Source organism: Salmo salar, chromosome ssa28, assembly GCF_905237065.1.
Source record: "Salmo salar chromosome ssa28, Ssal_v3.1, whole genome shotgun sequence".
NCBI classification, from domain to species: domain Eukaryota; kingdom Metazoa; phylum Chordata; class Actinopteri; order Salmoniformes; family Salmonidae; genus Salmo; species Salmo salar.
Window position 1 is genome coordinate 18,438,042 of NC_059469.1, and position 72,089 is coordinate 18,510,130.

Below are 72,089 nucleotides of genomic sequence, written 5' to 3' on the forward strand. Positions count from 1 at the left end.
CCCCTGTATATAGCCTCCACATTGACTCTGTACCGGTACCCCTGTATATAGCCTCCACATTGACTCTGTACCGGTACCCCTGTATATTTACATTTACATTTACATTTAGGTCATTTAGCAGACGCTCTTATCCAGAGCGACTTACAAATTGGTGCATTCACCTTATGATATCCAGTGGAACAACCACTTTACAATAGTGCATCTAAATATTTTAGGGGGGGTTAGAAGGATTACTTTATCCTATCCTAGGTATTCCTTAAAGAGGTGGGGTTTCAGGTGTCTCCGGAAGGTGGTGATTGACTCCGCTGTCCTGGCGTCGTGAGGGAGCTTGTTCCACCATAGGGGTGCCAGAGCAGCGAACAGTTTTGACTGGGCTGAGCAAGAACTGTGATTCCTCAGAGGTAGGGGGGCCAGCAGGCCAGAGGTGGATGAGCGCAGTGCCCTCGTTTGGGTGTAGGGGCTGATCAGAGCCTGAAGGTACGGAGGTGCCGTTCCCCTCACGGCTCCGTAGGCAAGCACCATGGTCTTGTAGCGGATGCGAGCTTCAACTGGAAGCCAGTGGAGAGAGCGGAGGAGCGGGGTGACATGAGAGAACTTGGGAAGGTTGAACACCAGACGGGCTGCGGCATTCTGGATGAGTTGTAGGGGTTTAATGGCACAGGCAGGGAGCCCAGCCAACAGCAAGTTGCAGTAATCCAGACGGGAGATGACAAGTACCTGGATTAGGACCTCCAAGGTTCTTAGCACTCTGGGAGGAGGACACAATGGAGTTGTCAACCGTGATGGTGAGATCATGGAACGGGCAGTCCTTCCCCGGGAGGAAAAGCAGCTCCGTCTTGCCAAGGTTCAGCTTGAGGTGGTGATCCGTCATCCACACTGATATGTCTGCCAGACATGCAGAGATGCGATTCGCCACCTGGTTATCAGAAAGGGGAAAGGAGAAGATTAATTGTGTGTCATCTGCATAGCAATGATAGGAGAGACCATGTGAGGATATGACAGAGCCAAGTGACTTGGTGTATAGCGAGAATAGGAGAGGGCCTAGAACAGAGCCCTGGGGAACACCAGTGGTGAGAGCACGAGACAGATTCTCGCCACGCCACCTGGTAGGAGCGACCTGTCAGGTAGGACGCAATCCAAGCGTGGGCCGCGCCGGAGATGCCCAACTCGGAGAGGGTGGAGAGGAGGATCTGGTGGTTCACAGTATCAAAGGCAGCAGATAGGTCTAAAAGGATGAGAGCAGAGGAGAGAGAGTTAGCTTTAGCAGTGCGGAGAGCCTCCGTGACACAGAGAAGAGCAGTCTCAGTTGAATGACCAGTCTTGAAACCTGACTGATTTGGATCAAGAAGGTCATTCTGAGAGAGATAGCAAGAGAGCTGGCCAAGGATGGCACGCTCAAGAGTTTTGGAGAGAAAAGAAAGAAGGGAAACTGGTCTGTAGTTGTTGACATCGGAGGGATCGAGTGTAGGTTTTTTGAGAAGGGGTGCAACTCTCGTTCTCTTGAGGACGGAAGGGACGTATCCAGTGGTCAAGGATGAGTTGATGAACGATGTGAGATAAGGGAGAAGGTCTCCAGAAATGGTCTGGAGGAGAGAGGAGGGGATAGGGTCAAGCGGGCAGGTTGTTGGGCGGCCGGCCGTCACAAGTCGCAAGATTTCATCTGGAGAGAGAGGGGAGAAAGAGGTCAAAGCATAGGGTAGGGCAATGTGAGCAGGACCAGTGGTAGAAAGTGGACCAAACGAGGAGCGGATGTCGTCAACCTTCTTTTCAGAATGGTTGACGAAGTCATCCACAGAGAGGGAGGAGGGGGGGGGGGATTCAGGAGGGAGGAGAAGGTGGCAAAGAGCTTCCTAGGGTTAGAGGCAGATGCTTGGAATTTAGAGTGGTAGAAAGTGGCTTTAGCAGCAGAAACAGAAGAGGAAAATGTAGAGAGGAGGGAGTGAAAGGATGCCAGGTCCGCAGGGAGGCGAGTTTTCCTCCATTTCCGCTCGGCTGCCCGGAGCCCTGTATATAGCCTCCACATTGACTCTGTACCGGTACCCCCTGTATATAGCCTCCACATTGACTCTGTACCGGTACCCCCTGTATATAGCCTCCACATTGACTCTGTACCGGTACCCCTGTATATAGCCTCGATACTGTTATTTACTGTTGGTCCTTTATTATTACTTTCAATTTTTCTTATTTTTTATTTTGTATTTGATTTATTTATTTGATTTATTAAATACTTTCTTAAAACTGCATTGTTGGTTAAGGCCTTGTAAGTAAGCATTTCACTGTAAGGTCTACCTACACCTGTTGTATTCAATGCATGTGACAAATAACATTTGATTTGAATTGTCAACCATCTAAAGGACATCCAGCCAACTTGACACAGCTGTGGGAAGCATTGGAGTCAATATGGGCCAGCATCCCTGTGGAAGGCTTTCTCTTTGAATTGAGACTGTTCTGATTGCAACAGGGGGGTGCAACTCAAAATTAGGAAGTGTTCCTAATGTTTAGTACACTCAGTGTATAGTCGGGCAGTTGCGGATGGGTTACAAGCAATTGTGGGCAGGTGCAGGTGAACAAACAGCTGACTCGCGCACCACTAATGGCGTGCACTACTTTTGACAAAGGGCCACTGATGCCAACAAACACAAAACATTTGTAAGACGTGTGTGAACATGGAATTGTTTGGTTGTGTGTGTTTGTCTGTTTCATTTAAAGTGTTAAGGATAGATGTTTAAATAAGGATTCTGGGTAGGAACTATGGACTCTCCCCTCTCTCTGTTCTACCCCTCTATACTCACTGGGCTGTTTGACAGACACATGCCCAGTGCGGAAACAGAGCACCTGCCTGTTTAGTCTAATGTGCATTTAAGTGTAATCCAGGCTGGCCTTTCATATGTGATTATAAAAAGCAGAGGGGCTGAGTGATCTTGGATTAGAGGCCACCACGGTCTGATCTATGTTGCCTCCTGCTGTTCCTTCACCCCCCCCCCCAAAAAATATCTCTCTCTCTCTCAATTTCAATTCAATGGCTTTATTGGCATAAAAATATATGTTAACATTGCCAAAGCAAGTGAAGTAGATAATAAACAAAAGTGAAATAAACATAAATTAACAGTAAACATTACACTCACAAAAGTTCCAAAAGAATAAAGACATTTCAAATGTCATATTATGTCTGTATACAGTGCTGTAACGATGTGCAAATAGTTGAAGTACAAAAGGGACAATAAATAAACATAAATATGGGTTGTATTTACAATGGTGTTTGTTCTTCACTGGTTGCCCTTTTCTTGTGGATCTGTGTAATCTGAGGGAAATATGTGTCTCTAATATGGTCATACATTTGTCAGGAGGTTAGGAAGTGCAGCTCAGTTTCCACCTCATTTTGTGGGCAGTGTGCACATAGCCTGTTTTCTCTTGAGAACCAGGTCTGCCTACGGCGGCCTTTCTCATTAGGAAGGCTATTCTCACTGAGCCTGTACATAGTCAAAGCTTTCGTTATGTTTGGGTCAGTCACAGTGGTCAGGTATTCTGCCACTGTGTACTCTCTGTTTAGGGCCAAATAGCGTTGTAGTTTGCTCAGTTGTTTTGTTAATTCTTTCCAATGTGTCAAGCAATTGTATTCTCTCTCTCTCCCTCTCTCCCCCTCTCCCTCTCCACTTCTCTCCCTCTCCCTCTCCAATTTAAGGGGCTTTATTGGCATCTAAACATATGTTTACATTGCCAAAGCAAGTGAAATAGATAATAAACAAAAGTGAAATAAACAAAAAATCCCAAAAATATACTGTAAGTATTACACTCAAATTTCTTCCTCCCTCCCTCCCTCCCTCCCTCCCTCCCTCCCTCCCTCCCTCCCTCCCTCCCTCCCTCCCTCCCTCCCTCCCTCCCTCCCTCCAAATGGGGTATATACAGTATATATTAGACAACCAGAAAGTCTTAAAAGGTATTAGAAAAACATAAAAACACAATAATGTTAAAGTACAGACCCCTACCAACAAATATCAACACATATTTAGTTTGAGAAATTATTTGCCTTCTGTAAGTTCAAGAAACACTGCCTTGTAATTCCGTTGCCAAAAAACCTCCATACCTTTAAGATGTATTTTAATTTCTCTCCCTCATGACGACGGAGGATAAGGAAAGTTCACAGAAGTAACAAGAAAAGGTAGACCTAAGTGATTAAATCTTGTAATTCTGTTTCCAAATTGGTAATGGAAATACTGCAATTGAAATGGAAATAATAGTAGTCACAAACACTTGTATCACCTGCTACTGTCCTCCCTTCCACTGGCATACCGACACTGGATGTCCATGGACGTTGAGAAGTAGTCAATGTCAGTCCACCCTGGCTAGACCAAATCTGAACCAATCATAGATGTCTATGTTTCACAAGTTTGGACAGCAGAGTACAGTGCAGTACAGAAGAGCACAGTACAGTACAGTAGAGTACAGTAAAGATAAGTAGAGTACTATACAGTAGAGTTTAGTGCAGTAGAGTAGAGTCCAGTGTAATGTACTGTACTCTACTGTGCTGAACATATCTACATTACTGTACTGTACTCTACTGTGATGTCCAAACTTGTGAAACATAGACGTCTATGATTGGTTGAGATTTGGTCTGGTCCGGAACAAACAATTGTGGTCTTTTTGGGGGGTGGAGCTCATAAAAAAAATAGCCAGTGTGTAGAATAATACCCAAATATGAAAAACAAGGATATTGCATATTTCTACCTATGTGTACCTATTCATTAGATGTCATCATGAAGATAATGATATTCATTTATGTTTAGCACAGATCAGGGACAAATTATGAACAACCCATTCTTTCTACAGACATCTTTGAATATAAATTCAAAGCAAATTTTTTAGTGCATAAAAAAAAATGATGGAGATTTTTACCATTAATTCTGTTACTAAACTTTACAGTTCTTCCAGTAAATGTGGTTTCGTCAAATTTCCTGTGTAAATTGTTCAAAGTAGTTCTTGTACATAGAGTTGGATGGTTTTTTAAACTTTGAAATACATTTGAAAGTGAAAAATATGAGTTAAAGAGTAATTCCATTTGCATGGAATTGCCTCCACCGATCCTGGATTGATAACGAGTCCTTCTCTGCCCAGCCCCAGACACAGACAGCTAGCTGTTTGGTCACAGTAAGTGAATTGAGTAGCTGAAATACAGAGCCAAAACCAAACGTCTTCTCAGGGGTATGGTGAGAGAGTTCTGAGCTGAGAAGTACTGGGTGTTCCTTTAATGATGGGCTCCTTAAAAAGCTTATATAAGTGTTCAGTGGAAAGTTCTAAAAGCTGTGTCAACCCTTTTAAGCGTAGCTGCTTTGTTATATTAGTATCATATTATGTTCCAGCGTCATTCCTGGTTATTCTGCATCATCAGACAAGCCCTGCGACGAGACTTTACACTGCTCCTGTGACGAGCCTCGAGTTAAAACAAGACATTGAATACCTAGATGAGGTGACATTATTAATGATGTTATTCTGCATGCTTTTTGTCTTTAGGTTTTAAACTTTAACAAACAAGAGGGGCACTGATGCCTTTTAATATAAGCTAAATGAGGCTGTTAACCTGTCATGCCGTTGAAAATCTCTGCATCTTGTCATGTGTGCCCTGAGCTGGGTTGGGCTGTGGCGATTGGCACATTGGTACTAGATGAGTCATGGGTTGGGCTGTTAGTGCTCAGACGGACTCAAAGCTCTGTTATGGGAGACACACACGCAGACACACACACACACACACACACACACACACACACACACACACACACACACACACACACTACACTCAGACTGAAAGGTTCTGTCATCCCAAACAGACACAAGACATTCCAGATCCATGATGTCACAGGCGCCTCCATGACAGTAGTGAGGCATCCTGGGTAACAAATGACCATGTCTGGACACTGATGTCAACGACAATAACCACAAGATCAAAAGGAGAGAAAGGGATGGATGGAAACAATTTTTTTCTCTTTCTTTGTGGATAAGAGAGGTACATGACTGCCTAACATCTCTCCTCAAGCCTCAGAGCATGCCAAATTATCTCAACTAAAGACAGCCAACCAGAGACCAGCGTTCCAAAGACAACCAATCAGCATTTGGTTTCCCTCTGACATCCTGTACCCTGATGGCCACCTAGCTCATCCCGTCCTCTGGAAAGAGATGCTTATTCAAATGGTTTAATCACCAGACATGGAGGCTTTAAAGATGTGGTTGGTGTGGTTTTGTGTGTGTGTGTGTGTGTGTGTGTGTGCGTGCGTGCGTGCGTGTGTGCGCGCGCGTGTGCATCTGCCTGCATGTGTGTGTTCCTGCCTCGTAGCCAAGGCGGCGGTTGGAGGCCCAGGATTCCTGGCGCTGCCCACGTGTCTTCAGGGGGGTGTTGTGGCATGGCCAGCGACTAAAGGTGGGCCAAGACCCTCACAAGCAGCCACACACACACAACGACTAAAGGTGGGCCAAGCCCCTCAGAACGCAGCCCATATCTCCCACCCGGCAACCCACTGCCTACCCCAGCCAACACTCACAATCTGTTCCCATTACACTCCCACTACTCTCCCCGCCCCATCTTTGATACCCAGCCTGTCTAAACTATACACATGTCTCATTCCCACTCTGCTAATATAACTCAGCCTCTACAAAACCACACAGAAAGAAAGCCCTGCTCTCCCTTGGCCTTGAGCTGTCATGTATTATGAAACCAAGTCTGTCCAGCAGCTTTGAAGCAACTCTCATCTCTTAGTACTTGGGCTTGTCATTGTCATGCCATTGAAGGCACCACATGGAGCTTCATATTTAAAAACTCACATTTACAAGTGGCGGGAGTTTTATCAAAGGGCGCTGTATTGAGATTGGGGTCTTTGTGGAGCCCTAATCTCGGTCCTCTGGACCTCAAGGGGTGTACGTCTTGGTTTTTACCATAGCACTACACAGCTGATTCAAACAATCAACTAATCATCAGGCTTTGTTTATTTGCATCAGCTGTGTAGTACTAGGGTAAAAACCAAGAAGTACACCCCTTGAGGTCCCCAGGACCTAGTTTGGGAAACGCTGGTGTAGCCTATAGGGCGCCTGCGTGAATGTCCTTGCTCTTCAAATCTCAAACGGATCTTGCCATGTTGTTGAAGCTGTCCCTTCATGGATCATCCACCGGGGGGGTGACACCAGAGAACTTGTCTGAGTCCCAAATGGAACCCTATTCCATATATAGTGCACTACTATTGACCAGAACCCTATGCAGGCCCTGGTCAAAATCACTGCACTATATATGGAATAGGGTGCCGTTTGAGATGCACCCCTTGGTCATGGCAGGGCCATGCAGGGCCAGGGAGGGCAGGGAGAGCAGCAGCTGCTCTCTGTAGCGGCCTGTAGCTTTGTTTCCATGCTACTCTTGGCTTTGGCACCGGGGTGTGTGTGTGTGTGTGTGTGTGTGTGTGTGTGTGTGTGTGTGTGTGTGTGTGTGTAGGCCTATAGCCCACAGCATGGTATTGATGGCTGTTTATTCAGTTAGACTGCCCCACTAATGCCTGGGCACATAGAAACCAGAGGAGCCAACCTCCTGCATCCCCAACACCTGGCACCACAAATACTGACACACACACACACACACACACTACTGACTTTCACAAACACTCCTTCCTTTGCTTGCCAGCCCATAGTAGTTAGTTGATAAATATATTGTAATGCGTCTGTGTGTAGCTGGTGTAGAAGAGTCAGGCGCAGGACAGCAGATATGAGTAAAGTCAATTTTACTCAATAATAATACAATACACGTCAATAATTCCAAGTCCACAAATACGGACCGCAATACAATAAACAATCACTCACAAACAAACATGGGGGAACAGAGGGTTAAATCATGAACATGTAATTGGGGGACTGAAACCAGGTGTGTAAGACAAAAACAAAACAAATGGAAAATGAAAAGTGGATCGGCGATGGCTAGAAGGCCGGTGACGTCGACTGTCGAAGACCGCCCAAACAAGGAGAGGGACCGACTTCGGCGGAAGTTATGACATATATTGATTTCATTGCTCAGTGATAGGAACAGTCCGAGACCCAGTACAGATGAGCTCATTATTAACTACAAACATAACGAACAAAGGACAATATATTTCATATGACATGCTTAGCTAACAGCTCTGTTCTGTTTAGTCCGTTAGTGGATGTTAGTCTTCCTGCACGTAGCAACCACATAAGATGTATTTGCCTTGCTGTGGAGACGATGGCATAGTAGACTCCAAGGACAACACATACCAGGACAGAAGAGAGGGGGAGTTCTAACGGACTAATGAGTAACTGCAGGTCAAACATGGTGAAAGGGCTAGCAAGTCCTAGTCAGGGCAAGACACACACACGATGTTTGAGTTTAAAACACATGCTGCCACCCAGTCCGGCTCCTGCCTGCTCAGCGCTGGGTCACGCTGAAATCCGTCCCCCTCTTCAGATGCTTTCATTAGACCCTGAATGACCATTAATCAAAGCACCCCTCTCTGGACAAGATCTGTTGAGAAACAACTGGGAGAGAACTTCAAATCAAATCAAACGTTTTGACACATGCTTCATAAACAACAGGTATAGACTAACAGTGAATGCTTAATTACGGGCCCTTCCCAACAATGCAGAGAGAGAAAAAATGTGAAATAATAGAAAAATAATAACAAAAGGAATAAATATACAATGAGTAAAGTTCAGGGCTTTGTAATGTCCACTCCAATACCTTGACTTTGTTGTCCTTAAGCCATTTTGCCACAACTTTGGAAGTATGCTTGGGGTCATTGTCCATTTGGAAGACCCATTTGAGATGTATGTAAACTTCTGACCCACTGGGAATGTGATGAAAGAAATAAAAGCTAAAATAAATAATTCTCTCTACTAGTATTCTGACATTTCACATTCTTAAAATAAAGTGGTGATCCTAACTGACCTAAGACAGGGACTTTTTACCAGGATTGAATGTCAGGAATTGTGAAAAACCGAGTTTAAATGTATTAGGCTAAGGTGTATGTAAACTTCCGACTTCAACTGTACACAGGGTCCCAGTACTGAGTCGATGTGCAGGGGTACAAGGTAATCGAGCTAGATATGTAAATATAGGTAGGGATAAAGTCACTAGGCAACTGGATAGATGATAAGCAGTAGCAGCAAAAAGGATGAACGCAGTCCGGGTAGCTATTGGTTAACTCTTTAACAGGCTTATGGCTTTTTAAATTATATGAACAAAAAATATTCCATTTTATTTGGAACGGCAAGCCAGACAAAATTAAAAGGGCCTATTTATATGACGAATATGAATTCGGAGGGCAGAAATTATTAAATGTTAAAGCGTTAGACCTCTCACTACCACCTCTCATCAGTCATACAGAAGTTATACTTAAATCCAAACTGGTTCTCTAGTAAATTGGTAGGAATGTCTCCTCCTATGTTCAAGAACGGCCTTTTTCCCTTTATTCAGATTACACCTGCTCACTTTCGGTTGTTTGAAAAGGAAATAATCTCCAAAATATCGTTATTTTTTAAACAAGCCTTAGAAAATTGGTTGCAATTTCAGTTTAATCCACCTGAAAAGACAGAACAAATAATACAACAAATATTGTGGTTAAACTCAAATATACTAATTGATAAAAATAAACGTATTTTTTGAATACAGTTTTAAAAAAGGTATAATTTTTGTGAATGATTTCATAAATAGGACTGGTGGAGTTATGTCACTCATGCAGACGTATGGAAATGTCTGCTCTACCCAGAATTACAACCAATTAATTGTGGCATTACCACAAAAATGGAAGACGGGATGGTAGAAGGGGAAAAATGGTAGAATGGGAAAAAAGTAAGGAACTTGTATTGGCCCTGTATTAAAGAACATAAATGGTTAAAGAAAAGTGTGATAAATAAAAACATATACCAATTTAATTTAAGGGTCAAAAAACTGATAGCTGTGCCATATAAATTGCTAAATAGTTGGGAAGAGGTTTTTGATGTACCCATTATATGAATTGATACGCAAAACAACGCCGGATTCAAAACTTCCAATCTTTCAATTTAAATTATTATACAAAATTATTGCAACCAATAGAATGTTATATATATGGGGGATACAACCTTCCCAGTTCTGCAGATTTTGCTGTGAGGAGGCAGAGTCATTAGATCATTTATTTTGGTACTGTCCATATGTAGCTCGTTTTTGGTCACAGGTCCAGGAATGGCTGAAGAATTGCAACATTTGCCTAGAACTAACGCTGCAGATAGTAATACTGGGTGATTTGAAAAGCCATAGTAAATCAATCAATAATATAATAGTTATTTGAGCAAAAATGTTTATTTTTAATTTACAATCTGTAGAAGCTGTGAGAATAGAAAGGTTCATTACTTTTGTGAAGCATCACAGCACAGTTGAAAAATATATGGCAAATAGAAATCCAAAATGGATGATGTTGAGAGATAGATGGGAGGGGTTGAATGGAGCTGAAGGGTGGGACTAATAACAAGATAACCAATGTAAAACATACGGGGTCTGTAAAATGTATACAGTGAGCGAAAAAAGTATTTGATCCCCTGCTGATTTTGTACGTTTGCCCACTGACAAAGAAATGATCAGTCTAGAATTTTAATGGTAGGTTTATTTGAACAGTGAGAGACAGAATAACAACAAAAAATCCAGAAAAAACACATGTCAAAAATGTTATAAATTGATTTGCATTTTAATGAGGGAAATAAGTATTTGACCCCCTCTCAATCAGAGAGATTTCTGGCTCCCAGGTGTCTTTTATACAGGTAACCAGCTGAGATTAGGAGCACACTCTTAATGGGAGTGCTCCTAATCTCAGTTTGTTACCTGTATAAAAGACACCTGTCCACAGAAACAATCAATCAGATTCCAAACTCTCCACCATGGCCAAGACCAAAGAGCTCTCCAAGGATGTCAGGGGCAAAATTGTAGACCTACACAAGGCTGGAATGGGCTACAAGACCATCGCCAACCAGCTTGGTGAGAAGGTGACAACAGTTGGTGCGATTATTCGCAAATGGAAGAATTGTCAATCTCCCTCAGCCTGGGGCTCCATGCAAGATCTCACCTCGTGGAGTTGCAATGATCATGAGAACGGTGAGGAATCAGCCCAGAACTACACGGGAGGATCTTGTCAATGATCTCAAGGCAGCTTGGACCATAGTCACCAAGAAAACAATTGGTAACACACTACGACGTGAAGGACTGAAATCCTGCAGCGCCCGCAAGGTCCCCTTGCTCAAGAAAGCACATATACATGCCCGTCTGAAGTTTGCCAATGAACATCTGAATGATTCAGAGGACAACTGGTGAAAGTGTTGTGGTCAGATGAGACCAAAATGGAGCTCTTTGGCATCAACTCAACTTGCCGTGTTTGGAGGAGGAGGAATGCTGCCTATGACCCCAAGAACACTATCCCCACCGTCAAACATGGAGGTGGAAACATTATGCTTTGGGGGTGTTTTTCTGCTAAGGGGACAGGACAAGTTCACCGCATCAAAGGGACGATGGACGGGGCCATGTACTGTCAAATCTTGGGTGAGAACCTCCTTCCCTAAGCCAGGGCATTGAAAATGGGTCGTGGATGGGTATTCCAGCATGACAATGACCCAAAATACACGGCCAAGGCAACAAAGGAGTGGCTCAAGAAGAAGCACATTAAGGTCCTGGAGTGGCCTAGCCAGTCTCCAGACCTTAATCCCATAGAAAATCTGTGGAGGGAGTTGAAGGTTCGAGTTGCCAAATGTCAGCCTCGAAACCTTAATGACTTGAAGAAAATCTGCAAAGAGGAGTGGGACAAAATCCCTCCTGAGATGTGTGCAAACCTGGTGGCCAACTACAAGAAACGTCTGACCTCTGTGATTGCCAACAAGGGTTTTGCCACCAAGTACTAAGTCATGTTTTGCAGAGGGGTCAAATACGTATTTCCCTCATTAAAATGCAAATCATTTTATAACATTTTTGACATGCGTTTTTTCTGGATTTTTTTGTTGTTATTCTGTCTCTCACTGTTCAAATAAACCTACCATTAAAATTATAGACTGATAATTTCTTTGTCAGTGGGCAAACGTACAAAATCAGCAGGGGATCAAATACTTTTTTCCCTCACTGTATAGGTTCAGAAATTGTGAAATAGCACGGTTACAAATAGAAATGAAACTGGATGGACATCAGAAATAGAGGAAGGACTAAAACCAAACAAAATATAACTATTGTAAAATAGACTGTGTCTGTAAAATGTGTATAAGATGTATAAACTGAAGGTAGAAGCCTAAGTGTTTATTAGTTTACTCCAATTGGGGGAAGGGTGGTAGGGTTTGCGGGGAATAATAAAGGTATATTCTTAAAAAAGTATGTATATCTATATAGGTATGTATATGTATATATGTGTAAATGTATGCATGTGTGTATGTATATGGATACATATATTTACCCTAAAAATATATGGGGGATTGGAAATGATGCAGACAATTACATTGATGGAAGCAACTATCTTTCCGCAATATTAAGCTGATCCACCCCTTTAAAAAAAAAAAATAAATACAGGCTTATGGCTTGGAGGTAGAAGCTGTTTAGGGTCCTGTTTGTTCCAGACTGCTTGCAGTGCGTTAAGTTAGAAGCCTGTGTTGTTTTACTGCAGGGATGCCTCTGCGTTCCCACAGAAACACAGAAAACATGAGTACACATACACGTGCATTTGCATGTGCACACATGAACTCACACACAAAAACGTACGTACAACTGTTAACCAAATGTATTTAATTGTCTAAATAGCACCTTTTCTTATCAGTCAAGCAGTGAAGAAAGTAAGGTGTGGGGTGTAGTTCCTATCTGCTCTGAACATCAAACCAGCGTATCTGTTTTGACAGGCCTGGCACATCGCAAACTCCATGGCGAAATATTAAAGCAGACTGCTCAAATAGACATTATAGTCAGTCAAAGGAACACAGCGCTACTTTCCAAATTGCACTCTATTCTCTGTACAGTGCACTACTTTTGATGAGGTCCCATGAGGGAATAGGGAGCCATTTGGGACGTCGACAGGAAAACAGAGGTGTGATCTATTTTTCCTGGCAGCAGTGAGATTGCATGGCTCTACAGTTTATGAAATGCTTATCTTAATTTACAACATTTAGCAAACACTCTTATCCAGAGCAACTTACAGGAGCAATTAGGGTTAAGTGCCTTGCTCAAGGGCACAGACAGATTTTTCACATAGTCAGCCCAGAGATTCAAACCAGCAACCTTTCAGTTACTGGCCCAACGGTCTTAACCGCTAGGCTACCTGGCACCCTTTACAATAGCATAATGGCCTCACAAAGCTTCAACATCTCCATACATCAATCTTTTCAAAGAAAGAAGGGGAAAGGAAAGATATGCAACATTGTAATAAGACAGGAGTCTATACCGTACAGTGTGTACACCTATGATGCTGACACCCATGCAGTCATGCTGTTCAACTTCAAATACATTTTGTTCTGTGAACTCTGACGTAAGCTGTGGACCCACTTTTTATGTGCTAGACCCGATTTAGTGGTTTTCTCCAACACACCAGCCCAACACATGTTAAATTGTCAATTAAAACTTTTATGCGCCAATGAAGGCTTGAGCCACAAATCATCAGCTCCATCTTTAATTCATTCTGGCCCAGTTTTCAAAATATTTAAAGACTCACACCAGTACAGGTGATCTCAATGTCAATACACAGACATCGAAGTGTCTTCATCTGCAGCCATTTGGGCTATTTTTTTTTATCTTTATTTAACTAGGCAAAACAGTTATGAACAAATTCTTATTTACAATGACTGTCTACACCAACCAAACCCAGACAATGCTGGGCCAATTGGGCACCGCCCAATCACAGCCAGTTGTGATCAAACCAGGTGTGTCTGTAGTGACACCTCTAGCACTGAGATGCAGTGACTTAGACCCCTGGCCAACTCGGGAGCCCAAGCAAATTTGTCCTCTAAGCAAATGCATTTCCATCATTGTGTTACAGAGAGAAGTGTGTGTGTGTGTGTGCATTGGACTGACTGCAGGTACAAACTACAAACTCACTGAGCCAGGAGCTTTGAGCTTTGGAGAGAGATGAGAGTGGGCCAGGTGAAAGGTCCAAAGAACTCCAGAGTCAGTTAGAGAGAACACACCACATCAATCCAGAGGAACTCCAGTTTTCAGAGATGCATGTACAGTATCTCACCTCATTTAACCACACCATCATGTTTCACTCCGACATGGACTCCATGACAACGCACGCAACAGGAGCCATACAGTACACAGTCTCACACAGATGATGAAACGCAATCAGTACAGTCACTGTGTAGTAAGGAAGCCGGTAGCCAAGCGGTTAGAGCATTGGACCGTTAACTGACAGATTGCTAGTTCGAGTCCCTAAACTGAAAAGAAATCTGTTGATGTTCCGTTGAGCAAGGCTCTTAGTCTTAATTGCTCCATGATAGCTATTGATAATCATTATTATTTAGATATAAAAAATTGACAAATCACATTAACACACAGTGTATAGTACACGCACACAGTGCCCCACTCCATTTGTGTTTGCATGGAAAAGATTTTCGATCTATTAAACCCCTTGAAAATGGAAACACACATGAAACTCACAACTATGACCAATCCGATCTCCTTAAATAAAAAAGAGAAGGCCATGCATGCTTCTTGGCACTGTGGGCCAGAGGAAAAGAAAGGAGACCACATTCCACATTAAGAATTCACCAGAGAACCCATATCCATCCTTTATATTCTCCAACCATTAAAAGCTGAATGGGAAATAAATTCCAGAAGCTTTTGAAAAGGAATTTTAGCAGGAAGCCAACATTGAAAAGAATACCCAGTAGTTCCATTTAAAACGTTCTCTTTTATCCATCAGAATAAATAACATCTTTATCATGATCTAAATTTGAGATTGAAAGAACACGCACACATTCTCTGAGGAACTGTTAAGGCTCCCATAGTGCATTCCTCACCTTTCAGCCCTCACTGGATAACCAGAGGAAATCTGTCTCCTATCACCAAACCTGACCCCACTCAACTCTGGACCGTGTACCCATATGTGGTATTCTAGCGTTTATAGAATATCCCCAACCAATGGACTTATCCAATAGAGTAACAAAACGGATGACCTTAGGTGAAGCTAGAATTAGGGTTGATGGTTAGATTGAAACCGGGATGTAGACATGAAGCTAGGGTTAGGCTGAGGCTAGGGTTGGGATTGAGCCAGGATGTAGACATGAAGCTAGGGTTAGGTTTGATGTTTAGGGTTGAACCGGGATGTAGACATGAAGCTAGGGTTAGGTTTGATGGTTAGGGTTGAACCGGGATGTAGACATGAAGCTAGAGTTAGGGTTGATGTTTAGGGTTGAACCGGGATATAGACATGAAGCTAGGGTTAGGGTTGAGGCTAGTGTTGGGATTGAGCCAGGATGTAGACATGAAGCTAGGGTTAGGGTTGGGATTGAGCCAGGATGTAGACATGAAGCTAGTGTTAGGGTTGGGATTGAGCCAGGATGTAGACATGAAGCTAGTGTTAGGCTGAGGCTAGGGTTGGGATTGAACCATGATGTAGACATGAAGCTAGAGTTAGGGTTGATGTTTAGGGTTGAACCGGGATGTAGACATGAAGCTAGAGTTAGGGTTGACGCTAGTGTTGGGATTGAGCCAGGATGTAGACATGAAGCTAGGGTTAGGGTTGGGATTGAGCCAGGATGTGGACATGAAGCTAGGGTTAGGGTTGAGGCTAGGGTTGGGATTGAACCAGGATGTGGACCTGAAGCTAGGTTTAATTTTGGGATTGAACCAGGATGTAGACATGAAGCTTTGGTTAGGGTTGAGGCTAGGGTTGGGATTGAACCAGGATGGAGACATGAAGCTAGGGTTAGGGTTAGGGTTGAGGCTAGGGTTGGGATTGAACCAGGATGTAGACATGAAGCTAGGTTTAAGGTTGGGATTGAACCAGGATGTGGACATGAAGCTAGGGTTCGGGTTTGAGGCTAGGGTTGGGATTGAACCAGGATGTAGACATGAAGCTAGGGTTAGGGTTAGGGTTGAGGCTAGGGTTGGGATTGAACCAGGATGTAGACATGAAGCTAGGGTTAGGGTTGAGGCTAGGGTTGGGGTTGAACCAGGATGTAGACATGAAGCTAGGGTTAGGGTTAGGGTTGAGACTAGGGTTGGGATTGAACCAGGATGTGGACATGAAGCTAGGATTAGGGTAACTGTTACTAAACCTAAAGATCAAGGGTATGTGTGCAATTTGCCCAAATGCATCCCACCCCGGCCCCACCACATAAATACTCTCTCAGTACGATGGAAAGGGACAGAAAGGAAAAGTTGACTATAACCAAACTGCCACTGGGTTCCAGAGATTGCAGTTCCTTTGATTTAGGATAGTCAACTGTAGCGTGCACTGAAAGATTCCAATTCACACTGAGGAAAACTTAATGCAAACCAGCCATGGTATATGGAAGTGGCTCAATGCAGTGTTTACAGAATGCATCCAAAATGGCATAAGTAGTGCACTATATTGGCAATATACTGAAATGGTAACCTATTGCCAATATAGTGCACTACTTTTATTATTTAACATAATAAAAACATTTACTGCACTATAGGGAATAGGGTGCCATTTTGGACACTGCTTCAGTCTCAGATGTACGTGTGCGGAGGATAGTTGCCACAGCCAAGAGAGAGCTGTATGTCTGTTGAAGCCAGAGGAAAACATGGAGATGTTGGGGAGGGATTCTGTGAAGCATCACTGAGTGTGTTAAATTAACAATGAAAGTGTGGACCCATATAGACACTAGAAAGTGTTTAATTAAGACACTGCTTGGTGTAAAGCCTTAATTCCCAGACTGCCTTGCCTTTCGGGTGAATTGTAGATTTACCCATTACTGTTAGTAACAGAGACATGGTTGTTGCACTCATCCATTTTCAGTCCTCTTGACTTCAAGTGAGATCCTGAGCGAATGTTATCATTAAAATGTCATTATTTAACATAATAAAATACATATTTATAAGGCCTTATTTTGAGGGCCTACACTCTAAATATAACATTTATCTCTGTTTTTGTTGAATTAACATTCATCGGTGTAAAATGTTGGTGTTGGTGTTGATAACTAGAGTTGAACCAAAACCACACCCATCATATTTCCCAGTATGCTCTATTACAGGTTATTTTTAAGAATGGTTTATTCTTTTTTCTTTTTTTAACTAGGCAAGTCAGTGAAGAACAAATTCTTATTTACAATGACAGCCTACCGGTGAACGGTGGGTTAACTGCCTTGTTCAGTGGGAGAACGACAAATGTTTACCTTGTCAGCTCGGGGATTAAATCCAGCAAACCTTCGGTTACTGGCCCAACGTTCTAACCACTAGGCTACCTGCAGCCCCAAATTAATTAATGTTATGCTTCTCAAATATAAAGGACATACATTTTCTAAACTAATCCAATATGTTACTTGGATTTATTGCACCTGTTATTGAAATGATTGTTTGAGTTTAGATGCCTTAGGTAGTTTCATATTTCATTCTTCCCAACCCTGGCAGTCATTCTGAATTCAGGTTGCGGGTGATAAAACATCCGAAAGCTGGATAGCTGCACACCAGCTGGATTGCAAAAGCAATTACACATCACTGTGCAAACCAGCATAATGTGTTAATTTAACAATGAATTTGATTTTTATTCACTTTTTTCCTGGGTTGACCAAGGATCTGTTTTGTTTGTGTACAATGAATGTTCCTGAGTGGGTGAGTTACAGATTTGACTTAAATCTACTTGAAAGACCAGCATCAATAAACCAACCTTTTTCTTTTTTAAAAACAACCCAACTAAGTGACCCAATGCCTGCAAACAAGCAGTTGGGTCATCCAAACAGCCCAGTATTCTTTAGAGTGTAAGAAGCCACGTGTCAAACTCATTAAAAATAAACAGAATAGAGCTAAGCACAGGCAAAATCTAAGCGGAAAACCTGGTTCAGTCTACTTTCCAACAGACACTGGGAGATTAATTCACCTTTCAGCAGGACAATAACCAAAAAACACAAGGCCAAATGGACACTGGAGTTGATTACCAAGAAGACAATGAATGTTCCTGAGTGGGTGAGTTACAGATTTGACTTAAATCTACTTGAAAGTCTATGGCAAGACCTGAAAATGGTTGTCAAGCAATGATCAACAACCAATGTGACAGAGCTTGAAGCATTTTTAAAAGAATAATGGGCAAATGTTGCACAATCCAGGTGTGCAAAGCTCCCAGAAAGACTCACAGATGTATTTGCTGCCAAAGGTGCTTTTACAAAGTATTTTTTTAGGGATGTGAATACTTATGTAAGTATTTCATTTTCAATAAATTATCAACAATTTCTAAAAACATGTTTCACATTTTCATTATGGGGTAGTGAATTCATGCTGTAACACAATTTTGGGGGGAACAAGTCAAGGGGCATGAATACTTCCTGAAGGCACTGTATTGTGTTAAATAGTAATAATTGAATGATAACATATTCACTTAGGATTTGCCTTGGTGAAATCCATTAGACTGAAAATGTACGTATGCGACAACCATGTTTCTGTCACAAAAAAATTCAGTCATGGGTGGTAACTCTACATTTCACTTGAAAGGCAAGGCATTTGGGGAAATATGCAAATAAAGCTTTACTCTAAGCAGTGTGTTAATTAAACACTGTTCAGTGTCTATAAGGGTTCACTCTTTCAGTCTTAATTTAACACTGGGGAATTTTCTGTGTGGTGAACTATGGGCATGGGAGTGGACTCCACACAATCCATCACTGTGTGTGTGTAGAACATATACAAAATAACTCTGTTGCCAGAGTGGGACCAAATGGTATCTGTGGCAGAGTTACATTTACATTTTTACAGTGTATGTTGTTGTGGCAGGTAGTGAAGGGTGAGGTCTTCTGATGTGTTCCCTGTGAACCATAATGGCCCCTATCCCCCAGGGGCCACTGAAAAGGAGCCTAATGATCTCTGGGACCAGATGAGACTCGCACCCTAACCTCCAGTGTCTCAGACAGTGCATGCACGCCCACAACACACCACACACACTAGATGAAACACACTCTATGATACACCCACTGAATGGTACAAAAACAGACTGCAAGCATTTTCCAAGTACTATCAACCTGTTCCAATACGATGCTCTGCAAAAACACTTCAGTGTTGTGTTGCCTATAGGAGGCAGCGATAATACAGTGTTACACTTGGCTCATGAAATGCATTGAGCCCCATTCATTCCATCTGAATATGTTTATACAGTATGTATTGATGGCTCTGGTTAGATAGTCCCTGATGAGCCATTGGCACATTGGCAGAGGGCTCTACAGTCTCTGATATCCAATATGGTAAAAGTGTGTGGTGAAGAGGGGTTAGTGATGTGAGATGGACAGTTTGAGGTGGCAGGATAGTGGATAGATACTGAAAAGGCAGATGGTCTGCTCATCCCATCAACATGATGTCACTGCATCCATCATCATGCTACACACACACACACACACACACACACACACACACACACACACACACACACACACACACACACACACACACACACACACACACACACTTACCCATGCAGGCACGCACACACAAACCCATTTGACCACATACTTTCATTACAATCAGGCTTTCATAGCATTTGTCTGATGACAAAGCCAGACAGAGGAGCAGACAGTAGCTCCTCAGTTTTCCTCAGTGACAGTAGATGAGAGAGATGAGGGTCACTGAAGAAGGGTGATATCCAAACCAAAATAAATCTGCCGATGCAGGTAACACTACTCCAAAGACTGTGTATGAGTACATATCCGCTATAATCTACTACTTATCTAACGTTACAGAGAAATAAGGTAATGACATCAGAATGTCCATTCTCAGCTCATAAAGAACATGCTGACATTCTTCCTATTTCACAGAGTAAAGGGAGAAGGTCTGGGCTGGAGCTTCTACCTGCCATAAAGTGTCTTTCTCTGTCTTTTCCTTTCTCTCTCCTCGTCTCTCGTCTCTCTCGCTTCCTATCCCTCTGTGTATCTCATAACGTGATTAATAACTCTAAAGGGAGCAAGCCTCCTCTTCTTCCTCAAACAGCTCCAAACCCAAACAAGAGGTAGATTTATAGATACCCCAGCAGGGAGAGAGAGATTTCACTGGAGGAGTAGAAAGGAGGAGAAGAGATTACTTCACTCGACAGTGATGTAGAAATTAGACAGAGAGGTCTGGTTTTGAAGTTTCACACTGAAATGTGCTGTAGCTTTGAGGAGATGTCTGATATGCCATATCTCCCCATCTCTTCTGTATGAAGTAATATGAAGTCTTCACAGACGCGGCTGTTTGGCCACATGGATACTGATTGACACCAGCAACGTATGATTCACAACTAGGGCCAGGAGGAGATTTTCCTGACCAGCAAAAACTACAAGCCTCACAAAAGTCTTAGCTACACATGCCAAATGTTGCCTAGCAGTAAGAGTCTTAAATAAATAACAGGAGTGCTGCCATGATAAAAGGCATCGAGTGCAAAGCAACACAATGTTAAATGTGTGAAACACTTAGCAGGGCCATAGATGGTCAGCCTCTCCCTATACTAGTCTCACCTACAACATGCCTTTTGTATGGCAACACTTCTCCTTCAAAGACATACTAACCCCCAGTGAGGTGAGGTGAGGTGAGGGAGAGAGATTAAGGACAGAGGGGGAGGATAAAGGGGTAAAGGGGATATATGAAATTAAATAGTAGTGGGAGGGAGGCAACCTAACACAATGAGTCAATTTGGAGGAACATGGGGAGAAAGACAGGGCACTGTACAGAAGTCAGTATTCAACGTCCATCCATGTCTGAGGACGTCAGAAGATGACGTGGAAACCGGCCACTAGAGGCAACATTGAGTGCTGTTACCTTCAAGTAGGCTTTGGTTTTTCTAGGACAATGTGGATTTGCATGGTGGATGGGTGTAAGCATCTGCCTCAAGTTCAAAAGATTCCATGTTCAAATCCAGCTATAGAAGATTTTGATTTTAAGCCTATCTCAAACCTTAACCATTCGTAGTTAATGCCTAAACTTAAGAGTGGGAGGTGCGTTATGGCTGAGTGTATAAGCAGTGGGTGGGGAACAGAGACTGATAATGTGACTTGAGAGAAATGACCAATAACAAGACATAATGGAATGATTTAGAGAGGTTGAGCAGAGGGGGACTGGCTAAGAACCACTGCGAGCTGTTCTGAGGGAGCGGGTGGGAACATTAGAAAGCCTTTAACCTTCCTTCGTGAGCAGCACACCAGTGTATCTGAGACACAGCTGTTGACATCACTACTCTTACATCACAACAGGGCTAGAACAGACTTCCAGATGCAGACATGCAGGCCTTCCTTCCTGTGGACACTAGCTCGTCGAACATCTCATTCCAAAATCATGGGCATTAATATGGAGTTGGTCCCCCTTTGCTGCTATAAAAGCTTCCACTCTTCTGGGAAGGCTTTCCACAGATGTTGGAACATTGCTGCATGGACTAGCTTTCATTCAGCGACAACAGCATTAGTGAGGTTGGCACTGATGTTGAGCGATTAGGCCTGGCTCGCGGTCCGCCTTCCAATTCATCCAGAGGTCAGGGCTCTGTGCAGGCCAGTCAAGTTCTTCCACACCAATCTCAACAAACCATTTCTGTATGGACCTCATTTTGTGCACAGGGGCATTGTCATGATGAAACAGGAAAGGGGCTTCCCTAAACTGTTGCCACAAAGTTGGAAGCGCAGAATCGTCTAGAATGTCATTGTATGCTTTAGCATTAAGAGTTCCCTTCACCGGAACTAAGGGGCCTATCCCTAACCATGTAAAACAACCCCAGACCATTATTCCTCCTCCACCAAACTTGACAGTTGGAACTATGTATTGGGGCAGGTAATGTTTTCCTGGCATCCGCCAAACCCGCTTGTGTGCTGCTGCTCGGCCAAGGAAACCGATTTCATGATGCTCTCGATGTTTCCTGTGCTGACGTTGCTTCCAGAGGCAGTTTGGAACTCGGTAGTGAGCTTTGCAACCAAGGACAGACGATTTTTACACGCTACACGCTACAGCTTGGGTTGCCCACCACTTCACGGCTGAGCCATTGTTACTCCTAGACCTTTACACTTCAAAATAACAGCACTTACAGTTGACCGGGGCAGATCTAGCAGGGCAGAAATTTGACGAATTGACTTGATGGGAAGGTGGCATCATATGACAGTGCCACATTGAAAGTTACTGAGCTCTTCAGTAAGGCCATTCAACTGCCAATGTTTGTCTATTGAGATTGCATGGCTGTGTGCTCAATTCTATACACGGTGTGGCTGAAATAACCTAATCCACTAATTTGAAGGCATATCCACATACTTTTGGACATGTAGTGTAGGTGCACTACTGCTGCTCTTTATCTCGTCTCTCATTTCCTCCCACACTCTCCGGCTCTCTCCCTCTCCATCCCTCCCTATTATCCTTCCTCCTTCCCTCCCACTCCCCCCTCTCCCCTGTCCCTACCTTTCCCTCCCCCTCCTCATCTTCAGGAGTGTCTAGGCCTTGTTGCAGCGAGGGGATGAACACACTTTGTGATAGTGATGTTAACCCTGTGACAGCTACTAATATGATGATTATCATGGAAAAACATCTGTAATAGTGTATGGGTATGTAGTATGGACCAATACACTAGCCCTGGGCCCACAGCCAGACACCGCTCTACTTACAGTACTGTGCAGTACGTCCAAGGAAAGAGACAGTCCATGAAGGAAACCTTCTGGATTGTTGATGTGTGGTAGGAATATGTTGTTGATGTGTGGTAGGAAGACACAGACTGTGTCCCAAATGGCACCCTATTCCCTTTAAATCTAGATGTACTGTATTCCTACAGTCTCTACTCTAACAGCCTTGAAAAATGGTCTCAATCTCTCTGGGATGTGCTGTTGACACAATTACATATAACAGGAATGCTAAAAGTGTACCGAGCATTCATCTTCGTTTGACCCAGCTCTGCCGTTCTCTCAGCTGATGAAAAAATCTCCCTCTGTCGTTCTCTGTGCCCATTGTACCCCAACCAATGATGTTTTTCCTTCCTGTTCTCCTGGGACCTGGAGCTACCATTTCCTGCCTCCCTTATCTCCATGATAAGACCCCAGCCTCGGTGCCTCCTGCCTCCCTAGCCCCTACTTACCTCCATGCAGGGCCGGTGCCAGAAAGAGGCATTTGATTTCCATAGGGGGCACGTTTATTTCACGGGGCCTCCTATGAATGCACGCGCTTGCTTTTCTTTAATGGATGTTATTGTAAAGACCATAGGTGGCGTAAACCAAGTTTGAGGAAGCTTACAATTTATCCTACCATTTCTACCGATCTGCATGCAAGTTAGGATTTTCATATGCACATTTCCGTCGAACGAAATAATGAATAATCACGTATAATCGTGAATAATCACGACAATCACATTGTCACCTGGTTAACCAAACAAATCTGAATTAAAAACAAGCTAAAACATCTAAAAGTTGAAATTCAACTAATGGAGAGCACCAGCCTCTACCATATGGACACATTGATACACCGTGATCCATTGGCCGCTAAAGAAATGAGCGCATGGAACTAAGAGATATTTGATGACGGAAGTTATAGGCTAAGTAAAATACATTGGCGTAAAGCCGACAAATTCATACGCTAGTACATTTTTAACATATTCTGATGTGTCACGACTTCCGCCGAAGTTGGTCCCTCTCCTTGTTCGGGCGGCGTTCGGTAGTCGACGTCACTGGTTTTCTAGCCGCCACCGATCCACTTTTCATTTTCCATTTGTTTTGTCTTCATTGTACACACCTGGTTTCCATTCCCATAATTATATGTTCCCTGTTTAACCCTCTGTTTCCCCCATGGTTTTGTGCGTGTTTGTTCATTGTAAGTTGGTCTGTATTTGTGAGCTTGATTATTTTCCTTCTTGGAATATTTGTTATTTTGAGTAAAGTTACGTGAATTACTCATCTCTGTGTCCTGCGCCTGACTCCGCCTTACCTGCTACACCTAGACGCCTTACAGAAACACGCACCAGAAAATGGGGTCAGCAGGTGCACAAAGCCTTCCTTTGTTAGTAGAGGAGCGCCTCCAGCAGCACGCGACCATGTTGCATAGTCTCGGCACAGCCATGGATCGTGTGCTGCAAACAATTGAGCGATGGGAGAGAGGAGGTTGTCCAGCGCCCCCATCATCATCACAACAACCCACCCCGCTGTCTACCCCTCCTTCACCTGGGCCCAGTGGGATTCTGCTCACGCTCCTGAGGGAATATGATGGGACAGCTGCCGGGTGCCAGGGGTTCCTACTCCAGTTGGAGCTCTACCTGGCGACCATCCACCCGGATCCTTCGGGACGCGAGAGAGTGTCCGCCCTCGTCTCCTGTCTATCCAGGAAGGCTCTGGAGTGGGCCAACGACGTATGGGGAGAGGGCGATGATGAGGATTTCACCCGCTGCTACCAGACGGTTTCGACCATCCGCCTGAGGGTAGAGCGGCGGGGGAACGCTTGTTTCACCTAAGGCAGGGGACGAGGAGCGCACAGGACTTTGCTTTGGACTTCCGAACCCTGGTCGCCGGCGCGGGATGGAATGACAGGACCCTGATCGACTATTACTGATGCAGTCTGCGTGAGGACGTCCGTCGGGAGCTGGCCTGCAGGGACACCACCCTTACATTCGACCAGCTGGTGGACATGTCCATCCGGCTGGACAACCTGCTGGCCACCCGCAGACGTCCAGATCGGGGTCCGTCAGTTCCATCCCCCAGCACCTCCGCTCCGACACCCATGGAGCTAGGAGGTGCTGCTCTTAGGGTGACCGGAGGGGGGGCCATTCCCTGCACCATCTGTGGCCGCAGAGGGCACACTGCTGGTCGGTGCTGGGGGGGTTCCTCAGGGAGTCGAGGCAGCAGGCAGGGCACTGTCGTGTCACCCCAGATGAGTAGGCACCAGACTCACCCAGAGCCCCCTGTTGCTCACATGTTTGTGTTTATAGAATTTCCTGAGTTTTCCCCACATTCCCAGCATAAGGCTCTAGTAGATTCAGGCGCAACTGGGAACTTTATTGACCGTTCATTTGCCCATAGTTTAGGGATCCCCATTGTTCCTGTTGATATGCCCTTCCCTGTGCACGCCTTAGATAATCGAACGATAGGGTCAGGGCTGATTAGGGATGCCACCGCTCCACTATGCATGGTTACGCAGGAGGGTCATGAGGAGAGAATCAGTCTCTTCCTTATTGATTCTCCTGCATTTCCTGTGGTGCTGGGCCTACCCTGGTTGGCCCATCATGACCCCACTATTTCGTGGCAACAGAGGGCTCTCAAGGGATGGTCATGAAAGTGCTCGGGGAGGTGTGTAGGTGTTTCCATCGGTGCGACTACGGTGGAGAGTCCAGACCAGGTCTCCACCGTGCACATCCCCTCAGAATATGCCGATTTGGCTCTCGCATTCTGTAAGAAGAAAGCGACTCAACTACCACACCATCGAGGGGGGGGGATTGTGTGATAAATCTCCTGGTAGACGCAGCACTTCCCATTTACATTACATTTACATTTACGTCATTTAGCAGACGCTCTTATCCAGAGCGACTTACAAATTGGTGCATTCACCTTATGATATCCAGTGGAACAACCATTTACAATAGTACATCTATATCTTTTTTTTGGGGGGGGGGGTTAGAAGGATTACTATATCCTATCGCAGGTATTCCTTAAAGAGGTGGGGTTTCAGGTGTCTACGGAAGGTGGTGATTGACTCCGCTGTCCTGGCGTCGTGAGGGAGCTTGTTCCACCATTGGGGTGCCAGAGCAGCGAACAGTTTTGACTGGGCTGAGCGGGACCTGTGCTTCCGCAGAGGTAGGGGGGCCAGCAGGCTAGAGGTGGATGAACGAAGTGCCCTTATTTGGGTGTAGGGCCTGATCAGAGCCTGAAGGTACGGAGGTGCCGTTCCCCTCACAGCTCCGTAGGCAAGCACCATGGTCTTGTAGCAGATAGTGTCAGGAGTCACGTGTATCCTTTGTCACAGGAGGAGACGGCGGCTATGGAAACATATGTCTCCGAATCTCTGGGGCATGGATACATTCGGCCTTCCACTTCACCTGCCTCCTCGAGTTTCTTTTTTGTGAAGAAGAAGGATGGAGGTCTGCGCCTGTGTATTGACTATAGAGGTATCAATCAGATCACTGTGAGGTACAGCTACCCGCTGCCTCTCATAGCCAGTGCGATCGAGTCAATGCACGGGGCGCGCTTCTTCACAAAATTGGATCTCTGGAGCGCGTACAATCTGGTGCATATCCGGGAGGGGGACGAGTGGAGGACGGCATTTAGTACCACCTCTGGGCACTATGAGTACCTCGTCATGCCGTACGGGTTGATGAATGCTCCATCAGTCTTCCAGGCATTTGTAGACGAGATTTTCCGGGACCTGCACAGGCAGGGTGTAGTGGTGTATGTCGACGACATTCTGATATACTCCGCTACTCGCGCCGAGCATGTGTCCCTGGTGCTCAAGGTGCTTGGTCGACTGTTGGAGCATGACCTGTACGTCAAGGCTGAGAAATGTCTGTTCTTCCAACAGTCCGTCTCCTTCCTAGTGTACCGCATTTCCACATCAGGGGTGGAGATGGAAATTGACCGCATTTCAGCCATGCGTAATTGGCCGACTCCAACCACGGTAAAGGAGGTGCAGTGGTTCTCAGGGTTTTCCAACTACTACCGGAGGTTTATCCGGGGCTTTGGTCAGGTAGCGGCTCCCATTACCTCACTGCTGAAGGGGGAACCGGTGCGACTGCAGTGGTCAGCTGAGACGGACAGAGCTTTTGGTCACCTGAGGACTCTGTTTACCTCGGCTCCCGTGCTGGCTCATCCGGATCCCTCCTTGGCATTCATAGTGGAGGTAGACGCGTCCGAGGCTGGAATAGGAGCTGTGCTGTCTCAGCGCTCGGGTACGCCACCAAAGCTCCGCCCCTGTGCCTTCTTTTCGAAGAAGCTCAGCTCGGCGGAGCGAAACTATGATGTGGGGGATCGGGAGCTGTTGGCTGTCGTAAAGGCTCTGAAGGCATGGAGGCATTGGCTTGAGGGGGCTAAACAACCCTTTTCTCATCTGGACTGACCACTGCAATCAAGAGTACATCTGGGCGGCGAGGAGACTGAACCCTCGCCAGGCAAGGTGGGCCATGTTTTTCACCCGTTTTGTTTTCACCCTATACTACAGACCAGGTTCCCAAAACGCCAAGGCAGACGCACTGTCCCGGATGTATGACACAGAGGAGCGGCCCATGGATCCCACTCCCATACTTTCGGCTTCTTGCCTGGTGGCACCGGTGGTGTGGGAGCTGGATGCGGATATCGAGCGGGCGTTACGTACAGAGCCCATTCCCACCCAGTGTCCAGCTGGTCGTCTGTACGTTCCGTCTGCTGTCCGCGACCGTCTGATCTATTGGGCCCACACGTCACCCTCCTCTGGTCATCCTGGCATCGGTCGGACAGTGCGCTGTCTTAGTGGGAAGTACTGGTGGTCCACCTTGGCTAAGGACGTGAGGGTTTATGTTTCCTTCTGCTCTGTGTGTGCCCAGTGCAAGGCACCTAGACACCTGCCCAGAAGGAAATTACAACCCCTACCCGTTCCACAACGGCCGTGGTCACACCTGTCGGTGGATTTCTTGACGGATCTTCCTCCGTCACAGGGAAACACCACGATCCTGGTTGTTGTGGATCGGTCCTGCCATCTCCTTCCCGGTCTCCCTACGGCCCTTCAGACTGAGGAAGCCCTGTTCACCCACGTTTTCTGGCACTATGGGGTGCCTGAGGACATAGTTTCTGATCGGGGTCCCCAGTTCACGTCCAGGGTCTGGAGGGCGTTCATGGAACGTCTGGGGATCTCGGTCAGCCTCACATCAGGTTTTCACCCCAAGAGTAACGGGCAGGTGGAAAGAAGATGTGGGTAGGTTTCTGCGGTCCTGTTGCCAGGACCGGCCGGGGGAGTGGGCGGCTTTCATCCCCTGGGCAGAGATGGCCCAAAACTCACTCCGCCACTTCTCCACTAACCTATCTCCCTTCCAGTGCGTAGTAGGTTATCAGCCGGTTCTGGCACCGTGGCATCAGAGCCAGATCGAGGCACCTGCAGTGGATGAATGGTTTAGGTGCTCGGAGGAGACCGGGGACACCACCCATGTGCACCTGCAATGGGCCATAAGGCGGCAGAAGGCGAGCGCCGACCGCCACCGCAGTGAAGCCCCGGTGTTCGCACCGGGGGACCGGGTCTGGCTCTCGACCCGAAACCTGCCCCTCCGCCTGCCCTGCCGGAAGCTGGGTCCGCGGTTTGTGGGGTCATTTAAAGTCCTGAGGAGACTGAACAAGGTTGTTACAGGTTACAGCTCCCCCCGATTACCGTATTAACCCCTCGTTCCATGTGTCTCTCCTCAGGCCGGTGGTGGCTGGTCCACTCCAGGAATCTGAGGTGTGGGAGGTTCCTCCGCCCCTCTGGACATCGAAGGGGCCCCGGCGTATGCTGTTAGAGCCATCATGGACTCAAGGCGTCGGGCGAGAGGCCTTCAGTACCTCATGGAGTTAGAGGGGTACGGTCCGGAGGAGAGATGCTGGGTGCCGGTGGAGGACATCCTGGACCCTTCGTTGCTGCGAGAGTTTCACCATCTCCACCCGGATCGCCCTGCGCCTCGTCCTCCGGGTCATCCCCGAGGCCGGTGTCCGCGCACTGCTGGAGCCGCGTGTCAATTGGGGTACTGTCATGACTTCCGCCGAAGTTGGTCCCTCTCCTTGTTCGGGCAGCGTTCGGCGGTCGACGTCACCGGTTTTCTAGCCGCCACCGATCCACTTTTCATTTTCCATTTGTTTTGTCTTCATTGTACACACCTGGTTTTTCCATTCCCATAATTATATGTTCCTTATTTAACCCTCTGTTTCCCCCATGGTTTTGTGCGTGTTTGTTTGTTGTAAGTTGGTCTGTATTTGTGAGCTTGAAAATTTTCCTTCTTGGAATATTTGTTGTTTTGAGTAAAGTTACCTGAATTACTCATCTCTGTGTCCTGTGCCTGACTCCACCTTACCTGCTACACCTAGATGCCTTACATGATGAAAATTCCAGTTCTTTCAGTCGCATTCATTTCTCTACCCCGCCTATCTGTCTCCCTTTCTATCTGTCTTGACTTGAGCTAGTGAAGTGTAACATTGTATGAAATCAATCAACTGGGTCCTGCCAAAGCTGTTGCTAGTGAACTTGCAACATAGGCTACTTCTATGCATGCTCAGGCGCGCACTCTCTCGACATTATCAGGACAGAGAAACCAGACACATGTTCATTGCTCACATGGAGCACTTAGAACAAAAGACAATGAAAAAATGTACAAAACTCTTAAAGGATGGTTATGAAATAAAACAGAACTTTCTCACAAGTGTAGTAGGTTGTGAACTCTGCAAACAACGTTTCCACTCCGAGAATGAGAAAGGTAAATTGTTACAATTAATACATGCATTAACATAAATTCATGTGACTACATTACAGGGATCAATGGTACATGTACTAAGCCTACTGGTGACATATGTAATGGGCAATTTACACAAATAAACAAAGGGCAACATTTCACACAATGTAACAATGAATGTGCAAGAATTGCGCGAGAGATAGCTGAGCGCATTCTGGAGAGCTGAATGGATGCATTATGGAAAGAGAGAGGCGCCATGTCTTAGCCACACACCCCTCCCTTGTCTGAACATTTTAAGTTATTACACATTATCTTCACACATATTTTACATGCTTTTCACTGACAGACGCAACTTAATAATCAGCTTGGCCTATTTCCACGCGCGGTGTCCAAATTGTAGGCTTCCCAAATAGGCCTACGTGCTTGTGATTTGAAACAATCCACACCTATTTTTTTTAAGAACCTAATTATCCTTTGTGGCTAAGTCATGTTCTCTGTTGAAGTATTTTGAATGATTTCATTTAGACAGGAGTAATTATATTGAACAAAAATATAAATGCAACAATTTCAACATTTTTACTGAGTTACAGTTTATATAAGCAAATCAGTCAATTGTAATACATTCATTAAGCCCTAATCTATGGATTTTACATGACCGGGCAGGGGCGCACCCATAGGTGGAGCCAGGCCCAGCTAATCAGAATTCGTTTTTTTTTTATTACAGACAGAAATACTCCTCAGTTTCATCAGCTGTTCGGGTGGCTGGTCTCAGACAATCCCCCAGGTGAAGAACCCGGATATGGAGGTCCTGCGCTGGCGTGGTTACACGTGGTCTGCGGAAGTGAGGCCAGTTGGACAAACTGACAAATGACGTCAATTCTCTGGCAACAGCTCTGGTGAACATTCCTGCAATCAGCATGCCAACTGCACGCTCCCTCAAAACTTGAGACATCGGTGGCATTGTGTTGTGTGACAAAACTGCACATTTTATAGAGTAGCCTTTTGTCCCCAGCACAAGGTGCACCTGTGTAACGATAATGCTATTTAATCAGCTTCTTGATATGCCACACCTGTCAGGTGCATGGATTATCTTGGCAAAGGAGAAATGCTCACTAACAGGGATTTAAACAAATTTGTGCATTTTAGAGAATTTGGAACATTTGTGGGATCTTTTATTTCAGCTAATGAAACATGGGACCAGCTCTTTACTTGTTGCGTTTATATTTTTGTTCAGTATATATAATTTTGGCAAAACATCAATTAACTTTTTTGGAAGACAGCATCCGAACAGTGCAACTGTGCACACGGAAGTTAATTGACCCGCCAACTTTACTTTCCAATTCGCAAGTGGCTGAAACCAGTGCTCTGTACATAACAACGAGATGTTCATGTCTCTGACCTAACAATGGGAGTCGTTATTCCAAAAGCTTAGGTCTGCATATTGAGCCCGTAGAAACGCATTGGGCTTATTCTGGACAGATTTCTCCTGAAACTATTTCACAGGAGAAAGCATCCGAACAAGTGAAACAGCACCCCTCTTTCCTACTATATGTAGCCCATGTATCTGATGCTGTCTGGACAAAAAGAGTATGACATGCCATACTCTTTTTGTCCAGAGAGCATCAGATAACTGATCTACACATACTGAGACAGAGAGGTGCTTTTTTGCTTGCGTCGATGCTTTATCTAAGATTGATGCATCTTTCTGTCGGTGCGTGTCTCTGTCCAATAAATTATCAATATGTCAGTACTTTATTTGGACGGGCAAGGAGGTACTGTAGGGTGGACCAGGCCTCCTAAGGCCTGCCCATAACGCTGGCCCTGCCTCCGTGGCCCTCTGGGACTCTAGGAAAGACAGAGTACCCTCTTCCTCTGCCACTCCAGACTTATCTGCCTTCTCTTCTTCCCAGCAGCGTGGCCCAATTCAAGGCCAGCCAGGTGTGCCTCCCCATGGGGCATGTAGGCCCTTTGCCAGCTACACTATCTCTCTGTTCACCCCCTTTATGTTGCCCAGCCAAGATCACCTCATAGGAAACCTCATGGACTCAAGCTCTATGTGAGAGCATTATTTTGATATCACTGGAGACATGTTAAGACTCTGGACTTCTCATGGAGAACAATGCTGTTAATTGAATAGAGTGCTAACATATAACGGGACCGTCTGCCCTTAATCATCCGCATCTACCAGGCTAAACCTTCATAGCACACAGCAGCCAACGACCAAGTTAAGCACTCCTTTGAACAGAGCCTGAGGGGAGCATAGGTGTTGCTAGCTGTACCAGACAGAATGAGCTATTGCAGAGTCAGTAAAACTGCATCAATATGGCCACAAGCCCTCCTGCATTGCAGTGTTGGAAAACTTAGAGGGTGCCTTTTTCAGACTATGTGTCTGTCCCAAATGGCACCCTATTCCCTATATGGTGCAATACCTTTGACAAGAGCACTATGGGCCCTGATGAAAATAAGTGCACTATATAGGGAATTGGGTGCCATTTGTGATTCCGCCTTCCGGTCTTTTTCTTACTCTTTAATTTAGTTACAAAGAACTGCACTAAATCTAACTTTAATCAGAAGAAGTGCTGAATATTCAATTTGCGGTATGGTGATTATTTATCTAGTGTGTTAATAATGATTGGCCCCCTGGAGTGACTATCGGTGATTAGGTATGAAGAAAAGGTTCATTAGCGATCATAAGCAACGTTAGTCTTAGGGGCAAAACATGTTTTTGAGGGCGGTAGTGTGAAGTCAGCGTTTTACCAAAGGTAACCATGGGGTATGGCATCATGAAACATGGAGGGTTTTGAGGGAGAGAGTGAGGGAAAGAGGGGGTCGAGAGTATGGGGGGGAGAAAAAGTGAGAAAGAAAGAGAGAATTGAAATGAATTGAGTGAGAGAGAAAGAGAGAGAGAGGGGGGAGAGGGGGCAGAGAGGGAGATGTGGTAGGGACAGAGGTAGACAGAGAGAAAGAGGGAGAGATGGAGAGAGAGCATAAAGACTAAATCATATACAGCTGTTTCAATGGGGTAGTAGTAGGCAGTCCCCCAGGCTACAGTTGAGCAGATGCGTTTTTAGGATTTCCACACATGGATTTCCACACATAATCCATCCACTTGACAGGTGTGGCATATCAAGAAGCTGATTAATGTTTTTTTTACTAATCGATCCTCTGTGCCCAAATTATGCTCTCTGGTGTATTTTGAACATTGAGTGCAGGCTCCTGTGGTTGGATAAAAAAAACGTATAATAAAGAAAAAAAAAAATACTAAATGTTTGGCCTCTTAGGGTTGGGCCCAGCCCCTGACTCACAAAATTGACCAGTCACATTTATTTATTATGCAGTTTTTTATTTGTATATTATTAATCAGTTACCCAAACAAGGCCTCCCAGTAACCCACATGGGCCCCATACCTCCTCTCATCCCCTATCTGACAATTAGCAGAGCGGTAGCAGGCTGTCTACACTCACTGGGAGCGGGTTACTAAATCCTCCTGTGGTTGGCAGTTGCTCTAAATATATATATATCTATATACAGTATACTGTATTTCAATGATCATTATATATTTTTTTAATGATTTGTTTTGCTACCTCTTGGCTTCTACCCCGGTAAGCCCCTGCATTAATCCAGCACTGAGCCTATAGCTTCAGCAGGAGAAGTATTGTCCATCCTATCCGGTCTCTATTCACTGCATGGGCTATTTACTCCCTCTTAACCCCCCCTGGATCCTGTATTGCGTTTCCATCCCACTGTATGCTAGCCGGTACACAGCTAAATATACAGCAACATGATGTCAGCCAGAAAGGAATACACTGCTGTTTCAACCTGTGTTAACTTTGCTGCCGATCACGTTTCGGCTCAGTGGTTGAAAGAAACATAAACCTGAGAAATACATCATAGTGAAAGACACCATGGCCGACGGCCGGCTGGTGTGCATATGTAAAGAAATACACTTTCAATCAACTTCTGTGTGTTGTTTTGTGTGTGTGTGTGTGTGTGTGTGTGTGTGTGTGTGTGTGTGTGTGTGTGTGTGTGTGTGTGTGTGTGTGTGTGTGTGTGTGTGTGTGTTGCTATAACAGCCTCCACTCTTCTTGGAAGGCTTTCCACTAGATGTTGGAGCATTGCTGTCGGGACTTGCATCCATTCAGTCACAAGAGCATTAGTGAGGTCGGTCACTGATGTTGGGAGATTAAGCCTGGCTCGCAGTCGGTGTTCCAATTCATCCCAAAGGTGTTCAATGGAGTTGAGGTCAGGGCTCTGTGCAGGCCAGTCCAGTTCTTCCACGCCGATCTTGACAAGCCATTTCTGTATGGACCTCGCTTTGTGCATGGGGGAATTGTCATGCTGAAATGAAGAAAGGGCCTTCCCCAAACTGTTGCCACAAAGTTGGAAGCACAGAATTGTCTAGAATGACATTGTATGCTGTAGGGTTAAGCCTTCCCTTCACTGGAACTAAGCGGCCTAGCCAGAAACCATGAAAAACAGCCCCAGACCATTTTTCCTCCTCCACCAAACTTTATAGTTGGCACTATGCATTGGGGCAGGTAGCGTTCACCTGGCATCCGCCAAACCCAGATTCATCAGTCAGACTGCCATTTCATGAAGCTCACGATGAACAGTTATTGTGCTGACGTAGCTTCCAGAGGCAGTTTGGAACTTGGTAGTGAGTGTTGCAACCGAGGACAGACGGTTTTTACACGCTACGGGCTTCAGCACTCAGTGGTCCTGTACTCTGAGCTTGTGTGGCCTACCACCTCCCGTCTGAGCCGTTGTTGCTGCTAGATGATTCTACTTCACAATAACAGCACTTACAGTTGACCAGGGCTGCTCTAGCAGGGCAGACATTTGACGAACTGACTTGTTGGAAAGATGGCATCCTATGACGGTGCCACATTACAAGTCACTGAGCTCTTCAGTAAGGCCATTCTGCTGTCAATGTTTGTCTATAGAGATTGCATGGCTGGTGTTTGATTTTATACAACTGTCAGTAACAACTGTGGCTGAAATAGCTGAATCCACTCATTTGAAAGGGTGTCCACAAACTTTGTATACTGTATATAGTGTACATCACAGTCATGTGACTGCAATGGAAACTTGTGTGCTTGGAAACACTGGCCAGTTTTGGTCATGTTGTTGGGATTGCATGCAAAGCACGCACACAAAAGAAGGAAAGGAAACAGATGAATTCCTAGCCTAGGCTGGTTCCTTTTTCCATCTACCAGATGATGTGTTATTGTTTGTTGCATTGCCATGAGTTCCAGTCCGTCTAAATGTATTCGACCAATGACCATATCACTTGACAAAGAACTGGAGGTAAGAATATTTTTTTATGGTTGGAGTTCTGAGCCATAAAAAAAGAAGGAAACCCAAGACATTTCACTGGCATTCCATGGCATTTTTACGACGTGCACGCAGGGCAGCAGCAGGAACTACGTTCACGGACGGTAACCATTGGGAAAGCAGAACGAATGCCATTGCAAATGGGAGACGGGCCAAAGAGAGAACGGCCATAGCATGAAGCGGAGGATTTTCTCTTCAAATCATGCGCTTCGTTTTCTTGCCCAAAATGTGGTTTATGCCCAGTTTGTATTCTTTTTTCCAAGAAGAACATTTTATTAGTATTTTTTATTCAGAAAAGCTGAGGAGTTAGCAAAAGGAAAGTTTCTGATCCTTTCGGGTTAGATTGTTAGATTGAGTTAGATTGTTTTGATATCTGTCCCCACATTTGCCTGAGTATTTATACACAGTTACTGAGGAGGTGTGATGTCTAACAGAGGAGGTGGAAAGAGGGAGTTAGAGAGAGGAGCTGGAGAGGAGTTGGAGAGGAGATGGAGAGAGAGAGGGGAGGTGGGAAGAGGTACAGAGAGGGGCGTTACAATGATTTAAAGGGTGGCGGAGGTGGGCAGGGCTGTAGGGGTGAGAGGGAGGCCCCCTCTGACACCTTACACAGTTTGATTGACAGGTGCAGACAGGGATCCCGGCAACAAGTGGACTGCAGTTACTTCAGCTGTATGGAGGAAGGGGGAAGAAAAATACTTGGCTGTGACGAATCATAGGGCGGGCTCTGGCAGTTCAAAGGAATGGACTCTCATGAAGAGGAATGCTGTGTGTGTGTGTGTGTGTGTGTGTGTGTGTGTGTGTGTGTGTGTGTGTGTGTGTGTGTGTGTGTGTGTGTGTGTGTGTGTGTGTGTGTGTGTGTCATGCCTGTTTGTGTGTGTTCCGTGGGTGGGGGTGTTTAGAACCGAAGAATGTGTGTGACAGACACAGACAGTGATCTATAGGAGAGAAGTTGGGGGGGTAGAATCTACGGGGTAGACATTTATTCATTATGGTCACAATGCATGTTACTAAGGCAAAGGGAAGATTAAAACAGCTTGGGAGCTTTCATTCTACTAGCCCAATTAGAGGGGTCCAGACACTGAAGATGGCAAACTGGGTCCGACAGAAAAAAACTGGGGTTTTGTCATGGTAAACATTCAGGGCCAGCCATCTCCATACCATATCTCTGTCCCAAATGGCACAATATTCTCTATATAGTGCCCAATATAGTGCCCTACTTGGTAGTTCACTATAGAGGGAATATGATGCCATTTGTGACAGAGATCATACCATGTGTTATTTTCTCCTCCTTAAAAAGGAATCTGTTTTTTCTATACTACTTCACCCTAATATATCTGTTGGCTGTCATACCGTACATAATGTTCTATTGCATTATAATCTAGAAATGTGCTAGAGGGTATGATAAGATTATTTTGTTCTCACTCTCCTGTGTCTTGAGGAAAAAATAACACTGTGGTTCCCTGGAATTATAAGAATAGCTAATTAACCAACATGTGCAGACGTTCATTTTTCTCTGATATAAATCATAAAACATCACAACAACACTTGGAGCTAAAAAGCTGAGTACTTTTACACCGCAGACGTCTAAGCCGATAAGAAAAAAGATCTAACAATGCACAGAGGAAATGAGAATTAGACTTCCATTTATCCAGACAGTAAGTTTGGATTAGGTTTACCCCAGTGTTTGGTTAGGATGGAGCGGGTCGATCCAGTTACCAAACCACAAATATCACTTCATAGGAGAGAGCCCGAGAGAGAGCCAGAGGGAGAGCCATAGAGGGCCGTGGCCAGGGGAGCTAGGGGAGCCAAGCCCCCCCAATAGGGGGACAACTGAGCAAGGGGGCGATGGGGGGGGACACCCCAGGAGGGCTCTCCTATTCCAGCTCAAACACAGACTATTTAAGAAAGAAATAATAAAAATGCCTAACCCTGTTAAGTGTTAAGGGCAAGTATTCTCATAACATTCAGATCGGAGCGTGAGTGGAATTTGAGCGCTGAATAGGTTCAGGATGTGCTGGTCTAGCATCGAGGCTGGCTTAACTTTCCAGTCAGTCAGTCAGTCAGTCAGTACAGTGCCTGCAGCAAGACTAGATTGCCTTCCTGAGCCACCCTAAAAACATAGGCGGTGTAAAATGGCAAGAATGTTCCTTGATATAAGGAGGTGATTGTTTCATTACTCTCTCCCAGTGTCTCTCTCTTTCTTTCTCTTTCTCGCTTTTCTCTCCTCTCTTTCTCTGTCTCCCTTTCTCTCTCTCTTTCTCTCTCTCTTTATCTCTCCCTTTCTCTCTCCCTTTCTCTCTCTCTTTCTCTCTCTCTTTATATCTCTCTTTCTCTCTCTCTTTCTCTCTCTCTCTCTCCCTGTCTTCCCCCCCCTCAGAGGTAGTAAAGGCAGGAAAAAAGGCTGGCAGTTGTTTCTTGTTTTCAGTGGTTGGAAGAGTTGTGTGGCGTGTAATTGGTCTTCTCTGGACTCAGGATCTTAAATCGGATCAAACTGGTCTGTTGGTTGCAGGGAGGAGGCAGTGTCTCACACCAAATCTGTTAAATTCATTACCGGAGAATATTATTCAATTAGGGCCACTCTATTAGGTTGAATGTTTTCCTGTGTGGAATGTGGGCATAGAAATATTATTCGTAGAATGGGTATCCCCATTCAAGTCAATGGGTCTGTAATGGATGGATGGATGGTGTAGGTTCTATATCGGTGCCAAGATCACATCCAAATATCACTCCGTGGCGCTTCAGTAATTTGCTTTGCGGAGGATTTACACTCTGGTCGTTAGGAGGGTAATTTTGAATCTCAAGGTCGGACACCAAAAATGCAATTTAGCCAAACAAAATGAAAAGGTAAAAAATTCACAATTTCCCCATTATTGTTTTAGTTAGCTCATGTTTTTGGACAAATGGCAATGGGATGGCCCCCATATCACCATAGTTATCTTGTTTAGGACAAGGAAGGGCAAGAAGGAAACTGCATTCACACTATACAGAACATTATTGTGGGTTCAGTCAGTAATGAGAAACTTTTTCACACTCAAACACACCCAAACAGCATACAGGGTGAATGAGTGCAGCTGGTGGCAGGACCATACTGGCCTGGTGCTGAAACTCTAATGTTGTAAAATAACAGATGAGACTTCATTCAAAAGTCCAGTGTATACAGTGGCTTGAGAATGTATTCACCCCCTTTGGCATTTTTCCTATTTTGTTGCCTTACAACCTGGAATAAAAATGGATTTTTGGTGGGTTTGTATCATTTGATTTACACAACATGCCTATCACTTTGAAGACGCAAAATATTTTTGGTGAAACAAACAAGAAATAAGACAAAAAACTGAAAACTTGAGCGTGCATAACTATTCACCCCCCAAAAGTCAATAAGTTGTAGAGCTACCTTTTGCAGCAATTACAGCTGCAAGTCTCTTGGGGTATGTCTCTATAAGCTTTGCACATCTAGCAACTGGGATATTTGCCCATTCTTCAAGGTAAAACAGCTCCAGCAGGTTGGTGGGGTTCCGCTGGTGTACAGCAGCCTTTAAGTCATACCACAGATTCTCAATTGGATTGAGGTCTGGGCTTTGACTAGGCCATTCCAAGAAATTTAAATGTTTCCCCTTAAACCACTCGAGTGTTGCTTTAGCAGTATGCTTAGGGTCATTCTCCTGTTGGAAGGTGAACCTCCGTCCCAGTCTCAAATCTCTGGAAGAATGAAACAGGTTTCCCTTAAGAATTTCCCTGTATTTAGTGTCATCCATCATTCCTTCAATTCTGACCAGTTTCCCAGTTCCTGCCAATGAAAAACATCCCCACAGCATGATGCTGCCACATCCCCACAGCATGATGCTGTGGGGATGATCTCCTCGGGGTGATGAGAGGTGTTGGGTTTGTGCCAGACGTAGCATTTTCCTTGATGCCAAAAAGCTCCATTTTAGTCTCATTTGAACAGAGTACCTTCTTCCATATGTTTGGGGACTCTCCCACATGCCTTTTGGCGAACACCAAACGTGTTTGCTTATTTTTTTCTTTAAGCAATGGCTTTTCTCTGGCCACTCTTCCATAAAGCCCAGCTCTGTGGAGTGCACGGCTTAAAGTGGTCCTATGGATAGATACTCCAATCTCTGCTGTGGAGCTTTGCAGCTCCTTCAGGGTTATCTTTGGTCTCTTTGTTGTCTCTCTGATTAATGTCCTCCTTGCCTGGTCCATGAGTTTTGATGGGCGGCCCTCTCTTGGCAGGTTTGTTGTGATGCCATATTCTTTCCATTTTTTAATAATGGATTTAATGGTGCTCTGTGGGATGTTCAAAGCTTCCGATATTTTTTTGTAACCCAACCCTGATCTGTACTTCTCCACAACTTTGTCCCTGATGTGTTTGGAGAGCTCATTGATCTTCATGGTACTGCTTGCTTGGTGGTTCCCCTTGCTTAGTGCTGTTGCAGACTCTGGGGCCTTTCAGAACAGTTGTATATATATACTGAGATCATGTGACAGATCATGTGACACAGATTGCACACAGATGAACTTTATTTAACTAATTATGTGACTTCTGAGGGTAATTGGTTGCACCAGATCTTATTTAGGGGCTTCATAGCAAAGGGGGTGAATATATACGTATGCAAGCACCACTTTTCCGATTTACATTTTTTTCATTTCACTTCACCAATTTGGACTATTTTGTGTATGAACATTACATGAAATCCAAATAAAAATCTATTTCAATTACAGGTTGTAAGGCAACAAAATAGGAAAATGCCAAGGGGGATGAATACTTTTGCAAGGCACTGTACTTTGAGAGAATACATTTGGGAGGAAGGAGTGGATGACGTCTCTCAGCACTGAAATCAGAAATCATCTTGGTGCTACTTCTGAAGAGCATGGAACAGCAAAATCAGAATTCAATAAGCTTCAAGTTCCTCTGTGTCCACAACGCTTAGGACCTACCATAGTCAAAACACCAACACAGATGTGAAGAGGGCACAACAATGCCTCTTCCCCCTCAGTAGACTGAAAATATTTGTCATTGGCCCTCAGATCCTCAAAAAGTTCTACAGCTACAGCATTGAGAACATCTTGACTGGCTGCGTCACCGCTTGGTATGGCATCTGCTTAGCATCCGACCACAAGGCACTACAGAGGGTAGTCCGTATGGCCCAAACTCCCTGCCATCCAGGACCTCTATACCAGGCGGTGTCAAAGGAAGGCCTTAAAAATTCTCAAAGACTCCAGCCACCCAAGACATAGACTGTTCTATCTGCTACCACACGTCAGACAGTAGCTGAGCGCTAAGTCTGGAATCAACAGGACCCTGAACAGCTTCTATCCCCCAAGCCACAAGACTGATAAATAGTTAACCAAATAGCTACCTGGACTATCTGCATTGACCCTTTTTGCACTAGCTATTTTTGACTCTATGCACACACACTGGTCTCTACCCACACACTTACACATACATACCCTGACACTCCAACACACACACACACACACACACACACACACACACACACACACACACACACACACACACACACACACACACACACACACACACACACACACACACACACACACACACACACACACACACATCACTTATGGCACTGTACACACAGACACACATTCGCCACACACACTTCCACACTCATCACGTACGCTGTTGTTACTGTCTATTATCTACCCTGTTGCCTTGTCACTTTATCCCTACCTATATGTACATACAGTACCTACCTCAATTGCCTGGTACCTTTTACATTGACTCGTTACTGGTACCCTGTGCATATCGTTAAGTTATCATTGTGTCTTACCATTTTTTCTATTATTATTATTAATCTTTTATTGTATTCTGCATTGCTGGGAAAGGCCCGTAAGTAAGCATTTCACTGTTAGTCTACACCTGTTGTTTACGATGCATGTGACGATAAAAATGTGATTTGATTTGATTTGATGTAAAAATTGTTTGTGTTATGTTTGTTCAATGTGGAAAACTAATAACCAGGTGGAGAAAGAAGAGGAGAAGGAGCAAGATGGGTAGAGCTAACCCATCTGACGCAGGCAGTCCCTGGGCTGAGGGAAGCCAATGAGGGGGGCGAGAGAGGGGCATTGCAGCGCTGCGAGGGGTTGGAAGGGGGGCAGATGGCCCCGGTGGGTTAGGGTTAGGGTTAGCCCCGGTGGTAAGGCAGGAGCCACACAATTTCACGGCGTATTTTCTGCAGATGTGTCTGTGGTAACTGGAGCGAGGGGGGCATTGGGCAACTGACAGGCCTGATGGATAGCCCTGGATAGCCCTGCAGCAGCCCCACTGAGAGGGACCAGGGGGGATCGGGCCGTCTCCACACATCAAAACACTATGGCTGAGCCCAAATGGCACCCTATGGGCGTTGGTCAAAAGTAGTGCACTATATACGCAATAGGGTGCCATTTGGGAAACAGACGGTGTCCACACTCCGGACCCACTTCTGGTTACAGGGGCAGAAAAAACTGCCTAGATATGAAAACAACACGTAACAGTAAGCCTTGCCTTCTTATCTTCTGTCTACCCATGACTGTCTACTCTGAGACTGGCAGTGTAGGAAAACAAACATGTTTGGGAGAGCCAAGGAGACATTCATTACGTTTAAAGGATTAGACTGTGTATGTGTGTGCGCCAATGTGCATGCGCATTGGTGTGTGTGCATGTGTGTGTACCAACATGTGTGTGCATGGGTGTGTGTGTGCTGGATGCACAGACTGAGAACAAGTAGACACAGCTGTCCAGGGAGTGTGTGTTCTGAAAGATGGCCCCTACTCCTTCCAGCTCTGTGTCTGTCAGCTTTATGTCTCCAGAGTACATTGCTTTATCAATCCATTGATCAACTCTTAACAGGTCATAAATACACAGATGCAGGCAGAACAACAAGCCTGTTTAAATGTTTTAATCGACAACTAGTAAATCGCAAAGGAATAAAGATGTTTCTACTTGTCAGACCTATAGTGGACCTAAGGAAAGTTTATCCAGTCAGTGATTAAACATTTTATAAAACTGAATGGTCGGGAGAAAATATTAGACATTGCCATGAAATTGAATATATTATCATTACATTATTTATTTAATCTGACTTTGAAAAAGTTAAGCCAACTTGGCAACTTTAGGAAAACTAATAAGCCTGTCAAGTGGAGGTAGAAAAATGAAGGTACACATGAACGATTTCCCATTCACCTAATGCACCATGCAATCTCTCATGAATGGTGTGGAATTTCCCCTAGGATCAGCCAATAACATGCTTGCGATGCATGATCAATGTGATTCATTGGTTGTTGAAAATTAAACAGATGTTTTGTAACCCGAAACATTTGTCTTGCTCAACACTTCCGAAACATGCCAGTTTTTTTTATCTGGTTCAAATCTGAGAACCTGTGTTTTAGGAACAATTGGGAATATTACATCACAAAATAATTGTTTCCCAGAAATACATGAAGACGTTAATTGATTTGCACTCAATCATCACTAATATGATTTATGACTCTGTACAACAGTCAATATAATGTCTCTATAGGGAGTCATTCAACCAAATTATATTGTAACTGAAGTGAACATATTGCAATTTATGAGCAACTTACGTTCAACATTTACATCAGAAAGAAATGAATTACAAACAACCACATGGGCAAAAGCAATGAGTAAATTCAGTGCTGACTGATCCATATTATGAATCATTTATTCTGATTTCATGGATAGCTATACATTTGTATATTAGTTGGTGGTTGTTGTAGTTGTTGTCACTTGATTCTAACTATGACCTTTATAGATAGACAGAAGACTAGACATTGACATTAGGCTTCTGTCCATACGATTAGTAGACCAGTAGGCATATCATTAGTTCACATAGAGCAACTGTAAGACCCAGTCTCAGAGATGATAAGATAGAATAGCCCCTATAAACCCTCCATGTGCCCACTCCCGCCCCCCACCCAGTCTCCCCTCCAGCAGGAGGGCTAATCGGCCTTGCCAGGACCAGGGGAGGTGAGGAGAGGTGGGGGACGGAGATGTCTGAGGGTGGAGGGCAACCAGACGGCAGACAGCCAGCCAGGCCAGACCACCATATAATCCCACAGGGAGGGAGGGAGGAAGAGAGGGAAGGAGGGAGGGAGAGGGAGAGAGAGAGAAAGAGGATGCCTGACCAAACCACAGATTAGATAACCAGGAAGAGGCCTATACAGCAGAGATGAACAAGAGCTCTTAGATGGAGAGAGAGATGGAGGGATGAAGGGGGAGAGGATAAGGTAGATAGAGCAAGAGAGGGGGGTCTGGTGAGGATAAGTGAGTAGGGTAAGGAAAAAGGCAGAGCGTGTCATGTCAGGTGAAATAAAGAGGATAAGAAGAGGATAGAGAATCCAGTCACTAAGTTAAAAGGTCTGAATGAGGAATTCAAGCTAAATTGTCCATGTTTATCTTAATACCCTTGCTTAAAGTTCCATAACGGGGCCAGGAAAGAGTTAGACCTGGGAGGAGGCGATGGGAGGTCTGATCTAAGATTAAGAGATTGTAGAGTAAAGCTCCAGACAATATGTGATTACATAAGTGCCTTCAGACTTACTGCATCCAGATTGACTGATTAGGGGTTCTTGATAATTGAATGCTGGTTCCTAATTCCTGTATAATAAAATCACAAGTAATTTTGTGCTTATTTCAAACATGTATTGGAGTGAGTTTTCTGCTGTTGAAGTACTAACATACAGTATTGCCACAAGCAAGGTGCAAAAGAGTGAGAAGAACACTGACTCCCATTAAGAAGGAACTAAGCTATGGCTGTAAGTATTACTGTGTGTGTGTGTGTGTGTGTGTGTGTGTGTGTGTGTGTGTGTGTGTGTGTGTGTGTGTGTGTGTGTGTGTGTGTGTGTGTGTGTGTGTGTGTGTGTGTGTGTGTGTGTGTGTGTGTGTGTGTGTGTGTGTCTTTGTGTCAGTGAGGGAGCACATGAGAGCGTCTGTCCCTCTGTTTTTTCCATCTGTCCATTCTGTGATCTCAGAGGGAGCACTAAGAGCATGTTGGTCTGTAGGCATGTGTGTATGAAGTCCTTGGGCTGCGTTTCTACGAAGTTAACATATGTCATTGTTTTAAGATTGGTCATACTAAGGATCATTTAGCTATTTAATTTAGAAATGTAGGTCCCCTCTAGGTATTTCCCCAAAAACATTTTTAGGAAACATTCAATTTGGCCTTACTGCTATTAGTCCATAGAAACGCATTGAATAACAGCTTCATACATTGAAAAATAGATTCATACATTGAATAACAGATTCATACATTGAATAACAGATTCATACATTGAATAACCGATTCATACGTGGAAAAACAGACAGTGAAAATAGAAATCAAAAGGAAGAATGTTTTGAAGTGTCTTATATACAACTAGCATTCACAGTCTCACGTCACAATTAGACGCTCATCCATGTTTCTCAAACAACACATTTTGAAGTTGTTGCAAACGTAAAATTTAGAAGTGTTGAAGGTTAAGTTTAGGCAATAACTCCAATTTCTTAAGGTTAGGCATTAACTCCAAATGGTTAAGGTAAGAGTTAAGGTTTGGAATAGGATTAAAACCAACATCTCTAAAACAACTTTCTATTGCGGAATTCGAACATGCAACATTTGGAATCAGAGGCAGATGCTTACACCCATCCTCCATCCCTGTCCACAATGCCCAGCAAAACCGAAACCTGCTTGAAGGTAACAGCACTCACTGTTTCTCCTTTTGGCCGGTTTCCACCTCCTCTCCCGACATCCTCAGACAAGGATAGAATACTCAAATACTAACGTATCAAGGCTGCCTATATCTTAGAGAAATAAGAAAGCTCAGGAAAAACAGGAAAGAAAGTTTTACTCAGGATTTACACGTATACCTTTTACATGGTAATGTCCTATTCACTACTATTCATTTTTCGGCCCGGTACCGGATAACCGTCAGGCGACTCCCGTGACACTTGTGGGGGTAGTGCAAAACAGAGGACACCATCGTGTTCAGGAGAGTCTCATCTTTCCATAGAGGGGTCATACTCATTTGTAGCCCAAACCGCTACAGATGCGTTTGTGAGAAGACAGATTTTCACAAAGGCTGACATCAGCGGATGCGTTGGATAGTGACGCAACCCATGCAAAAAAACTAGCTTAAACAGATAATTAGATTCCCGAGTGTTCGACTCAAATAACTATGTGTAATTGGCATTTTTGTTCTGCCCATAGGCACCCAAAGGTCTATAGTACCCAGATGGTTCTTCCTGCTCAAGGCAGATTGTGACAGGATAGGAAGTCTTAACAAGATCTCACAGTTTTACAAATTTCACTTCAGATTCTGTCGTTATAATCTTGTTTCTCTGAACGTCACATTTCAAAGTTCGTCATAACGTTACATTTCAAAGTGTTTTTGACACCCTGAGTTGTCTCCTCCTGCTCGGCAATGTTAAATTTCTCCAAATGTTAAATGTCAAAGTTAAGGGTTAAGGGTTAGGATAGGGTTAAAACTTTAAGGAATAGATCAGCTCAAGCTTTAACCAGCGATAGCGGACACCCTCATAGCACTTGCATCGTTGAATCATTAAATCAGTGAGCAGCTGCTCTTAAAATAATATTCATGAAGACTAACCTGCCCCCTCACGTTAGAAGTTTGAAGTTTAGAATGAGAATGTGTGGGCTATATAGAAATAATTACTCAAAAATTGAAAAAATCATTAGGTAGAAAAATGGGGATTTCTATAATCTTTTAATTTGTCACATGCGCCGAATACAACAGATGTAGACTTAACTGTGAAATGCTTGCTTACGAGCCCAATGATGCAGAGTTATTTGTATGTGTGTTTGTGTTATGTCGGAATGTGTGTGTGCGTATGTGTGTTTTTGTTGTTGGTATGCTGTCTGTGTTATGTGTGTGTGTGTGTGTGTGTGTGTGTGTGTGTGTGTGTGTGTGTGTGTGTGTGTGTGTGTGTGTGTGTGTGTGTGTGTGTGTGTGTGTGTGTGTGCGTGTGTAGTGTATGTGAATGAGTGTGTGAGAGTGTATATAGTATGTTTACAGTACATACAGTGCCTTCAGAATGTATTCAGAACCCTTGACTTTTTCCACATTTTGTTACGTTACAGCCTTATTCAAAATGGATCAAATAAAAAAACTCCTCATCAATCTACACATAATACAGCATAATGACGAAGCAAAAACAGCTTTTTAGAAATCTTTGCAAATGTATTACAAAAAAAAACAGAAATACCTAATTTACATAAGTATTCAGAGCCTTTGCTATGAGACTCGAAATTGAGCTCAGATGCATCCTGTTTCCATTGATCATCCTTGAGAGGTTTCTACAACTTGATTGGAGTCCACTTGTAGTAAATTAAATTGATTGGATAAGAAGTTTGGAATCACCAAGACTCTTCCTAGAGCTGGCCGCCCAGCCAAACTGAGAAATCGGGGGAAAAGGGCCTTGGTCAGGGAGGTGACCAATAGCCTGATGCTCACTCTGAGCGAGCTCCAGAGTTCCTCTGTGGAGATGGAAGAACCTTCCAGAAGGACAACCATCTCTGCAGCACTCCACCAATCAGGCCTTTATGGTAGAGGGGCCAGAAGGAAGCCACTCCTCAGTAGCCCGCTTGCCTTTACCAAAAGGCAATTCTCTGGTCTGATGAAACCAAGATTGAACTCTTTGTCCTGAATGTCAAGCATCACATCTGGAGGAAACCTGGCACCATTCCTACGGTGAAACATGGTGGTGGCAGCATCATGCTGTGGGGATGTTTTTCAGCGGCAGGACTGGGAGACTAGTCAGGATTGAGGGAAAGATGAACGGATTAAAGTTCAGAGAGATCCTTGATGAAAACCTGCTCCAGAGCTCCTGGGACAAGTCTCTGAATGTCCTTGAATGCCCAAGCCAAAAAATAGCTATGCAGCGACACTCCCCATCCAACATGAGAGCTTGAGAGGATCTGCAGAGAAGAATGGGAGAAACTTTCCAAATACAGGTGTGCCAAGCGTCATACCCAAGAAGACTGTAATCACTGCCAAATGTGCTTCAACAAAGTACTGAGTAAAGGGTCTGAATACTTATGTAAATGTGATATTTACATTTTTTTATGTATATAAATCCAAAAAAAAAACTATTGTTGCTTTGTGATTATGGGGTATTGTGTGTAGATTGATAAAACTATAAATAAAAATGCAATCAATTTTAGTATTAGGCTGTACCATAACAACATTTTGTAAAAAAACAAGGGGTCTGAAAACTTTCCGAATGCACTGTATAAGAGGGATGGTGATAGAGGCGGCAGTAGACAGGCCTTCACTGGAAATACACTTTGGCTTCTCTGTCCGTTTCTGTTTCTGTTTCTGCATGAACTGGATTCAATTAAAGCCCATACAATACATGGTCACAGTGTTGCAGACACCTGCTCTGATTTATACTTTTCTGTTCTGCATGCAAGTGTGTGTGTGTGTGTGTGTGTGTGTGTGTGTGTGTGTGTGTGTGTGTGTGTGTGTGTGTGTGTGTGTGTGTGTGTGTGTGTGTGTGTGTGTGTGTGTGTGTGTGTGTGTGTGTTAAAGTGCTTTTCTCTTGGTCAGTTCCTTCCTGGGAGTAATGCTTTACATATGGCCCGTCTACAGACTCAAGATGTGTCAGTGTCTAAGCATGTGTGTATCGATGTGTGTCTGCTTGTGTCTGTGTGTGCGTGAGTGCGTGCGTGTGTAGATATGTTCCCTCTTTGATAATCAGTCTTGGTATATGGCAACAATAAAGGTTTATTTTCGTATCATTGCTAAATAATTCCAATGTTCATTTGATCACCATTTTCAAAAGTTGATAAGCTTGTAAGACTCAACACTAAACTAAACGCATTGAGGAAATCTGTGTGGCCTGCTGTAAATAAGCTATGGTGTAATAAGGCTTTATCTAATAGGAAGTAGAGACCCATTAAAGGGAAATAGTTTAACTGCACTTTAAATCAGGAGGATTATGGACCATATGTGAAGTTCACTAATCTTATTTGGAGAAGAGCCTGAAGCAGCTCAATGTGTCGGCATGTTTTACATTAGCATAATCAAGTGGCTTCACCGAAGAGATGAGATACGCACGCAGTATGTACTGTATGGAAACCATGGTAACACAGAGCACAGAAAGAGCTCCCCCCAGTCTCTCTCTCTGTCTCTCTCCCTGTCTCTCCCGCTCTGTCTCTCCCTCTCTGTATCTCCCTCTCTGTCTCTCTGTCTCTCTTTGTGTCCTTGTCTCTCTCCCTGTCTCTCTGTCTCTCTCCATTTGTCGCTCTCTCTCTCTGTGTCTCTGTCTCTCTCAATTCAATTCAATTCAAGGGCTTTATTGGAATGGGAAGCATATGTTAACATTGCCAAAGCAAGTGAAGTAGATAATACACAAAAATTAACAGTAAACATCACACTCACAGAAGTTCCAAAATAAAGCCATTTCAAATGTCATATTATGTCTATATACAGTGTTGTAACGATGTACAAATAGTTAAAGTACAAAAGGGAAAATAATTAAACATAAATATGGGTGGTATTTACAATTGTGTTTGTTCTTCACTGGTTGACCTTTTCTTGTGGCAACAGGTCACAAATATTGATGCTGTGATGGCACACTGCCCAGTAGATATGGGAGTTTATCAAAATTGGGTTTGTGGATCTGTGTAATCTGAGGGGAACATGTGTCTCTAATATCGTCATACATTTGGCATAAGGTTAGTGCAGCTCAGTTGCCACCTCATTTTGTGGGCAGTATGCACATAGGCTGTCTTCTCTTGAGAGCCAGGTCTGCCTACGGCAGCCTTTCTCAATAGCAAGGCTATGCTCTGTAGATCTGTAGATCGTCAAAGCTTTCCTTAAGTTTGGGTCAGTCATAGTGGTCAGGTCTTCTGCCACTGTGTACTCTCTGTTTAGGGCCAAATAGCATTCCAGTTTACTCTTTTTTTTATTCTTTCAAATGTGTCAAGTAATTACCGCTTTGTTTTCTCATGATTTGGTGGGTCTAATTGTGTTGCTGTCCTGGGACTCTGTGGGGTCTGTTTGTGTTTGTGAACAGAGCCCCGGGACCAGCGTGCTTAGGGGACTCTTCTGTAGGTGATGGCTTTGTTATGGAAGGTTTGGGAATTGCTTCCTTTTAGGTGGTTGTAGAATTTAATGGCTATTTCCAGGATTTTGATAATTAGCGGGTTTTGGCCAAATTCTGCTCTGCATGCATTATTTGGTGTTTTACGTTGTACCCAGAGGATATTTTTGCAGAATTCTGCATGCAGAGTCTCAAATTGGTTTTTGTCCCATTTTGTGAATTCTTGGTTGGTGTGTGGACCCCCAGACCGCACAACCATAAAGGGCAATGGGTTCTACAGTATAACTGACTCAAGTATTTTTTGCCAGATCCTAATTAGTATGTTGCATTTTATGTTCCTTTTGATGGCATAGAATGCCCTTCTTGCCTTGTCAATCAGATCGTTCACAGCTTTGTGGAAGTTACCTGTGCCGCTGATGTTCAGGCTGACTTATGTATAGTTTTTTGTTTGCTCTAGGGCAACGGTGTCTAGATGGAATTTGTATTTGTGGTCCTGGCACCTGGACCTTTTTTGGCACACCATTATTTTGGTCTTACTGAGATTTACTGTCAGGGCCCAGATCTGACAGAATCTGTGCAGAAGATCTAGGTGCTGCTATAGGCCCTCCTTGGTTGGTGACAGAAGAACCAGATCATCAGCAAACAGTAGACATTTGACTTCAGATTCTAGTAGGGTGAGGCCGGGTGATGCAGACTCTTTTAGTGCCCTCGCCAATTCGTTGATATATATGTTAAAGAGGGTGGGCCTTACGCTGCAACCCTGTCTCACTCCATGGCCCTGTGGAAAGAAATGTGTGAGTTTTTTGCCAATTTTAACCACGCACTTGTTGTTTGTGTAGAAGGATTTTATAATGTTTTATGTTTTTCCCCCAACACCACATTCCATTGATTTGTACAGCAGACCCTCATGCCAAATTGAGTCAAATGCTTTTTTGAAATCAACAAAGCATGAGAAAACTTTGCCTTTGTTTTGGTTTGTTTGTTTGTCGATTAGGGTATGCAGAGTGAATACGTGGTCTGTCAAATGGTAATTTGGTAAAAAGCCAATTTGACATTTGCTCAGTACATTGTTTTCACTGAGGAAATGTATGTGTCTGCTGTTAATGATAATGCAGAGGATTTTCCCAAGGTTACTGTTAACAAGGTTACTGTTAACACATGGTAGTTTTTGGGGTCAAATTTGTCTCCACTTTTGTGGATTGGGGTGATCAGTCCTTGGTTCCAAATATTGGGCAAGATGCCAGAGCTAAGGATGATGTTAAAGAGTTTAAGTATAGCCAATTGTAATTTGTTGTCTGTATATTTTGTAATTTCATTGAGGATACCATCAACACCACAGGCCTTTTTGTGTTGTTTGTATTTTGTCCTATAGTTCATTCAATGTAATTGAAGAATCCAGTGGGTTCTGGTATTCTTTAATAGTTTATTCTAAGATTTGTATTTGATCTTGTATATGTTTTTGCTGTTTGTTCTTTGTTATAGAGCCAAAAAGATTGGAGAAGTGGTTAATCCATACATTTCCATTTTGGATAGATAATTCTTCGTGTTGTTGTTTGTTTAGTGTTTTCCAATTTTCCCAGAAGTGGTTTTAAAGTCTATGGATTCTTCAATTACATTGAGCTGATTTCTGACGTGCTGTTCCATCTTTTTCCGTAGTGTATTTCTGTATTATTTTTGTGATTCACCATAGTGAAGGCGTAGTCACAGGTTTTCTGGGTCTCTATGTTTTTGGTTGTATAGGTTTCTCAATTTCTTTCTTAGATTTTTGTATTATTCATCAAAACATTTGTCATTGTTGTTCATTTTCTTTGGTTTTCTGTTTGACATTTTTAGGTTTGATAGGGAAGCTGAGAGGTCAAATATAATGTTTAGGTTTTCTACTGCCAAGTTTACACCTTCACTATTACAGTGGAACATTTTGTCCAGGAAGTTGTCTAGAAGGGATTGAATTTGTTGTTGCCTAATTGTTTTTTGGTAGGTTTCCACACTACATTCCTTACATCTATAGCATTTCTTAATATTACTCAGTTCCTTTGGCTTTGATGCCTCATGATTAAGTAAATGCTTTGTTCAAGTAGGGTGAGGGTGTCAGGTTCTTGTCTGGTTCTGGCATTTAGGTCGCCACAGACTGGTACATGTCCCTGGGCCTGGAAATGATTGATTTCCCCCTCCAGGATGGAGAAGCTGTCTTCATTAATGTATGAGGATTCTAGTGGGAGGATATAGATATAGGTTTTCTCTGTTAAGATCATTTCCTTTTGAATTTCTAGCCAAATGTAAAATGGTCCTCTCTCCGTCTCAATCCCTCTACCTCTCTGTCTAGTACATTTTGCAATGTTAAATCAACACTTAAAGAGATCATTTTAACACTATCTCAGAGTACATATGGTCCCACCCGACAGAGTGTAAAAAGTACTCTGATTATAGTGTTAAATTGTTTGTGTTACTGTAACAGAGTTACCACCCATGGCTGTATTTGCTAGTGACAGAGACATGGTTGTTGAATTATTTTCTTTTCAATGCCTGTGGCTTTCACCGAATGAATACATAGGTGAATGTTATCATTGAAATTAAACTTTATGACAATACATTACATGCAGGGCCATCTGAATGTATTCAGACCCCTTGACTTTTCCACATTTTGTTACATTACAGCCTTATTCTAAAATTGACTAAATCATTTGTTTCCCTCATCAATCTACACACAATACCTGATAATGGCAAAGCAAAAACAGATTTAGATTTTTTTTGCAATTTTATTACAAATTAAAAACAGAAATATCAAGTATTCAGACCCTTTACTCAGTACTTTGTTGAAGCACTTTTGACACCGATAACAGCATTGAGTCTTCTTGAGTATGATGCTACAAGCTTGGCACACCTGTTTTTGGGGAGATTCTCCCATTCTTCTCTGCAGATCCTCTCAAGCTCTGTCAGGTTGGATGGGAAGTGTTGCTGAAGAGCTATTTTCCGGTCTCGCCAGTGATGTTAGATCGGATTCAAGTCCGGGCTCTAGCTGGGCCAATCAAGGACATTCAGAGACTTGTCCCTGAATGTCTTGTCCTGCATTTTCTTGGCTGTGTGCTTAGGGTCATTGTCCTGTTGGAAGGTGAACCTTCACCCCAGTCTGAGGTCCTAAGCGCTCTAGAGTGTTCAGGTTAGAGTCCCGCTCCTTGAAAGCGGCAGCTCTACCCTTTAGATCAGTGTGGATGCTGCCTGTAATCCATGGCTTCTGGTTGGGGTATGTGCGTACGGTCACTGTTTGGACGACGTCATCGATGCACTTATTGATAAAGCCAGTGACTGATGTGGTGTACTCCTAAAGGCCATCGGAAGAATCCCAGAAAATATTCCACTCTGTGCTATTAAAACAGTTCTGTAGCTTAGCATCTGCGTCATCTGAGCACTTCTTTATTGACTGAGTCACTGGTGCTTCCTGCTTTTGTTTTTGCTTGTAAGCAGGAATCAGGAGGGTAGAATTAATACCAAATTTGCCAAATGGCGGGTGAGGGAGACCTTTGTACGCATCTCTGTGTGTGGAGTAAAGGTGGTCTAGAGTTTTTTTTCCTCTGGTTGTACATTACAGTTTTTTACAATCTCTTACACACTAAAAGTGGTACGTGAGGCACACTCAGTGAAAGCATTAACTCATGTACCTAATCTTCAGACCAAGTCTGAAAAACTGCAAGCACAGTATCTGCTTTACACTCAGTTTGCAATTGTAAAACACACTTTTTGCAAAACCCTAAGCACAGTTCTCTACATTAGACACATCATTCAAAACTAACAGGTCTTGTGTTTCGTTTGGAAAACACTGCCATTCAAAATGCCACACTCATGTACTGATTACCTACACCCAGTGCTCACGTGGGAAAACACTTATAGCTAATTTATTCACTTAGAAATCAGAGCTTGAGCACTATAAATTGGCTTCAGGTTGGCTTTCTTGGTTTGGATAACAATGGAGGCCAATTTTGGAGAGAGAGTTAGAGGAAGAGGAGTGAGAGTAAGAGGGGGACGAGAACGAGGTCAAGGAGGAGGAGGAGGAGGACAAGGACAAGGAGGAGGATGAGGAGGAGGAGGATAAGGAGGATGAGGATGAGGAGGAGGATGAGGAGGGGGAAGAGGACAAGGAGTGGGACAAGGAAGAGGAGGAAAGAGAAGAGATCCGGGCCACTTTGGTTGACCATGTGGTCAACCATGGTTTGAGTTTCAGGGAGGCTGGGCAGAGGGTCCAGCCTAACTTCAGCCACTACACTGCAGCAAGTGTCATCCGGACATTTCGAAATGAGAACAGGTAAGTAAACCTACCCTCCATACCATGCTACTGTACTTACAGCACCGCAGCACTTACAGCACTACAGTAACATTTAATTTCATACTGAAATAAATCTTGCACCCTAACCATTCACATTATATTTTTGCAGAATTGCTAGATGACCCTTCAATGGAGGAAGAAACCGGCTGTTCACAGAAGAGCAGGAACAACACATGGTGAATATGGTAATTTCAAACAACAGCGTACGCTTACGACAACTGAAACACCACATCATCACTGACAACACAACATTCAGTGACATAGGGGAGTTTAACAAGGGGAGTTTATCCTCACATGGCCATCTCCTGAAACGCCATCAGATTCGTACGAAGCAGTACTATTTCAGGGAAATTCTGACAGAGATGCGCAATGAATAAGTAAGCTATAGTAAGCTATACTATCCTGTCATTGGTATAGTATTCCAGTGTATTGTGCTATATATTGACTGCTCTATGTCTATTCATACTGTCAAATAATAATGTCTTGTCTGTTTCAGAGAGTTATGGAACTAGATGCTGCTGCAGAGCATCATGATTTCATCGACGTTGATAAGGTCGGGTTTAACCTTGCCAAAACAAGACGCAGGGGACAAAAACTCATAGGACACCGCGCCATCGTCAATGTCCCTGGTCAGCGTGGTGGCAACATCACAATGTGTGCAGCCATTAGTCAGAATGGTGTCCTTCATCATCATGCCACTCTTGGTCCTTACAATACTGCCCACATTAATCACCTTCCTTGACACCCTGCATAATATCCTCATTCCCAATGACCAGAGCAATGGGCCAGAGCAGTCCAGGTTTGTTGTCATCTGAGACAACGTAAGTTTCTGGTCCACAGTTGGTTCATTGACCATCCGCAAGTTTTGTTGCTCAACCTGCCACCATATTCTCCATTTAGAAACCCAATAGAAGAGTTATTTTCAGCGTGGCGTTGGAAGGTATACGATCACCAACCCCACCAACGCATACTCTTTCTCCAGGCGATGGAGGAGGCCTGTGGTGACATAGACAAGGGGGCATGCCAGGGCTGGATACGGCACTCCAGACACTACTTCCCCCGCTGTTTAGCCAGAGAGAACATGGCCTGTGATGTTGATGAGGTGCTGTGGCCAGACTCAAATAGGAGATAGGATGCACCCCAATTGTTTTTTTTCTTTATAGTAACAAGCCAATTTGTTTATCTTCTACTGTATTTGTTTTGTCTGTTACTGTTCATCCCGAAATCTGGATGAAAATACAGTGTTTTGAGAAAGAAAAACATTTTTTTTTTCTCCCATTGTGTTTCTGTTTATAGTGTAAATATATACTGAATATGCACACATACTGTATATATTTCTGCACATACAGTTGAAGTCGGAAGTTTACATACACTTAAGTTGGAGTCATTAAAACTCATTTTTCAACCACTCCACAAATTTCTTGTTAACAAACTATAGTTTTGGCAAGTCGGTTCAGACATCTACTTTGTGCATGACACAAGTCATTTTTCCGACAATTGTTTACAGACAGATTATGTCACTTATCATTTACTGTATCACAATTCCAGTGGGTCAGAAGTTTATATACAGTAAGTTGACTGTGCCTTTAAACAGCTTGGAAAATTCCAGAAAATGATGTCATGGATTTAGAAGCTTCTGATAGGCTAATTGACATAATTTGAGTCAATTGGAGGTGTACCTGTGAATGTATTTCAAGGCCTACCTTTAAACCCAGTGTCTCTTTGCTTGACATGGGAATATCAAAAGAAATCAGCCAAGACCTAAGAAAAAAAATTGTAGACCTCCACAGGTCTGGTTTATCCTTGGGAGCAATTTCCAAATGCCTGAAGGTAGCACGTTCATCTGTACAAAGAATAGTACGCAAGTATAAACACCATGGGACCACACAGCCATCATACTGCTCAGGAAGGAGACACGTTCTGTCTCCTGGAAATTAAACAATTTAAAGGCAATGCTACCAAATACTAATTGAGTGTATGTAAACTTCTGACCCACTGGGAATGTGATGAAAGAAATAAAAGCTGAAAGAAATAATTCTATCTACAATTAATCTGACATTTCACATTCTTAAAATAAAGTGGTGATCCTAACTGACCTATGACAAGGAATTTTTACTAGGATTGAATGTCAGGAATTGTGAAAAACTGAGTTTAAATGTATTTGACTAAGGTGTATGTAAACTTCCGACTTCAACTGTACATGTACGTGTGAGTGCTATGACAAACTGCTGTGGACTCCACTGAACACTGAACGTGCATTAGACACAAGATAGTAGAGTTTTACATTTGTCACATCCATGTGTAGTTGGCGTCTATAAGAGCTAATCATTTGATGGTTTGTGTGTAGAGTTTTGGTAGAAAAACACAATTTTGAGAAGAGTTAAAAAAGATTTGAATGAAGTGTTTGGTTTCACAAGAGATGTGTGACGTTTTGCATGTTGTGTGTGTGTTTTGGAGTTTTGTGTAGTTTCAGAAATCATGTGTAAGCAATTGTCAAAAACTGTAACATGCTGGTAGAAATGAGGTTAAACTGATTTAAGTTTCCCTGCATTAACGTCCCTAGGAGTGCTGCGTCTGGATGAGCGTTTTCCTGTTTGCTTATGACCTTTTTTTAAGTGCGGTCTTAGTGCACTTAAATAGACAGCTACGAAAAATATAGATGAAAACTCTCTTGGTAAATAGTGTGGTCTACAGCTTATCATGAGATACTCTACCTCAGGCGAGCAAAACCATGAGACTTCCTAAATATTAGATTTCGTGCACCAGCTGTTGTTTACAAATACACAGACTGCCACCTCTCGTCTTACCATAGGTAGCTGTTCAATCTTGCCGATTGCAGCGTAAAACCGACCAGCTGAATATTATCCGTGTCGTCGTTCAGCCACGACTCCGTGAAACATAACATATTACAGTTTTTGATGTCCCGTTGGTGGGATATTCGTGAACTTAGCTCGTCTATTTTGTTATCCAATGATTGTACGTTGGCTAATAGGACTGATGTTAGAGGCAGATTACCCACTCGCCGTCGGATCCTTACACGGTACCCCGACCTACGTCCCCAATATTTCTGTCTCTTTCTCATGCGAAGGAAGGGGATTTGGGCCTTGTCGGGTGTCTGAAGTAAATCCTTTGCATCTTTCTCATCAAATAAAAAAAAATCTTTGTCCAGTACGAGGTGAGTAATTGCTGTCCTGGTATGCAGAAGCTCTTTTGGTCATAAGAGACAGTGGCAGAAACATTATTTACAAAATAAATTAGGAATAATACGAACGGACACACACAATAGCACAATTGGTTAGGAGGCCGTATAATGGCAGCCATCTCCCCCGGCGCCATTGTAGTTAATAGATTATGGATTTTCTGCTTAAATTAACTGAATATACAAAGAACTCCCCGGTATTTCATGGAGACTGAACTGCTGTGTATCTTTCATTTGACGACAGTCCCTTTTCAGTCTTAACCCATTTAAAAAAACGAATTCAAATTAAATGTATTGAAAAGACAACTGCTTTAAGATCTGCATTTCCTGGACATTAAACCAACATTATAAGGCAACTTGTTTTTCCAGTAGCGCTGTTATGGCAGAATCTTCCTTGCACAGAGAAAGGTGAGCTCACTGGGGCTATATTACAAATGACACTCTATTCCCTATGTAGTGCACTATTTTTGACCAGAGCCCTATGGGGTGCCATTTGGGACATAGCCTGGGACTGAGCTCATCAGAAAAAAAGGTCCAGTTAATGTCCTCTGTAGACTCCTACTCAACAGTCAATGTTACTCTGAACTTGGTCCCATTCTCCCCCCCCCCACATAAGAAACTTCTGAATCATTGTGTACTATGTGAGAAGGAGAGCAACCAAGCTAATTTGTTCCTGACCTCCTACTCACTCCAAGATATCCCATGTATCATCAGTTATCACTTTAGAGGCCAATGACCAAGAGACTTTTCTTGAGGTTCATATGATAAGACAAACAACCCTCTGATGCAGATAGCCAACTAGCCAGGGTGTTTCAACAGAAACAGAACAACTTTCCACAGAAAGCCAATAGCATCCTTAATGCAGATTGCTGCATAGTTCTGTCATATCACCCAGCCACTGTGCTTAAAACGTGACCAACAACCAATTGTATTACAGCAATTCCATAGCATCCTTCTACACAGATTGCTCTCCCAACGGTACCTGGGTTGGTCTGTGTCACAGAGAGGGTGTGGGAACTTGAGACCAGTCTGTTGGTCTGATGGGAAAAGACGGCCATTTCACATTTATGAGATTAAGCATGAAAACCTTAATGCAATCAACCCAGAGGGGGGCAAGGCCAGATAGGCCAGGGGTTAGGGGCCTGAATGACGATCAGACCACGTTCTTACCATAGAATTAGAATCAGTCATTCTAATTCTACGGTTCTATAAGTCAATCTAATTCTATGGTTCTATGGTCCTTACAGTCTTCCAGACATACACCTTATATGAACACAATAGATAGTTTGACTGAATGAACTTAGAATCTGCTTCAACCCTTCATGGAAATACAGCCACTTGTGAATGAATAATACATTATAGTTGGGTTATGTCGATCCACACTCCAATAAATCTTGATGCATACTCTCAAAGCTGAGCTACTTCTCACTCAGTAAGATCAGCAAAGGGAAATGAGGTGGAAAATCACAACAGTGTAAACCTCACCATGAACAGATGTAGTGAGAGTTACAGAGGCGTTTTGGTATGCTGTAGCTGTTGCTGTTTTGGCTGTCCGATCACAGTCAGAAAGTGAGGAGTGAGACAAAGTTGGTAAGAGATGAAGGGAGGAGATATAGGATCCCCATGACTACCAAGGGTCCACCCCAATCTCCACATATAAGGAAAACTCCCTGACCAGCTACAGCCTTAAACACTATGGAATAAGGTTCTTTGTGCACCCGTTATTTCCTGCAAGTCACAGCCCAAGTCCCCACCCCAGACTGGGTATTAGACTATAACCATGTATAACCTAAATCAACTCTGAACAGCGTCACAACTAATTATACAGACTGTAGACATATCATGACATTGAATCATTTTCAGGTTGACTGAATTCTGACATTGGTATGGTCTGGAATTGTGGAATTAGGTGAATTTAAGAAGTGAGTATGGAATCAAAAGGACTGAGAAATCTAGACAGGCTATACAAAGACTGTACAGTGCCAGACCGGAACATGACCAAGACAAGAAGAAAAAACAGCTATGAGACCCAGAGAGAAGGAACGGGCCGGAGGAGTTGTTCTAGCCATTATAGGAGCTGCAGGACTGGGGATGGTGAAATGGGTTGGTTTTCACATCAGCATTTTGAGAGAGAGGCTCACAAATGCTTGATAGGTAAGGACAGGAAGCACCATCATATTTTAGGAACTTCTTCTCTGCACCCTATTCTGTATATAGTGCACTTCTTTTGGGGGCTCTGGTCAAAAGAAGTGCACTATATAGGGAATATGGTTCCATTTGGTATGCATCCGCTGGCTGACTGGGAGAGAACAGATGGGAAAGGTCTAGGACACTGTTCAGGATAGGTCTAAGATACTGTTAAAATATTCCCATTGAAGCTTAGAATATTTTGGGGAGAAAATATATTTCTCGGCTGTTTCCTTTCGCATTTCTGGAGCTCCCACACACTACAAATGTTTATTGATTGATTGATCGATGCATCTTGGGTTTTGGGCCTGTTTTAGGGAAGATTGTCATCTAGCAACATACCACATCTCCGTCTGTGGAAGGGGATGCTTAGTGGGTCTACCACATCTGTGTTTTGTCTGAAAAGTTCATTTTGAACTTACCTGAATCAACGTTGTATTGTAGATGAATGGTGGTTAAAATATTAAAGGTTCCATTAGTGAATTTAATTGTTCACGTTTAACTGTCCTCAAAGATGGAAGGCAGGTGGGAGGAGGCAAAATACGTTGGGACCATTCTAGCCAATGAGAGGGCAGATACGCTTGTGAACAACAGAGCCAAATATTTAGAAAGTTAAGCCAACTTTTAGCATTTTGAATATTTTTCTAATTCTAGACATTCAGTTACACAGCATTGTTTAAATATTCCCCATCCAATGTTAATGACATCTATGCTGCTGCTACTCTCTGTTATTATCTATGCATAGTCACTTTAATAACTCTACCTACATGTACATATACCTCAATTACCTCGACACCGGTGCCCCCGCACATTGACTCTGTACCAGTACCCCCTGTATATAGCCCCGCTATTGTTATTTACTGCTGCTCTTTAATTATTTGTTATTCTTATCTCTTACTTTTTTTAGGTATTTTTCTTAAAACTGCATTGTTGGTTAAGGGCTTGAAAGTAAGCATTTCACTTTTGTATTCAGCGCATGTGACAAATAAAATTTGATTTGATTTGATTTAAAGTATTTTTTTTATATTCCCCATGTAATGTTAATGGGGAGCTAACATGGCTGCCATAGAACGCTGAAGTGTCATGTAAATGCATCATAATACAAAAAACGCATTGGCCCAACTCTCTAAATACATGCCTCTGGATAGAGGACTGTGCCATTATAGCATGTGACAGCATGGGAAGCGCCATTGAGGCTATACCCATTTTAAAATAGTCAATCTTCTTCTTCTTCATTGGCTGAAGAAGGCACTTAACCCTAATTTGCTACAGTGGCCCGTACTACTATGGCTGACCCTGTAAAACAACACATTTCACTGCACCTATCCAGTGTATGTGACAATAAAACAGATTTTCTTTTTTTTACTTTAAAATGGTGGAAGCCCTCAATGGTAATGTCCATGCTAAAACAAGTTATATCCATTATGTGTCCTCTATCTATTGCTATGACAACAGCACAACTCTGATATAAAGTTGTTTTTAGGTAAATGCCAGGTGCGTAACAACCTAACCATTACGAAACTTCAATTCAATTCGATCAAATAAGCCAAATAAGCCTCACGTAAGCCTTTTTTGTTGACCAAATTAGACACTCTCATTGGCCTCCATACAAAAAAATGATTCACTTTGTGGACTTATTTACATGGACAGATTTTGGGCGGAGTGAAACCTCTTACTTCGCCTCTTCTGGTAGTTGAAGATTTTAACCAATACAAAAAAAAAGACGCAAATTGTTAATCACATTAATTGTAATGAACTACAATGACTGTAAATACAATGTGTAGATGATTCTCATTAAATGTACTGTAAACATTTAACTATAACCTTTAACTATTAAAGTTACACGTTTGATAACACACCAGGATAACGTTGCAGAACATGAGCTTATCAAAAGAAAATGTATCATTTGGAATTAATTTAAATATCTGAATCATAACTTTTTTTTGCTCTTTGGACAAGGTTTGTGTGTCTCTGGACAGTGAAGTGACAGGCAACGTGACTTTATTATCCACTGTGCCAAAAGTGATTATGAGTTCAGAATAAATCATGATATGTCTCAGGGAAATAAAAGTCCCTAAACTTTTCCCACAAGTCCCTACTACTGACCACTGTCCATTCAGGAGGGGAGGTGATGACCCCTCACCCCTGCCCTAGCTCACACACACACACACACACACACACACACACACACACACACACACACACACACACACACACTGTGTGTGTGTGTGTGTGTGTGTGTGTGTGTGTGTGTGTGTGTGTGTGTCAAGTGATTGATGCTGACCTGACCCCTGTCCCCTGGCCTGCAGTGATCTGGTGGAGATGCTGCTACAATTAGCCCTGAATTAGTCCCCTGATGATGACATCTCACATCCAGACCAGGCTCCTCGCGCATGCAGCATGGCCTTACAATGGAATAAATGGAGGCTCTAATGGTTACAAGAGCAGGTAATGATGACCCTCAGAATCCAGATCTCAGAACAATCTGTTTCACACACATAGTCATTTAAAGGCAAATTTCACTCTATGTTTTCATTAGTCCACTGTTGATACAGATCCTAAATGTTTTGCATGTCAGCAGTCACGCTATCAAGATATTAGACTTTTAAGAAGCAAAATGTCACCGCCACATCATCATGATGATGCAAAACGCATCATGCTGATGATAATTCGCTTCTTAAAAGTCCAATATCTTGATAAATCGACTGCTGACAATTTTGGGACTGTATCAACAGTGGACTAATTAAAAAAATACCAAATGGTCGTTTTTGAGTGATATTTCCCTTTAAGTAAAGTAGTGTAACCTAAAAGTATTAAAAAAAACGACTAACTATGTTTGGGGGAAATGCTATTGCTTTTGGGATTTTGGTTAATTATCAATGCTTTTATCTCCACTCCTCTCCTCCTTCCATCCCCTCCCTTCCCTCCCCACTACCTGCTGTTAGAACAGGAAACCACATAGGAAGTCATCCTATCTGCTGCCATCTCCTGTCCTGCAGAGAACTGTCATCACTTTTCCCTGTATCCATTAAAACCTCCTCACAGTCTGTTTAAAGGGGCAATCTGCAGTTGCTACTTCCATTTTTGGACTTATATATTAATGGTATGTATCCATTGATTCTTGAAGAATATAACTTAGAAATGCCTCATGAGCTAAGTTCAGCTGTCATACCCAATCAGAACCCAAAATATAAGCTTGTTTAATTCCAATGTTTGTAAACAAAGTAAACGCAAACAAACACTATATAGCCTCAAAACATGGTAAAAACTATAATTTTGATATCCATAGCTTTGTCTATAAATTTGAGAATGGTTTCATTTCTCCAGACCCATCCCTCAGCTGTTTCTGAACAGGAGTGGGGAAAACTCATTATTATTTCAACTGCTGACTGCCACTTTAAGGAATGATAGCAGCTCTTCCTGCGCCTGTCATCGGGGTGACACGGAGCATCAGGCGGACAGAGAGAGAGAGAGAGAGAGAACGAGAATGAGAGAGAAAGAGCTCTTTGGCGTGGCACGATGGAGCTGTAAAGTGAGGTGCCAGAGAGATGCTCTGGGACACCTGCAGTGCTCCTGCTGCTGTAACTTCTTCTCTCTTCCTCTCTCACCTCTCTCACTCCTCTCTCTTTGTCTATCTCTCTCTCCTCTTTCTCTCTCTCTCAGACCTCTCTTTCTCTCTTTCTAGCGCCCTGTCAAACACTGTCTGACACCACCATCAAGGGATGCCTCGGAAAATAAACCCTGCTAACTCCTCCTGTCCTCATTCTTACTCTTCACAGAGGAGAGGAAGAGGAGGCAACCTTCAACAGCCATTGAGGAAACTGGGTAAAGGAGGAAGAAGAGTGGGATAGAGGAAGCTATGCTTTGGTTGTTCCACAAAATGAGTGCCTTTTGCTTCACTGTGGTAACCTTAGTTATGGGTTAGTTCTATGGGGAGTTGCCGATGCACCAATATTGAATTTTAAAAGCATGTTATATTCAATGAAGTTACCTTTAATATACACCATGTGGAGAATTCAATCAATCAGTGCAACCTCTGTGACTTTCAGGAAGATTTTAACCCCAACATTTCTCAAAGTTTTCACCATTATTGTAAAGCCCTAGCTATTTTGTTGCTTTGACGTCATTTCTGAAAATGATTATTTATTTAATGTGATTAGTGATTCATTTTAAACCTCCAGTTGTGTTCTGGTCGAATTGCACCGATTTACACATTTTCTCTCTGAAAACGTGCTTAATTTCATCTGATTGTCATAAGGTTCCATGACTTTGGGCATCTGAACACACAAAATACATTTTCATGATTTCCATAAAAGTTTGGGTGATTTATTTAACTTTTGTACACCTGTGGTGTTCCCGGTCAAAAATGAACGGTCATTAGAAATGAATGGGTGCAGAATTGTTTTATCTGCACCATAAAAATAAGACATGTTGTTTGGTGAAATGCTCATTAAATTTGTGAACAATATGGAGTCAATTTTATTAATTTGAATATGTAAATATGTTTTAGATGTGATAAATCTAAACAGGACAGCAGGCAGGCTCAGGTCACTTGTCACCCCCAAAGCCAATTCCTCCTTTGGCCGCCTCTCCTTCCAGTTCTCTGCTGCCAATGACTGGAACAAACTACAAAAATCTCTGAAACTGGAAACACTTATCTCCCTCACTAGCTTTAAGCACCAGCTGTCAGAGCAGCTCACAGATCACTGCACCTGTACATAGCCCATCTGTAAATAGCCCAAACAACTACCGCTTCCCCTACTGTATTTATTTATTTATTTATTTATTTTGCTCCTTTGCACCCCAGTATTTCCACTTTGCACACTCATCTACTGTCAAATCTACCATTCCAGCGTTTTAATTGCTATATTGTATTTACTTCAACACCATGGCCTATTTATTGCCTTTACCTCCCTTATCTCACCTCATTTGCTCACATTGTATATAGACTTATTTTTCTACTGTATTATTGACTGTATGTTTGTTTTACTCCATGTGTAACTCTGTGTTGTTATATGTGTCGAACTGCTTTGATTTATCTTGGCCAGGTCGCAGTTGTAAATGAGAACTTGTTCTCAACTTGCCTACCTGGTTGAATAAAGGTGAAATAAAAATAAATAAATAAATAAATAAAAAGGTCAGGCAGAGGTCGGTAATCCAGAGGTGAGGCAAAGGTACAGGACGGCAGGCAGGCTCAGGGTCAGGCAGAGGGGTCAGGTGGGTGGGTAGAGGGTCAGGATAGGCAACGGTCAAAAACCAGGAGGACGAGAAAAGAGAGACTGGGGAAAAGCAGGAGCTGACACAAAACCGCTGGTTGGCTTGACAAACAAGACAAACTGGCAAAAGACAAATAGAGAACACAAGTATAAATACACAGGGGATAATGGGGAAGATTGGCAACACCTGGAGGGGGGTGGAGACAATGACAAAGACACGTGAAACAGATCAGGGTGTGACAGTCGACCCTGTTACATGAACTGAATGCTTGTTTTAATATGGTGAAACTATTCCTTCTTTATTATTATTATTCAGAAGAAACATTGAACATCTAATAGTCAAATCATAGTATAAAAGCAGGTGATCTGGTTCTACTCTTTTTGGCCATTTTCTGGTGTTTTGTGGTGGAAAACTGAGTGGGTCGATCATAACATAGATAGACAGGCTAGAAATGTTTTAACAATTACATTTTTTGGGGTTGTTGCTTGCATTCAATTACCCCTCCCTGTTGCACACAACAAGCTTCCATTCCCCCTGTCACAAGGGGATTTATGGCTGATTTAAGATGCAATTGTCAAGCCTGTTACAGTCAATTCTGTTTGAATCGAGTACAGGCTTAACTGAATGACAACAAAGACAGAATGCAATATGGAATTTTATTGAAAAGTTTGGGGTATGGCCTCATCTCAGAGGAATCAGATGCTGATGACAGGCTGCCCTATGCTGGGCAGGGTTCCGATGACAGGCCTTCAGTTGTTGGTGGGGAGGTGGAAGGTCGTTGGAAGACTGCTGCTGTAAAACAGCAAGTGAGAGACAAGGGGTGAGTTGACATATAAATACTCCCCTAGATTTATGCCCATTGGTTGGAAGAAATGGAAGTGATTATTGCACGAGTGAGCCCATCGGTTAATCAACAAGCGTGGTGGAATTGCCTCAGTGTACCATGCTCATAGGCTGAAGTTAATAGGTAAATGGCATTCCGCACGCAATTCTGATGAGGTAACATTATCAACAATACAATGTAGATATGTACCTGCTATGCTGATGGGTTAACATAAAAACGACCATATAAAACCCTGCTCTGCTGATTAGGAAACATGAAACACTACCGTATGGATATCTGCTATGCCTGTGAGATAGGAAGTGATGTCAATTATATTGTGCTTACTAGATTAATTTAAAAGTGACAAGCCATTCTGACCAGCCTTCCTGATGGAACCTTCGTAAACTACATTACTTTATTTGACACTTAATAGGCACTTACTATAGTCATATTTCTTGTTAACCTCTTGAGATGGGAAAGCTGAAGTTGAACATGTGACAGAATAGCAAATTTGGGTGAAATCAAATGTTGTCTTTTTTCACCAAGATACACATTTCAGAAGGCACCAAATGAGTGTAATGACTCACTTCCAAGTATATATTGTGTATTGCTTGGTTTGGAATTAGAGGTCTTCATGTTGCTTTGTTGAGGAGTAGGAAGTAGGAGTGGGGGCTGTACTGACACATTGCTTGCCTCTTGTTCTAAGGTTGATGGCCATGAACTGGTGGTTGCATCCATACCCATCAGGGATCAGGAAGGATCAGAGTCTGACATGACAGATTGGCCTGGTGGCACAGGTAGCGTGGGGCTATGTGCTCTTACTTGACCTTCTATTGGAAAAACCTCCAACAATGCCACTCTCCCTGCTCTCCAAGGGACAGGAGCACAGACCACACATGTCACTATACCAGTAGAGAACACAGACCACACATGTCACTATACCAGTAGAGAACGCAGACCACACAACATTAATGATAGATTTTCTTCATCTTTGCTTTATCTTCAAATCAAATAATAACACTGATGAGTTTTGTCGATATAGAACTGACATTGACAAATAGCCACCAGTATAGCTGTTTTCAGCAGGTACTAAAATCCCAGCTATAGTCATGAAAAGGTCCATTCATGTCCAGTGGGATTTTAATGTTCTTTTGGCTTGAGGTTCAATTTCCTTTTCCTTGTCTGAGATTCCATCTGTATCTGTTATTAGAGAGCTGTGGTCAGCAGCAGGGTATTGCTACACAGGCCTGTCCTCAGGGCAGGGTGATAGTAGTAGTGATAGTGGTGATAGTGATTCATTTATTGAGCTGGTCCTGTGGTCCCACACTAGCTGGACTGGACTTCACCCTCATTTCAACAGTTGTTCTTCTTATTTATCACTGACCAGCATTCACCTTCAGCTCTTCTCTCGTTTTTATCTGTTCTCTTCTCTCTTCTCTTCATGTTCAGTGAGGACTCATACCGCTCAGAAACTCCTAATCTGACACAGACAGTTTCTCACTTTCCTCTCCATCCCTTATACAGTCAGTGAGTCTGAATAGCTTGCTTGGTTGGAATTAAGCAATCCATGGCATGCCTGAAATGTAAGAAAATTCCACATTGCACTTTGCAGTGCTGAAAAGCCTGAATTGGAGTCTTCTTTGTCAGAAGCCCTAACAAGGAAGACTATTCAACTCAAAGCTTCTCCTAGGCAGGGGGACCAGATTTATTGTCTTTCTTCTGGTTTTGTTTTATATGTAAATGCAATCGTATATTGATTAGACATTTGTCTTCCAAGCTGTTGTGGTCCTGTTGGGGGTCTGGAGGCACTCGGAAAGGTCTGCTGGGGCGCACGTGTACCAGAGGGGCAAGAATCGGAGGGAGATAGGAGAGAGGCCCCCCGTCCCACAGGTCATTGATTGGATCTCTGTCTGTTGAAGAACACAGAGATGAAATCAGTGAAGATGCACACACAGACACACACGTGCCACATGCCACACACAGACACATACGGAAACACACACACACAGCCTGTGCCTGTTGAACAGCAGGACACCAGGTGAGGAATATTGATCAGTAAATGAAAGAGAGAGAGAGAGGAGAGAGAGAGAGAGAGAGAGAGAGAGAGAGAGAGAGAGCGATATGGGGGGTAGGGATAGAGAGAGGGAGAGAGAGAGAGAGAGATAGGAGGAGAGAGAGAGAGAGAGAGAGAGAGAGAGAGAGAGAGAGAGAGAGAGAGAGAGAGAGAGAGAGAGAGAGAGAGAGAGAGAGAGAGAGAGAGAGAGAGAGAGAGAGAGAGAGAGAGAGAGAGAGAGAGAGAGAGGTGAGGATGGAGAGAATAAGAGATGCACGCAAGGAGGCGCACACACACACACACACACACAGGTCCCAGTGCTGGGGAGCTGCTCAGTGTGAAATGTTTTCTAATGATCAGAGCGGCAGATGGCAGAGATACAGACACATATGTGCCCAGCGCATCCCAAGCCTGCCTGACTCTGTCAATGATGCATTAGTTTGCTGTTTATTTGTTGTTTGTTTGGATGCTTAATACTCAGCAGTGGTGGTCGGTGATGTTTAAGATGAGGGAGGACGATACATTTGTTTTATGAGCATGGCCTTATTTCTATTACAGAATTCATCCAGCTCAATGTAACATCGATAAGTTAAGGCTTCTACATGATACTTGAATTCTCCCTATACACATCATGAGGTTGCTACAACCTAGCCTGTGAATGAAAGTTTACAACGTAGGTGCACAGTTTGAGTAATCAAGGTGACAGACAGTGACACATTAAATACCGCCATGCACACTCTTGGGTCTCTGTCTGTGACCAGGCAAAAAAAAATCATTCCATGCCAAACCTTCATAGCATAACCGCTAACACACAGCCTACATCGTTGTCACCATATTAGCTAAGTCATAGTCAACATAGCAACTAGAACGAACGCATAGGTAAACCCGCTACAATCATGCAGTACAGTGTACAGTCAAAAAGCAGTTTAGCGGGCCCCGGTGGCAATAAGTTAATAAAATCAAAATCTTACCTTGACCTGGAAGAGTTCCAGTGTTGGATAGTCATAGCCAGCTACTGTAGCTAACATAGCATCCCTCTCTGTTTGAGCCGGGTATTTGAGTAGGTTAAACTAGCTAGCTGTATTTGCTAGCTAAGTGAAAGTGAAAGTGAAAAAAAAACAAAGTACTGTATCTCTCTCTCTGTCTCTCTCTCTGTCTCTCTCTCTCTCTGTCTCTCTCTCTGTCTCTGTCTCTCTCTCTGTCTCTCTCTCTGTCTCTCTCTCTGTCTCTCTCTCTGTCTCTCTCTCTGTCTCTCTTTGTGTCCTTGTCTCTCTCCTTGTCTCTCTGTCTCTCTCCATTTGTCGCTCTCTCTCTGTGTCTCTCTCTCTCTCAATTCAATTCAAGGGGCTTTATTGGCATGGGAAACATATGTTAACATTGCCAAAGCAAGTGAAGTAGATAATATACAAAAGTGAAATAAACAATAAAAATGAACAGTAAACATTACACTCACAGAAGTTCCAAAAGAATAAAGACATTACAAATGTCATATTATGTATGTATACAGTGTTGTAACGATGTACAAATGGTTAAAGTACAAAAGGGACAACAAATAAGCATAAATATGGGTGGTATTTACAATTGTGTTTGTTCTTCACTGGTTTACCTTTTCTTGTGGCAACAGGTCACAAATCTTGCTGCTGTGATGGCACACTGCCCCGTAGATATGGGAGTTTATCAAAATTGTGATTGTTTTCGAATTCTTTGTGGATCTGTGTAATCTGAGGGAAACATGTATCTCTAATATGGTTATACATTTGGCAGGAGGTTAGGAAGTGCAGCTCAGTTGCCACCTCATTTTTTGGGCAGTGTGCACATAGCCTGTCTTCTCTTGAGAGCCAGGTCTGCCAACGGCAGCCTTTCTCAATAGCAAGGCTATGCTCACTGAGTCTGTACATCGTCAAAGCTTTCCTTAAGTTTGGGTCAGTCACAGTGGTCAGGTATTCTGCCACTGTGTACTCTCTGTTTAGGGCCAAATAGCATTCTAGTTTGCTCAGTTTTTTTGTTAATTCTTTGTCAAGTAATTATCTTTTTGTTATCTCATGATTTGGTTGGGTCGAACTGTGTTGCTGTCCTGGGGCTCTGGGGGGTGTGTTTGTGTTTGTGAACAGAGTCCCAGGACCAGCTTGCTTAGGGGACTCTTCTGCAGGTTCAATACTCTCGAGGTGATGGCTTTGTTATGGAAGGTTTGGGAATCGCTTCATTTTAGGTGATTGTAGAATTTAACGGCTCTTTTCTGGATTTTGAGAATTAGCAGGTATCGGCCTAATTCTGCTATTATTTGGTGTTCTACGTTGTACACCGAGGATATTTTTGCAGAATTCTGCATGCAGAGTCTTAATTTGGTGTTTGTACCATTTTGTGAATTCTTGGTTGGTGAGCGGACCCCAGACCTCACAACCATAAAGGGCAATGAGTTCTATAACTGATTCAAGTATTTTTTGCCAGATCCTAATTGGTATGTTGAATTTTGTGTTCCTTTTGATGGCATAGAATGCCCTTCTTGCCTTGTCTCTCAGATTGTTCACAGCTTTGTGGAAGTTACCTGTGGCGCTGATGTTCAGGCCAAGGTATGTATAGTTTTTTGTGTGCTCTAGGGCAACGGTGTCAATATGGAATTTGTATTTGTGGTCCTGGTGACTGGACCTTTTTTGGAACACCATTGTTTTGGTCTTACTGAGATTTACTGTCAGGGCCCAGGTCTGGCACAATCTGTGCAGAAGATCTAGGTGCTGCTGTAAGCTCTCCTTGGTTGGTGACAGAAGCACCAGATCATCAGCAAACAGTAGACATTTGACTTCAGATTCTAGTAGGGTGAGGCCGGGTGATGCAGACTTTTCTAGTGCGCTCGCCAATTCGTTGATATATATGTTAAAGAGGGTGGGGCTTAAGCTGCAACCCTATCTCACCCCACGGCCCTGTGGGAAGAAATGTATGTGTTTTTTGCCTATTTTAACTGCACACTTGTTGTTTGTGTTCATGGATTTTATAATGTCGTATGTTTTTCCCCCAACACCACTTTCCATCGATTTGTATAGCAGATCCTCATGCCAAATTGAGTCGAAGGCTTTTTTTAAATCAACAAAGCATGAGAAGACTTTGCCTTTGTTTTGGTTTGTTTGTTTGTCAATTAAGGTGTGCTGGGTGAATACGTGGTCTGTCTTATGATAATTTGGTAAAAAGCCAAATGTACGAGTCTGCTGTTAATGATAATGCAGAGGATTTTCCCAAGGTTGCTGTTAACACATATCCCACGGTAGTTTTTGGGGTCAAATTTGTGTCCACTTTTGTGGATTGGGGTGATCAATCCTTGGTTCCAAATGTTGGCGAAGATGCCAGAGCTAAGGATGATGTTAAAGAGTTTAAGTATAGCCAATTGTAATTTGTTGTCTGTATATATGATCATTTCATTGAGGATACCATCAACACCACAGGCCTTTTTGGGTTGGAGGGTTTTTATTTTGTCCTGTAGCTCATTCAAGGTAATTGGAGAATCCAGTGGGTTCTGGTAGTCTTTAATAGTTCATTCTAAGATTTGTATTTGATCATGTATATGTTTTTTCTGTTTTTTCTTTGTTATAGTGACAAAAGAAATGGAGAAGTGGTTTACCCATACATCTCCATTTTGGATAGATAATTCTTCGTGTTGTTGTTTGTTTAATTATTTCAAATTTTTCCAGAAGTGGTTAAAGTCTATGGATTCTTCAATTACATTGAGCTGATTTTTGACGTGCTGTTCCTTCTTTTCCCGTAGTGTATTTCTGTATTGTTTTAGTGATTCACCATAGTGAAGGCGTAGACTCAGGATTTCCGGGTCTCTATGTTTTTGGTTGGACAGGTTTCTCAATTTCTTTCTTAGATTTTTGCATTCTTCATCAGAACATTTGTCATTGTTGTTCATTTTCTTCAGTTTTCTATTTGAGATTTTTAGATTTGTTAGGGAAGCTGAGAGGTCAAATATACTGTTTTGGTTTTCTACTGCCAAGTTTACACTTTCACTATTACAGTGGAATGTTTTGTCCAGGAAGTTGTCTAAAAGGGATTGAATTTGTTGTTGCCTAAAAGTTTTTTTGGTAAGGTTTCCAAACTACATTTCTTCCATCTATAGCATTTCTTAATATTTCTCAGTTCCTTAGGCTTTGATGCCTCATGATTGAGTTTTGCTCTGTTCAAGTCGACTGTGATTTTGCTGTGGTCTGATAAGGGTGTCAGTGGGCTGTCTGTGAACGCTCTGAGAGACTCTGGGTTGTGGTCAAAGATAAAGTAGTCTACAATGCTACTGCCAAGAGATGAGCTATAGGTGTACCTACCATAGGAGTCCCCTCGAAGCCTATCATTGGCAATGTACATACCCAGCGTGCGACAGAGCTGCAGGAGTTCTGATCCGTTTTTGTTGGTTATGTTGTTATACTTGTTCCTAGGGGGGCATATGGGGGAGGGAATGCTGTCACATCCAGACAAGTGTTTGTCCCCCTGAGTGCTGAGGGTGTCAGGTTCTTGTCTGGTTCTGGCATTTAGGTCACCACAGACTGGTACATGTCCCTGGGCCTGGAAATGATTGAATTCCCCCTCCAGGATGGAGAAGCTGTCTTCATTATAGTATGAGGATTCTAGTGGCGGGATATAGGAAGCTCACAGGAGGAGCACATTTCCTTTTGAATTTCTTGCCAAATGTATAATGTTCCTGTTTTGATTAATTTAATGGAGTGAGTTAGGTCTGCTCTATACCAAATTAGCATACCCCCTCAGTCCCGTCCCTGTTTCACACCTGGTTGTTTGGTGGATGGGACTACCAGCTCTTTGTAACCTAGAGGTCATTTTTAAGGAAAGATATTTTTTGAAAAATGTTTTACTATTCTATTTCTCTCTCTTTGAGTCAACGACTCACTACATTTTCTGCACTGCAGTGCTAGCTAGCTAGCTGTAGCTTATGCTTTCAGTACTAGATTAGTTCTCTGATCCTTTGATTGGGTGGACAACATGTCAGTTCATGCTGCAATAGCTCTGATATGTTGAAGGATGTCCTCCGAAAGATGTCAGAATTACTGTGTAAGTCTATGGAAGGGGGTGAGAACCATGAGCCTCCTAGGTTTTGTATTGAAGTCAATGTACCCAGAGGAGGACGGAAACTAGCAGTCCTCCGGCTACACCGTGATGCTACCCTACGGTGCTGTTGAGGCTACTGTAGACCTTCATTGCAAAACAGTGTGTTTTAATCAATTATTTGGTGACATTAATATATTTAATATAGTTCTATCTAAAAAGGATAACTTATTTGAATGTCCCAGTGTTAAAAAAAATAAAAAATGTACTTAGTAGGATGGTTCTCCCCTTCCTCCTCTGAGGAGCCTCCACTGATACTCAGGTATTAGGCCCTCATTGGAAGAATGAACTGTAAGTA